Here is a 72,089-nt window from a genome sequence, read left to right on the forward strand (position 1 = left end):
GCAGGTGAGACCCGGACCACATTTCCAACTGGCCCCGTGAAAACCACTCTGGCATTTGACCTGCTCACCGAAAAGCCTCCTAGGCCGCACCATCTTCTTCATCAACAGAACATATTGATGGATTGTCACTGCAAATCTGATCCGACTTTGGATCCTCAGACCTCTTTCCACAGGAAAACACAGAACCTCAACCGTTCAGTAACTACTTTTAAATGTGCCCCTCCAAATTGATATGTCAGTCACTGGCAGTCCCTGCAGCAATTGCCGGCCAGATGCACCTGCTGTATCGGCCATCGGCTGTGCTGCAGAACTGATGCACTCTGTCTGTGAACAACAGACATCTTGGGTGCGCTCACCCGCCGACGAGCTCACGATACAACGGCCGGTCGATGTTTGTTTTTCGAATGGCCGGTATCGCTCGGTGTGTATCCAGCTTTAGACTTCTCGCAGGATAACTAATAATGACCAATAGTCAGTGGCCCGGCCGGTATCTCACCTTTAGTTCTGATCTTTAGCTCCCAGGAAAATAATGTTTCCTTTGGGTCTGGGACTGAGGGTCGACAGCACAAAGGTCGACACACCTTAGGTCGACGCCAATTGGTCGACACACCTTAGGTCGACATGGACAACAGGTCGACATGGACAAAAGGTCGACAGGAACAAGGTCGACATGGAAAAAGGTCGACATGAGTTTTTTATGTTTTTTTGGTGTTGTTTTCTTCGTAGAGTGAGAGGGAACCCCAATTAGTGCACCGCGTCCCCTCGCATGGCTCGCTTTGCTCGCCATGCTTCAGGCATGGTGCCTTCGCTCCGCTACCGCTTCGCTCGGCACACTTTACCGTTCCATTTGTAGTCCACGTGGATCGTTAAGTATGAAAAGGTTCAAAAAAAGAAAAAAAAATTGTGAAAAACTCATGTCGACCTTTTTCCATGTCGACATTGTCCCTGTCGACCTTTTGCCCATGTCGACCTAAGGTGTGTCGACCAATTGGCGGCGACCTAAGGTGTGTCGACCTTTGTGCTGTCGACCTGGAGTCCGGATACCGTTTCCTTTGAGGGGGAGGATTGTGACTTACAGCTACAACCACATAACTGGTGTCAGTCCATAAAAATATCAATAGTTGTGTCGTGGAAAAGCAAAATGTGCCTGAGAAATTCTCCTCTGCTCTGTCATTTATTTTGCAAACTACAGTGACCACAACTGATGTAACACCATCATCAACCTTTTACCTCCAAATAAATAGCGCAAAGTTATACAACACAAGCACAAGTGTGCGTCGCTAGTATTACACAATACCTGGCGTCATATCACAGATGTAGGATGATTACACAGTTCCTACACAATAGGATAACCAGATTGTTACTAGCATCTCCATAATAAATGTTAAAGATGAACGTTTGCGTGAGTGTTTTCCATCAAACTGGTGACTGAATGCTTAAGCTGATGCTCTACAGTTAGACGTTATAATGGGCCTGATTCACAGTTGTACATAAACCAGTGGTGCAAGTAGAAATTTTTTCTCAGTGGTACTGATAGTAAAAATGGGCGTGGTCACGTGTCATGAGGGGGTCTGGTCACATGAAACTAGGGGAGTGGCTACATGAAAATAGGGGCATGGCCACGTTATGCCACACACCGTAATGCCCCTTACACATTATGCCACACACCGTAATGCCCCTTACACATTATGCCACACACATAATGCCCATTACACTTTATGTCACACACCGTAATGCCCATTACACATTATACCAGGACACCGCAATGCCCATTACATATTATGCCACACACCATAATGCCCATTACACATTATGCCACACACCGCAATGCCCATTATACATTATGCCACACATCATAATGCTTATTGCACATTATGCCACACACCATAATGCCCATTACACATTATGCCACAAACCATAATGCTTATTACACATTATGCCACACACCGTAATGCCCATTACACATTATGCCACACACCGTAATGCCCATTACACATTATGTTAGACACTGTAACACCCATTACACATTTTGCCAAACACCGTAATGCCCCTTACACATTATGCCAAACACCATAAAGCCCATTACACATCATGCCACACACCGTAATGCTTATTACACATTATGACACACACCGTAATGCTTATTACACATTATGCCACATGCCATAATGCCCATTACACATTATGCCACACACCGTAATGCCCATTACACATTATGCCACACACATAATGCCTATTACACATTATGTCACACACTGTAATGCCTATTACACATTATGCCACACAGCATAATGCCTATTACACATTATGCCAAACACTGTAATGCCCATTACACATTATGCCACACACTGTAATGCCCATTACACATTATGCCACACACTGTAAAGCTTATTACACATTATGCCACACATCATAATGCCGATTACACATTATGCCACACACACCATAATGCTTATTACACATTATGCCACACACCGTAATGCCCATTACACATTATTTTAGACACCGTAACACCCATGACACATTTTGCCAAACACTGTAATGCCCCTTTCACATTATGCCAAACACCGTAAAGCCCATTACACATTATGCCACACACTGTAATGCCCATTACACATTATGCCGCATACTGTAAAGCTTATTACACACTACTGTATGCCACACATCATTCACAATGCCCATTACACATTATGTCACACACCGTAATGCCCGTTACCCATTATGCCACACATCGTAATGCTTATTACACATTATGACACACACCATAATGCCCATTACACATTATGCCACACACCATAACACACATTACACATTATGCCACACACCGTAATGCCCATTACACATTATGCCAAACACTGTAATGCCCATTACACAGTATGCCACACACTGTAATGCTTATTACACATTATGCCAGACACTATAATGCCCATTACACATTATGCCAGACACCGTAACACCCGTTACATATTATGCAACACACCGTAATGCCCATTACACATTACGCCACACAACGTAATGTCCATTACACATTATAGCAAAACACCGTAATGCCTATTACATATAATGCCACACACAGTTATGCCACTGACACCATTTTAGAAAAATGCCCATAAAAATCATGTCCCAGTGGTGGGCTGGTGGTACTGTGTACCACCACATATCTTAATGGTACTCCGTACCACCCTACTTTCAGCATTGATGCAAACCCAATGGTTCCATATCTGCAAACTTGGAGCTTCCGCAGCACAATTGTTGAATACTTATGCTAATGCAGGCAGAATTTTCATATTTTTATTTAAAAAATAAGTCTACAGATAAATAATTAATTCGGAGTTTGAACATGTACATTATGAGTCTACTGGTGCACAATAACCAAAAAATTGACTTTTAAGGGGCATGAATATTTTTGCAAGCCACGATCTCTATATCCAAATTTCATAAGGTCTGTCCCATCTCCTCAAAGCGCATGCAGTAGAAGCCCCAGGAAAACGGGACAGACCTAGGGCAGGAGCCAGGAAATATGTAAGTATGAAAATGGGGGGCTTGTAGGAAGGAGCGGAGAGAGGAGTGAAGGGGGATTGTTGGGGTGGTAACTGGATGAGCACCGGTCAGAGCAGGGGGGTGGAGCAAAGTGGGGAGGGGCGGGGCAGAGTGAGGTGACCCAGCATTAGTATCTAAATAATGTGGTATTCATAATTATTTAAAAGTGTTAAAAAATCATCTATGTACTTATATTCTGCCTCTTTCTCCAGTCATACTATGGGGACCATTTATCAAAAAGTTTTAGCTTTTAAAATTTGCGTGTGATAAATGGTGCTCCAGCCAATTAGCTTCCAACTGTCATGTGTTTGAAAAGTGACAGTTGGAAGCAACAAGTGGTAAATAGATAAAACCCGTTGATAAATAGGTTCCTGTGTATATACTAAACATGGTCACAAATGAAACCTTAACATGTGAGAAAAAATATCTTTACCAATAACTTTGTGAGTGTGTGAGCCAGGACATGGTTACTGCAGCTGTACGGATATCCTGCCCCTAGTGCTGTGCGACCGGTTCTCCACACAGACATATTACTGTCACACATGCTGGGGAATCACCATTTGTCAGTGCGTGGAGTAATCAGGGGAATTTCGCAACTAGTTCTCACTCATTAAAGACAGAACACGACTGTGGGGACTGTACAGAACAGCAGAGGACTTGCACAGAGGAGCAGAGTGCCTGTACAGAATAGCAGAGGGACTGTACAGAGCAGCAGAGTGTCTGTACAGAGCAGCAGACGGACTGCACAGAGCAGCAGAGGGACTGTACAGAGAAGAGGGACTGCACAGAGCAGCAAAGGGACTGTACAGAGCAGAGGGACTGTACAGAGCAGAGGGACTGTACAGAGCAGAGGGACTGCACAGAGCAGCAAAGGGACTGTACAGAGAAGAGGGACTGCACAGAGCAGCAAAGGGACTGTACAGAGCAGAGGGACTGTACAGAGCAGAGGAACTGTACAGAGCAGAGGGACTGTACAGAGCAGGGAGGCTGTACAGAACAGCAGAGGGACTGTACAGAGCAAAGCTTTGGTATCACTCAGAGTTGAAGACTGCACCAGAAGCACCTCAGGAGGACAGTGCACCAGCCCCCCGGGACCTGTGTCATGGCCAAGCTGAAGAGTGGCCCGTGCTCCACGCCTGATGAGAATGAGTTTGTGTCTGGCTATCCTACCAGCATCTGTCAGGACGTTCCCGGGAATAAGTATCTCTGCTGCAACTGTAACAATGTTCTGAAGAGGGCGCTACAGACGGTGTGCGGTCACAGATACTGCTCGCCATGCCTGTCCTGGATGGTGAGGTCAGTATTCCGGCCCATCTGTCCCATTCTGCATAGGCAGGTCAGAGACTAACACAGCGGATCATAGACCATCTGATATTCTTCACACAGCAGATTATTCTTAAATACAATAGTCAGGTAATTCATATACTAGAGATTTAATCCAGGATTCTCACTAGCAGGTACAGAACTGAATAGTCACTAGTGGGCACAGTTTTGAATAGTCATTAGTGGGCATAGTACTGAATAGTCACTAGTGGGCACAGTCCTGAATAGTCACTAGCAGGCACAGAACTGAATGGCCAATAGTGGGCACAGTACTGAATAGTCACTAGTGGGCACAGTACTGAATAGTCACTAGTGGGCACAGTACTGAATAGTCATTAGTGGGCATAGTACTGAATAGTCACTAGTGGGCACAGTCCTGAATAGTCACTAGCAGGCACAGAACTGAATGGCCAATAGTGGGCACAGTACTGAATAGTCACTAGTGGGCACAGTACTGAATAGTCATTAGTGGGCACAGTACTGAATAGTCACTAGTGGGCACAGTCCTGAATAGTCACAAGTGGGCACAGTCCTGAATAGTCATTAGTGGGCTCAGTTCTGAGTAGTCACTAGTGGGAACAGTCCTGAATGGTCACAAGTGGGCACATAACTGAATGGTCACTAATGGGCACAGTCCTGAATGGTCACAAGTGGGCACAGATCTGAATAGTCACTAATGGGCACAGTCCTGAATGGTCACAAGTGGGCACAGAACTGAACAGTCACTAGTGGGCACAGTACTGAATAGTCACAAGTGGGCACAGAACTGAATAGTCACTAGCAGGCACAGTCCTGAATAGTCACAAGTGGGCACAGAACTGAATAGTCACAAGTGAGCACAGAACTGAATAGTCACAAGTGGTCACAGAACTGAGTAGTCACTAGTGGGCACAGAACTGAATAGTCACTGGTGGGCACAGTCCTGAATAGTCACTAGTGGGCACAGAACTGAATAGTCACAAGTGGGCACAGAACTGAATAGTCACTAGTGGACACAGTCCTGAATAGTCACTAGTGGGCACAGTCCTGAATAGTCACTAGTGGGCACAGTTCAGATTTGTCACTAGTGGGCACTGTACTGAATAGTCACTAGTGGGCTCAGTACTGAATAGTCATTAGTGGGCACAGTACTGAATAGTCATTAGTGGGCACAGTACTGAATCATCACTAGTGGGCACAGAACTGAATGGTCACTAATGGGCTCAGTTCTGAGTAGTCACTAGTGGGAACAGTCCTGAATAGTCAATAGTGGGCACAGTCCTGAATGGTCACAAGTGGGCACATAACTGAATAGTCATTAGTGGGCACAGTCCTGAATAGTCACTAGTGGGCACAGTTTTGAATAGTCATTAGTGGGCAAAGTACTGAATAGTCACTAGTGGGCACAGTCCTGAATAGTCACTAGTGGGCACAGTTTTGAATAGTCATTAGTGGGCACAGTACTGAATAGTCACTAGTGGGCACAGTCCTGAATAGTCACTAGCAGGCACAGAACTGAATGGCCAATAGTGGGCACAGTACTCTATAGTCACTAGTGGGCACAGTACTGAATAGTCATTAGTGGGCACGGTCCTGAATAGTCATTAGTGGGCACAGTACTGAATAGTCACTAGTGGGCACAGTCCTGAATAGTCACAAGTGGGCACAGTCCTGAATAGTCATTAGTGGGCTCAGTTCTGAGTAGTCACTAGTGGAAACACTCCTGAATAGTCACTAGTGGGCACAGTCTTGAATGGTCACAAGTGGGCACATAACTGAATGGTCACTAATGGGCACAGTTCTGAATGGTCACAAGTGGGCACAGAACTGAATGGCCACTAATGGGCACAGTCCTGAATGGTCACAAGTGGGCACAGATCTGAATGGTCACTAATGGGCACAGTCCTGAATGGTCACAAGTGGGCACAGAACTGAATAGTAACTAGTGGGCACAGTACTGAATAGTCACTAGTGGGAACAGTCCTGAATAGTCACAAGTGAGCACAGAACTGAATGGTCACTAGTGGGCTCAGTACTGAATAGTCACTAGTGGGCACAGTCCTGAATGGTCACAAGTGGGCACAGTACTGAATAGTCACTAGTGGGCACAGTACTGAATAGTCACTAGTGGGCACAGTCCTGAATGGTCACAAGTGGGCACAGTACTGAATAGTCACTAGTGGGCACAGTACTGAATAGTCACTAGTGGGCACAGTCCTGAATAGTCATTAGTGGGCACAGTACTGAATAGTCACTAGTGGGCACAGTACTGAAGAGTCACTAGTGGGCACAGTACTGTATAGTCATTAATGGGCACAGTACTGAATAGTCATTAGTGGGCACAGTGCTTAATGGTCACAAGTGGGCACAGAACTGAATAGTCACTAGTGGGCACAGTCCTGAATAGTCACTAGCAGGCACAGAACTGAGTGGTCACTAATGGGCACAGTCCTGAATAGTCACAAGTGGGCACAGTCCTGAATAGTCACAAGTGGGCACAGAACTGAATAGTCACTAGTGGGTACAGTCCTGAATAGTCACTAGTGGGCACAGTACTGAATAGTCACTAGTGGGCACAGTCCTGAATGGTCACAAGTGGGTACAGAACTGTATGGTCACAAGTGGGCACAGAACTGAATGGTCACATGTGGACACAGTCCTGAATAGTCGCTAGTGGGCACAGTCCTGAATAGTCACTAGTGGGCACAGAACTGAATAGTCACTGGTGGCCACAGTCCTGAATAGTCACTAGTGGGCACAGTCCTGAATAGTCCCTGGTGGCCACAGAACTGAATGGTCACTAGTGGGCACAGTCCTGAATAGACACTAGTGGGCTCAGTACTGAATAGTCACTAGTGGGCTCAGTACTGAATAGTCACTAGTGGGCTCAGTACTGAATAGTCACTAGTGGGCACAGTTCCGTATAGTCACCTAGTAATAGCCGTTATTGTCTATATACCGTAGTTATGTTCACTCATTCACTCATGTTACTCCAAGTACAGAGATGTCCAGGGCATATTTTATAATCCTTCAATTCAATTATCTACAGGACAATCTGCTAAAGGTAAAGGAGTAATAAGTATCCTAATAAAGATAAATCTCTGTCCTGTGGCAGGAATCACAAAAGACCCATCTGTCCGAGGTGTAGAGAAGAAGACCCCCATTCTCTGACGGAAGACAGCTATTTATCCGAAGACCGGGTAGGTTGTTCCGTTCTCTATCTGCCCATTCACACGGCGCTTTAGGTGGCTGCATTTGGAACGCTGATATTTTGCTAACGGACGGTTAATGCAGCTATACGCATATCCAGAGCCGGCCCTAGCCAATATGATGCCCTAGGCAAAATTTTGTCTGGTGCCCCCTAGCTCCGCCGCTAGTTCTGCATCTGTACCTGCAACGCTCAGGTAGTGGGGCCCACCGGGGGGTTACCCTGTGGGCCAGTTCAACTCTGCACAATGCCACTCAGTAATGACCATAATACATATAATTCCACACAGTAAAGGAACCTTACACATATGCCCCACATTAGTAATGCCCATAATACACATAATGCCACACAGTAATGCACCTTACACATATGCCCCACATTAGTAATGCCCATAATACACATATACTGCCACAGATACTGCCACACTTGCTGGTTATACAAAAAGATCAGTATCAAACATGTAGAAACTGTCCATTCTCTTCACTATTCAGTGTGTTTGCTGGTGTCTGTTACTCCCGTTAACTGCATGCACTTTACTTTATACTGTGGGAGCTAAGTGCTCTGCCCTCCAGTCTGATGTGTCCAAAAGTCACGCTGCACTGATGTTTCATATAGAAATAGCACAACGCAACTTACTGACCACGTTACAGTGCTAGATGGCAGGGGAATTTTACGGTATGGACTGACTAGGAAATAAAGTGTGGGGAGAACACTGCCCATGTTATGTCCCTGCAGACACCTGGGGTTTGCACAGGGATAAGGGACACACACAGGATGGCAGGGTCCCCCTCCCCCATGTGCACAAGCAGTATAGGTGATGTCAGGTTTCTGTGAAGCAGTCTTCCAAAATACACGTGTTATCATAAGAAGCCATCCAGTAATAATAACCTTATATAGTCAGTAAAAATGTCACAGGTCCAGGAATTGCATTTACTTGGCTTCTGCTGTCTGTCTGAGGTCTCACAAGTCAGGGGCATTCAAGCATATCAGAGGAAGTTTAAGGCACAGTGTGCATTTTTTTTTACAAATGTAAACAGTAGTGTATACAAGTACTGATTGAATACATTTGGAAAGTAACAGTTAGTTTGCGGACTGTTCCTCTCAGCATGAGATACTGCAGGGACATGCTTGGATGCCCCTAGACATGCTTGAATGCCCTAGGCAAATGCCTAGCCTGCCTATAGCTAAGGCCGGCTCTGCGCATATCTTCTAGGGTACGCACAGTGACACCCGCTGCTCTTCCGCTGGCAGCTGCAGCAGTTATTGGTACTTACATCGAGATCCAGAGCCGGCCATAGCTATAGGCAAACTAGGCAATTGCCTAGGGCATTTGATATGCCTAGGGGCATCAGCAGCTTCTGCTGATTAAAATGATATGTGGCATGCCTATATTCTGTGTGTAGCATTTCATATGCAGATACAGCCACAGTCTCACACAGTATATAGGCATGCAGCATATCATTTTAATCAGCAGAAGCTGCTTGTGCATCCTAGCCACATAGCAATGCAAATAAGATGCATTTTCATAAAAAAAGGTGCCCGACGTTAGCATTGATGCAAGATTTGTGAGGATCCATCTGTATCCAAGCAGAGGCAGAGGTCACAGTGTTAGTGGCAGTGTGAGTGCTGTGTGCATGTGAGTGGGTTGGTTGTGCAGTAGTGTTCAGAATATGTGTAAGGAGCATTATGTGTGTCATGTAAAAATGCATTAATAATGTGCAACATATGTATAAGGGGCACTATGTGTGTCATTATGTGTATAAGGGCATTACTAATGTGTGGCATATGTGTAACAGGGTACTACTGTATGTGTGTCATTATGTGTATAGGGGCACTAAAAATGTGCAGCAAATGTGTAGGGGGCACTATACATGTCATTACGTGTATAAGGGCATTAATAATGTGCGGCATATGTGTAACAGGGTACTACTGTATGTGTGTCATTATGTGTATAGGGGCACTAATAATGTGCAGCAAATGTGTATAAGGGCACTATACATGTCATTATGTGTATAAGGGCATTAATAATGTGCGGCATATGTGTAAGGGACATTATGTGTAAAAGGGCATTAATAAAGGTTGTCATAATGTTTAAGGCGCATTATGTTTATAAGGACATTAATAATGTGTCTCATATGTGTAAGGGGCATTACTGTGTGGAATTATGTGTATAAATGCATTACTAATGTGTGGCATTATGTGTACAAGGTGCTCTACTATGTGGCGTTGCATATAGAAAGGGCACTACTGTTTCATCTAATGTGAATAAAGAGCAATAGGGTGTGGTGTAATGTGAATAATGAGCAATTCAGTGTGATGTAATGTGAATAAGGGGCTCTACTGTGAGGAGTAACGTTTATAAGGTAAAGTGATACTACTGTGGGATGTAATATGAATTATGGACACTATTGCATGATAAAATGTGAATAAAGTTGCAGTACTGTGTGGCGTAATTGGAATTGGGGTTACTATTGTGTGGCCATGCCCCTTGCCATCAAAATCACACCCCTTTTTGGGCTGTGCGCCAAATGTGCGAACTGTTCCTATTTAAAATATAGGGGATACAAACACCAAAATAAGGACTTCTATGGATGAGGGGTGATGGTGCTGGGAAAGAGGTGCAAGGTCAGAGGCGGAACCAGCTGTGGTGCTAGGGGGCACCAGCCAAAATCTTGCCTAGGGCATCATATTGGTTAGGGCCGGCTCTGTCGAGATCTACCCATAGTTGCTGACTTACTGGTTTCTGCCTACGGGATTATTTCTGGGTTAACCCAGGTCGCGGCTCGGAATGACATGGTTCTGCTGCTGCAAAAGAGGGAGAGCTAGTGATGTCGGTATTCTTCGGCCGGGGGGTCCCCTGATGGGAGGAGGGGGGGCGCGATGGGGCAGATATCCTCTGCACCCCCCTCTTAATCTGGCTATGTGTGCGGTAGGCTAAAATTGGCTATGGACCTAATTCAGACCTGATTGCTAGGCTGCATTTTCATACAGCCTATGATCAGTTCTAAACTGCGCAAGCGTATGCACCGCAATGCACAGGTGCATCACACAGGTACAAAGCGGATCGCCGCTCAGTAATAGGTTTGTGCCAAGAATCCATTCGCACAGGTGATCGCAAGGAGATTGGCAGGAAGAAGGCGTTTGTGTGTGGCAGCTGACCGTTTTCAGGGAGTGGTTGGAAAAACGCAGGCGTGCCTAAGCATGGCGGGTGTCTGATGCCAGTTCCGTTTCCAGACAGGCTAAAGTGATCGCAGCGGCTGAGTAAGTCCTGGGCTGTGCGGTGACTGAACAAGAGCTGTTCGTACAGCTCTGCTACACATGCGATCGCACACTTGCACAGCTAAAATACCCTCCCCTATGGGCGGCGACTATCTGATCGCAGCAGAGCAAAAATCGCCTGCTAGCGATCAGTTCTGAATTAAGCCCCAGATGCGGCCACATGCGGAGCTGTGTGCGTCTCAGGACAAGACTCGCTATGTGCAGATCATTTATCTTCTAATAATAATATTATTTCCTGGCGGAATAAACAGGAGAGTCTGGGAAAAAAGCACATCTAGACATACGACTACGCATCACAGGTCGTTCCTGTTGTGGCTTGTGCAGGGCTGTGGCCCACCTCCCTGGGTGCTCGTTGCTGACACACCGCACATAAAATCATGTCCTCTTCCATTAGCAAAGAAAAGGAAGAAGAAAAAATGTGAATAAAAGTTGGGAAATGTTACATTTAGGAAGCAGCTATTCCCCTGGTTATTATTACAGGGGAAGCTCCTTATGTGGCTGCTGGGAGGTTTCCCTGAGAAACAGGATTTATGGAATGATAAATGACTGATTGGCGCAGTAGTATCGCTATATTCTGTCTTGCGGCAAACGCAACTGCGCCACAGGCGGCTTTGTGTATGGCGCAGGCCTTGTAGCTCCACGGATAAGAAGCGAATCTTCTTATCAATTTGTAGAAGTGCCCAGAAGGAGAATATAGATGCTGAGGGGTAACATCATGACAGGTTGGGCTAAATTTACTAAGCGCCGGTCTTGCAAAGCCTCCGTTTCTTAGTGGTTTCCCAGCAATTTGGTGAATCAATAAGATAATATTGCTCCATAAGAGAATTGATTTAGTTACCTACTTATTTAATATATGATGACTTCCCTAATTATGAGGGGAGATTTGTCAATAAAATACTAACCAATCAGCTCCTAACTGTCATTTGCAAACACAGCGTGTAACGTGACAGTTGTGAGCTGATTGGCTGGTGCTTTCCTTCTGACTGCATGCTGAAACTGACCGGTAATTAAAGTGTTTCAGTTTTGTGTTGCAGAAAGTCCCCTCTGGTCATTACTGTAATGTGATCTCTATCTGCGGATTCTGTTTTAGGCCTTCAGTGATGCTGCTATTAATAAGGAAATCTCAGAATTAAAGGTCCATTGTATGACAGCGGGGTGCTGCTGGGCCGGACTCCTCAAAGACTATGATGTAAGTTAATCTCTTCTGCTCCATCACACCTGTAAGGGAATTATTAGCGTACACCAGGCATGTCCAAACTGCGGCCCTTCAGGTGTTGAGAAACTACACATCCCAGCATGCCCTGACACAGCTTTAGCATTCTCTGACAGCAAAACTGTGTCAGGGCATGCTGGGATATGTAGTTTCACAACAGCTGGAGCCAGGGCCGCAGTTTGGACATGCCTGGCGTACACCTACCGCTGAAACGCGGCGGATTCCGTGTTCTTCTGAGCAGAAACGATATATAAGATCACGCAGTCCATCAATTCATTGTAAAGCCGTAACATTACAGAGGATTTGTTCACACAAAGTGCCTCGTGCCTCATTGAGGTCACATTCTCATGAATATGCTCATTACACTCTGGTACAAATTCTGCCATTTTTCAGGTGTAATCTTTATTGTATAATATCTGGAAATGTAACTCAGAGCATTTCCTTTAATAACAGTTTTTTAGGCTGTGTTCTTTTTATTACCATTGAGATCCTCTGCCCGAGCGTGGCCTCAGTACATTTATCTATCGTGTAACAATTATTTACATAAACTTTACACCAATGGTAAATGAAGAGAGGGCGCAGTGTGGACTGGTCACATTTACTCGGAATGTCCACGGGATTTTCCTGAGTTGGAAACATAACACCAAGCCACATGCATTACTGGTCACATCGGACCTTAGTATGTCCTCAAAATGGGCAATGAACTCGGAATGAAGCTTATGACTGCAGTGGAGCAGTGAGGTTACACAGCGGCTGCCATCAGAAATTGTGGGGCCCGGGACTGTCCCAAACATCTAGTACCTACCCCTCAACCCAAACTACTACTCAGTCCCATATATCAAGTACCTAGTATATAGCTATAATCAGCTCCAGTGCCTGACGTCGATCCACAATGCTACCACCCAGGCCCCTTCGCTGTCTGGGCCCGGGACTACAGTCCTTGCAGTCTCCCCCTGGTGGCGGCCCTGGCCAGATTCATGATGCCAATGGTTACATGCCATTGCATGGTATCACAAGCACAAGACGGTGCCCACACACTTACATGCCTGTCCTGATTGTATGACAGTAGTGTGAGTTACGCACACATGCTAGATGGAGATCAGAGGAGGGCAGGAAGCCTTGTGGCCCCCATGATAGTGAGGGGCATTAAATCCTCCTCTACTCTGACTTATGGGCGACTGTGCCACCTACAAGTCTGGCCTATATGGCACACCCAGAGACAAATGCCCCCAACCAAACCTCCCCATTGCTATACCACTAAACCATGTGCCTTTTGGCAACGGGTTCCCAACTTCTTGGGGCTAGCGATACGGCACCTGGCAATACAGGTGGCACAATCTATGATATACTGGTATAATAGTGTAACAAATAAAAACAGACAGACAGCAATACATATTATTACAGATGGGTCCATGTTTATCTTGGCCTTTAATAGGACTACCTGAGCCAGGTCAATCATGACTTAATCCACTGATGTAATGTCCTCTGTATTGTGTTGCAGCTGAGAACAATAGATGAAGGGCTTATGTTAATATACCATGGTGTGCCTAGGCGCAGCAAACATGTCAAGATAAATGTGGACTCATCTGCAGGTTAAAAAACCAATATTAAAGGTAATAGAATCCTAAGAACAAACTAATAACCTCCTTCCCCTAATTCTCCAGGATCACCAAAGCCTCTGCGACTATGCCCCAATACTGTGCCACACCGGCTGCGGCCAAACGGTTCTGCGCAGACATCTGGCCGACCACCTGGAAGGGGAGTGTACTAATTATACAACAATGTGTCCGAGATGCTTCCAGAGGGTCTCCGGCAGTGAATATCCGGTAAGAGCCCAATTAGATCTTTATATGAAACAGATACAACCACATATAACAGATTGTTGTGTAGATGTATAACTATGCGTCAGGTTTCATTAGTAATCGCAAACAGAAGTATTTTAGTGCACATCGCACACACTGCATACAAACGCACACTCAGTACACTCTGTGGTCCATGTGTCATTGAATATTTGTGGCGTAATCCCCCGAAACACCCCTTTTCCAGGGTTAAACGCAAATATTTATTAACACCCCAATGTATTACTGAGGGACCGCAGCAGGTATCGGAGATCCCTCCATTCCCACAGGCAGCCGCAATCCCCATAGCTTTCTATGGGGAGTGCGATGCTGCAGGATTTACCAACTCCCGTAATAAGCGCCTTGAGTCCTATTGGAGAAAGAGCGCTATATAAATAAAATTATTATTATTATTATTATTATTAATGCGAAGCCCTGGCAGCTCTCCAGCACAGAGCAGGCACGCACGGGCTCCTTTGGAAACCGCTATTTCCGCGGGTGTAAAATAATACATAACGCCAATGTAATTGCATCCTGCAATGCGCTAATATCACACACGGGATACGGTCATTAGGTCGACAGCACTTAGATCAACAGTCATTACGTCGACCACTATTGGTTGACAGGGTCACTAGGTCGACAGGGTCACTAGGTCAACAGTTCAAAAGGTCGACATGAGTTTTTTTTAAATTAAATTTTGTCACTTTTTCATACTTTACGATCCACGTGGACTACAATTGGGAGCGGTAACCTGTGGCGAGCGCAGCGGTAGTGGATCGAGGCACCTTGCCCGAAGCATGGCGAGCGAACACGGTGCACTAATTGAGATTCCCGGTCACTTTACGAAGAAAACGACACCAAAAAAAGGGAAAAAACCATCATGTCGACCTTTTGAGCTGTCGACCCAGTACATGTCGACCCAATGACCGCGTCGACCGAGTGACCCTGTCGACCTAATGCGTGTCGACCAATAGTGGTCGACCTAATGACTGTCGACCTATGGTGTGTCGACCCTGCGACCCATACCCTCGCGCACAGAGCGCATTGCAATAAAGGGGTTCTCTGTGATATCTTCTCATTTGCTCACTAGCACGGACAGGGGTAACACAACCAACCTTATCATTACAGTCAGGCCTATGGGCCTAATTCAAGGTTGATTACAAAACAACATTTTCCTCTAATGGGCAAAACCATGTGCAGTGCAGGTGGGGCGGATGTAACATGTGCAGAGAGAGTTAGATTTGGGTGGGGTGTGTTCAAACTGAAATCTAAATTGCAGTGTAGAAATAAAGCAGCCAGTATTTACCCTGCACAGAAACAATATAACCCACCCAAATCTAACTCTCTCTGCACATGTTACATCTGCCCCACCTGCAGTGCAGCATGATTTTGCCCATTAGAGGAAAATGTTGTTTTGCAATCAACCTTGAATTAGGTTCTATTACAAGGTTTGCATGGTCAAGTGCTAGTTCTGTTCATTATAGGTCAGTAGGTAGAGTAACAAGGGTAAAACTTAATATAAGGAGGCACAGGAAATGGGATGTAATGTAACAATAAAAAGACATAAATGACTTACACAAGTGCAGCAACTCATAAACAAAAAAAGATATATGACACACAATATAATCCTTATGCTGGGAACAAGGCACAAAATAGCAATGGACAGTTTATTTATTTAGTAACAGTTTCTTATATAGGGGGTAATTCCAAGTTGATTGCAGCAGGATTTTTGTTAGCAAATGGGCAAAACCATGTGCACTGCAGGGGAGGCAGACGTAACATGTGCAGAGAGAGTTAGATTTGGGTGGGGTGTGTTCAATCTGCAATCTAATTTGCAGTGTAAAAATAAAGCAACCAGTATTTACCCTGCACAGAAACAAAATAACCCTCCCAAATCTAACTCTCTATGCACGTGTTATATCTGCCTCCCCTGCAGTGCACATGGTTTTGCCCATTTGCTAAAAAAAATCCTGCTGCAATCAACTTGGAATTACCCCCTATATAAGAAACTGTTACTAAATAAATAAACTGTCCATTGCTATGTTGTGCCTTGTTCCCAGCATAAGGATTATATTGTGTAAGTGTCATATATCTTTTTTTGTTTATGAGTTTCTGCACTTGTGTAAGTCATTTATGTCTTTTTATTGTTACATTACATCCCATTTCCTGTGCCTCCTTACATAGTAAAAGACCAGGTTTCTGAAAGGTCGGTACCACAATGGGTTTGTTGATATGGAACTTAGATACTACGGGGGTAATTCCAAGTTGATCGCAGCAGGATTTTTGTTAGCAAATGGGCAAAACCATGTGCACTGCAGGGGGGACAGATATAACATGTGCAGAAAGAGTTAGATTTGGGTGGGTCATTTTGTTTCTGTGCAGGGTAAATACTGGCTGCTTTATTTTTACACTGCAAATTAGATTGCAGATTGAACTCACCCCACCCAAATCTAACTCTCTCTGCACATGTTACACCTGCCCTCCCTGCAGTGCACATGGTTTTGCCCATTTGCTAACAAAATTCCTGCTGCGATCAACTTGGAATTACCCCCATAGCGCAGCAAATTGCGTTGCGCTTTACAAATGGAAACAACAGTGATAAAACAAAACTGGGTAATAACAGACAGCAATAGAGGCAGGAGGGCCCTGCTCGCAAGCTTACAATCTATAGACAGTTTCAATGATTTGATCTCCAGAGCTGAAAAATGCTAATTTATCCACAGGGTATATAAGCATTTTCCCTAGGGCGGCATACAGGGGGCAGTGTAGAAGCCAATGTGGGGGAGTAAATGTCTACTAACTGTGAACTTAATGTGACGTCCTAAAACTAAAGTGAGTTCTTGTGAGAGTAATTAGCAATCCATTAACTCCTGAGACTTCTGGAGGAAAGCTCTAAGTACTTCTCTCTGATTGACAGACCTAATAAAGGCCCTCATTCCGAGTTGATCGCTCGCTAGCTATTTTTTGCAGCGCTGCGATCAGATAGTCGTCGCCCACAGGGGAGTGTATTTTCGCTTTGCAAGTGTGCGATTGCATGTGCAGCCCAGCGGGGTGAAAAAGTTTTGTGCAGTTTCTGAGTAGCTCTGGACTAACTCAGCCGCTGCGATCACTTCAGTCTTTTTGGTCCCGGAATTGACGTCAGACACCCGCCCTGCAAACGCTTGGACACGCCTGCGTTTTTCCAAACACTCCCAGAAAACAGTCAGTTGACACCCACAAACGCCCTCTTCCTGTCAATCTCCTTGCGATCGGCTGTGTGAATGGATTCTTTGTTAAATCCATCGCTTAGCAACGATCCGCTTTGAACCCGTACGACGCGCCTGCGCCTTGCGGTGCATACGCATGCGCAGTAGTAACCTGTTCGCTGCGCTGCGAAAAACGTCAGCGAGCGATCAACTCGGAATGACCCCCCATGTGATACTAGCGGACATATGTTTAAAAAATTTTTTTTTAAATTGGCTTTATTGTCATGACAAGCACTAATACAACTTGGATGAGAACAACGCAGCCATGGCTGTATACTCTTATATACTCAGTGGCAAACGCAGGATTTGCATGGGGGGGTTTCCAGAACTGGGCGGAGCCAATCACGGGGGTGGGGACTGAGGTGACCCAGTATATGCTGGGTTCGTAAAACTAGTGTGTGTGTGTGTGTGTGTGTGTGTGTGTGTGTATATATATATATACATATATATATAGAAAGAGTAGATATTCGGCACTCCTGCTGGAAACGTCAATCAACTTGCCGGGTGCCTTCCAAACAAGGACAAGCATATGGAAAGGAAATAGGCGGCACTCTCGGACTTCTCGTAAAACAAAACTCGAGCTGACTCAAGGATTGTGTCTTAACGTTTCGGTTTTAATATAACCGTCTTCAGAACTCGAGCTGACTCAAGGATTGTGTCTTAACGTTTCGGTTTTAATATAACCGTCTTCAGAAGTCACTTCTGAAGACGGTTATATTAAAACCGAAACGTTAAGACACAATCCTTGAGTCAGCTCGAGTTTTGTTTTACGAGAAGTCCGAGAGTGCCGCCTATTTCCTTTCCATATGCTTGTCCTTGTTTGGAAGGCACCCGGCAAGTTGATTGACGTTTCCAGCAGGAGTGCCGAATATCTACTCTTTCTATATATATATATATATATACATATATATATAGAAAGAGTAGATATTCGGCACTCCTGCTGGAAACGTCAATCAACTTGCCGGGTGCCTTCCAAACAAGGACAAGCATATGGAAAGGAAATAGGCGGCACTCTCGGACTTCTCGTAAAACAAAACTCGAGCTGACTCAAGGATTGTGTCTTAACGTTTCGGTTTTAATATAACCGTCTTCAGAAGTGACTTCTGAAGACGGTTATATTAAAACCGAAACGTTAAGACACAATCCTTGAGTCAGCTCGAGTTTTGTTTTACGAGAAGTCCGAGAGTGCCGCCTATTTCCTTTCCATATACATATATATATATATATATATATATACATATATCTACACACATATATATATATATATACATATATATATATATATATATATATACATACACACACACATACATATACATAGCATATTAAACATGCATACATATATATATATATATATATATATGTACACACACATACAGTACACATATATATACACATGTATATATATATATATCATATGTGTATGTGTGTGTGTGTTTATATGTATGTTTGTATGTATATACATATGTATATATGTATGCACATGGATATATATGTACTATAATTAAAATAAAGTAAACTTTTATTGCACTTACAAGTGCCACCAGGAAGACAGCAGGCTGCAGAAGACGCTAGACAGTCATTAATAATACTCATGCAGCTAAAAAAAAAAAAAAAAAAAAAAAAAAAAAAAATTTTTTTTAGTGGAGGGGGGTTTCTGGGTGCTCGGAAACCCCCCCTGGGTGCGCCACTGATACTGTATGCATGTGATTAACATATACAAAATGACTTGGGGTAGTTAGCATGTGCTTCTCTTGCTGTTGCTGAACTAAAAGTGCCAGCATGATCTGCAATGGCTGGGACCTGTAGTTCCACATCGGCAGGAGACACTCTCTGCACTGAAAATAACACTTATTAAACAGATTAAACTTAACGAAGGTTTATACCACTGACAATGGAAGTGATTTAGTGTATTCATTGCTGGGGGAAACACACAGAGGAAATGTTGAGAACTTTGTATAAGTTTAGAAGTTTCCAGGGGACAGAACAGTAACACATACCCCCTGCAGTACAGCACGCTGGCGCAGAACTTCCTGCTAGAAAGTGAGACAGGAGAGTACACAACATAAAGGGGATTTCCCTCTGCACATATCTACTGGTTTCCACGTGTTTTTGGCGTAGTCGGCTGATTTCCTTGTACCGTCACCAAGGAAAGTACAATCTCCTCTCTGCATGGAATACAGTAGGGCTGGCCATCGGTGGGTTAAGAATCGTATGTCACCATCGATGGTAGCATTGGTGGTTAACTTGATAGTATGAACCCATTGCCATGGGAACCAATAATCATTGATGGTTGTTAACGATCGACGGTCGAAAGCACTCTGCCGATTGGACCATGTCAGTGGATAACAAGGAAAGAATCCAAAGAGATAAAAGGAATGCATGCAGTAAAAGCTGCAGAATTTAAAGTTGTCTGAGGGCAAAACACAACCACTGAAGATTACTCAAATCATTTCCGGGTGGGACTCCAACAGTGGAAAACATTGGTGTCCGCTGACATCACAGGGGTACATAGTACAGGGTGTTGTGTATTTATGTGTTCTATGTTATGTTTTTAAGCACTTAATCGTACAAATCCCTACTCCGGCTGTAATAGTGGGTTATCACGATTTAGGGGGCTCAGGAGATTTTACAAGAGGGAATGGGACACAATTCTACATACAGTATTTCTGACTATGGGGGTAATTCAGACCTAACTCTCTCTGCACATGTTATATCTGCCCCACCTGCAGTGCACATGGGCCCTCATTCCGAGTCGTTCGCTCGGTAATTTTCTTCGCATCGCAGCGTTTTTCTGCTTAGTACGCATGCGCAATGTTCGCACTGCGACTGCGCCAAGTAATTTTGCTATGAAGATAGTTTTTTTACTCACGGCTTTTTCTTCGCTCCGGCGATCGTAGTGTGATTGACAGGAAATGGGTGTTACTTGGCGGAAACACGGCGTTTTATGGGCGTGTGGATAAAAACGCTACCGTTTCCGGAAAAAACGCGGGAGTGGCTGGAGAAACGGAGGAGTGTCTGGGCGAACGCTGGGTGTGTTTATGACGTCAAACCAGGAACGACAAGCAGTGAACTGATCGCAGATGCCGAGTAAGTCTGAAGCTACTCTGAAACTGCTAAGTAGTTTGTAATCGCAATATTGCGAATACATCGTTCGCAATTTTAAGAAGCTAAGATTCACTCCCAGTAGGCGGCGGCTTAGCGTGTGTAACTCTGCTAAAATCGCCTTGCGAGCGAACAACTCGGAATGAGGGCCATGGTTTTGCCCAACTGCTAACAAATTTGCTGCTACAATTAGGTCTGAATTATCCCCTATATGACGGATGACGGTGGGTGATGTTATTGCCTCCCAGATAAGAGCCGGGACAATTGTTGGGGACTTATCATCATTAGTCGCTAACATTTTATATAATTTCAGGACCACAATTGTGAGAAAAGTTCATCTGAGAATCAAAGTCACAGAAAACCGGATCTCCCGGCCAAGGGGAAGGTAATAACTAAACGGCAAAGAAAAAGATTATTTTTGGAATTTGTGAGACTCGGCGACAGAATACAGCGCACCCTCCAACAGTCCTGGATTTACTGGACAATCCCAATTTCCAGCCAAGACCATATATCACAATTGTATCATTTGTAATTTTATGTTATAATAAGTACATGAAAACACAAAGGCCAGGAAGGTAAGAGCCACAACATCCTCACTTTCACTGCGCTTCAGCTGTGAAGAGATAAGGGGGAGATTTATCAAATGTAAAGGGATCCACAGACTATTATACCTAGAAAATACAGGGACTAGAGGTCTGAAGGGTAACTTAGTGTCTACAATGTATTTCACTATTCTGCTCACAATTCTGTTCTTTCATAATAGAACTCAAAGGTTGCTGATTGCTGCCTGCCATATTTAGATAAACATCTGACCCACATCACTAGTAGTTTCTTCTTAAATGGAGAAAAAAAATGTCATTAACAAATGTAACAAATACAATTTTGAATCCTTACAGAATCACAGCACTGGCGATGCCTCCTGCAAGTGTCGTTTTTCCCTGGTTGGCTGCAACTTTAAAGTAAGTGTAACATTTCATGAATTTGGCGTAATATGTGTATTATTAATGTAGAAATAAAAAGTATCATTAAACATAAAAGGGGCTGAGATTGTAGCGCAAGTCAGAATAATATATGTATTAGAGGAAACACTGAGCATATTACACCTCTATGAATGGCTCCCCCAACAAAGAACATGGATGTTTCTAAGAGAAAGGGATTCCTATCAAAATCTTCCCATAGTTCATCCGGATCCTCCCATCACTGCCCTATACTGCTGTCCTCCCACTATATAACTCTCATGCTTCTTTCAGACCGCAAATGCCGGATCCTACCCGGTAAGACAAACGTGTACTTACCGGGTGGGATCCGGCATTTGCGCTCCGCTGCTGGCTTTCCGACCCGGCAATATACCGGGTCGGTTGCCATAGCAGCGGAGGGAGCAGCAGCAGCAGGGGCGGGGGTGGAGGCGGCGCTGGGAGATGAGCTCATCTCCTGCGCCGCCTCTCCCTATGCTGTGAATGGGAACCGTGTCGCATCGACACGGCTCCCATTCACACCGCACCTGACCCGGTAATCAACCCGGGTAAAACCCTTCTTTTTTACCGGGTTGAATTACCGGGTCAGGCGACCCGCTAAAACGACCAAGGACCTTTCACATCGCACACTGACCCAGGTCGACACAGCAATATGCCGTGTTGATACCGGGTTATTTGTGCGATGCGAAAGGGGTATCAGTCTGTGGCTTCCTGCTGCCTCCATTCCCCTCCTCACATCATGTCACTGCCCCTGTCACATGCAGCCCTGTCCTCACTGACACATCACTCATCTCCTGATATACTCTGTGCTGCTGGGGACCCTGCTCCTCCCACTATATAACTCTCAGTCTGTGACTTCCTGCTGCCTTCATTCCCCTCCTCACATCATGTCACCGCCCCTGTCACATGCAGCCCTGTCCTCACTGACACATCACTCATCTCCTGATATACTCTGTCCTGCTGGGGACCCTGCTCCTTCCACTATATACCTCTCAGTCTGTGGCTTCATGCTGCCTCCATTCCCCTCCTCACATCATGTCACCGCCCCTGTCACATGCAGCCCTGTCCTCACTGACACATCACTCATCTTCTGATATACTCTGTGCTGCTGGTGACCCTGCTCCTCCAACTAAATAACTCTCAGTCTGTGACTTCCTGCTGCCTCCATTCCCCTCCTCACATCATGTCACTGCCCCTGTCACATGCAGCCCTGTCCTCACTGACACACCACTCATCTCCTGATATACTCTGTGCTGCTGTGGCTCCTGCCCCTCCTACTATATAACTCTCAGTCTGTGGCTTCCTGCTGCCTCCATTCCCCTCCTCACATCCTGTCACTGCCCCTGTCACATGCAGCCCTGTCCTCACTGACACATCACTCATCTCCTGATATACTCTGTGCTGCTGGGGACCCTGCTCCTCCCACTATATAACTCTCAGTCTGTGGCTTCCTGCTGCCTTCATTCCCCTCCTCACATCATGTCACCGCCCCTGTCACATGCAGCCCTGTCCTCACTGACACATCACTCATCTCCTGATATACTCTGTCCTGCTGGGGACCCTGCTCCTTCCACTATATACCTCTCAGTCTGTGGCTTCATGCTGCCTCCATTCCCCTCCTCACATCATGTCACAGCCCCTGCCACATGCAGCCCTGTGCTCACTGACACATCACTCATCTCCTGATATACTCTGTGCTGCTGGGGACCCTGCTCCTCCCACTATATAACTCTCAGTCTGTGGCGTCCTGCTGCCTCCATTCCTCTCCTCACATCATGTCACTGCCCCAGTCACATGCAGCCCTGTCCTCACTGACACATCACTCATCTCCTGATATACTCTGTGCTGCTGGGGACCCTGCTCCTCCCACTATATAACTCTCAGTCTGTGGCTTCCTGCTGCCTCTATTCCCCTTCTCACATCATGTCACTGCCCCTGTCACATGCAGCCCTGTCCTCACTGACACATCACTCATCTTCTGATATACTCTGTCCTGCTGGGGACCCTGCTCCTCCCACTATATAACTCTCAGACTGTGGCTTCATGCTGCCTCCATTCCCCTCCTCACATCATGTCACTGCCCCTGTCACATGCAGCCCTGTCCTCACTGACACATCACTCATCTTCTGATATACTCTGTGCTGCTGGTGACCCTGCTCCTCCCACTATATAACTCTCAGTCTGTGACTTCCTGCTGCCTCCGTTCCCCTCCTCACATCATGTCACTGCCCCTGTCACATGCAGCCCTGTCCTCACTGACACACCACTCATCTCCTGATATACTCTGTGCTGCTGTGGCTCCTGCCCCTCCCACTATATAACTCTCAGTCTGTGGCTTCCTGCTGCCTCCATTCCCCTCCTCACATCATGTCACTGCCCCTGTCACATGCAGCCCTGTCCTCACTGACACATCACTCATCTCCTGATATACTCTGTGCTGCTGGGGACCCTGCTCCTCCCACTATATAACTCTCAGTCTGTGGCTTCCTGCTGCCTTCATTCCCCTCCTCACATCATGTCACCGCCCCTGTCACATGCAGCCCTGTCCTCACTGACACATCACTTATCTCCTGATATACTCTGTCCTGCTGGGGACCCTGCTCCTTCCACTATATACCTCTCAGTCTGTGGCTTCATGCTGCCTCCATTCCCCTCCTCACATCATGTCACCGCCCCTGTCACATGCAGCCCTGTCCTCACTGACACATCACTCAGCTTCTGATATACTCTGTGCTGCTGGTGACCCTGCTCCTCCCACTATATAACTCTCAGTCTGTGACTTCCTGCTGCCTCCATTCCCCTCCTCACATCATGTCACTGCCCCTGTCACATGCAGCCCTGTCCTCACTGACACATCACTCATCTCCTGATATACTCTGTGCTGCTGTGGCTCCTGCCCCTCCCACTATATAACTCTCAGTCTGTGGCTTCATGCTGCCTCCATTCCCCTCCTCACATCCTGTCACTGCCCCTGTCACATGCAGCCCTGTCCTCACTGACACATCACTCATCTCCTGATATACTCTGTGCTGCTGGGGACCCTGCTCCTCCCACTATATAACTCTCAGTCTGTGGCTTCCTGCTGCCTCCATTCCCCTCCTCACATCATGTCACTGCCCTTGTCACATGCAGCCCTGTCCTCACTGACACATCACTCATCTCCTGCTATACTCTGTGCTGCTGGGGACCCTGCTCCTCCCACTATATAACTCTCAGTCTGTGACTTCCTGCTGCCCCCATTGCCCTCCTCACATCATGTCACTGCCCCTGTCACATGCAGCCCTGTCCTCACTGACACATCACTCATCTCCTGATATACTCTGTGCTGCTGTGGCTCCTGCCCCTCCCACTATATAACTCTCAGTCTGTGGCTTCCTGCTGCCTCCATTCCCCTCTTCACATCATGTCACTGCCCCTGTCACATGCAGCCCTGTCCTCACTGACACATCACTCATCTCCTGATATACTCTGTGCCGCTGGAGATCCTGCTCCTCCCACTATATAACTCTCAGTCTGTGGCTTCCTGCTACCTCCACTCCCCTCCTCACATCCTGTCACTGCCCCTGTCACATATAGCCCTGTCCTCACTGACACATCACTCATCTCCTGATATACTCTGTGCTGCTGGGGACCCTGCTCCTCTCACTATATAACTCTCAGTCTCTGGCTTCCTGCTGCCTCCATTCCCCTCCTCACATCATGTCACTGCCCCTGTCACATGCCGCCCTGTCCTCACTGACACATCACTCATCTCCTGATATACTCTGTGCTGCTGGGGACTCTGCTCCTACCACTACATAACTCTCAGTCTGTGGCTTCCTGCTGCCTCTATTCCCCTCCTCACATCATGTCACTGCCCCTGTCACATGCCGCCCTGTCCTCACTGACACATCACTCATCTCCTGCTATACTCTGTGCTGCTGGGGACCCTGCTCCTTCCTCTATATACCTCTCAGTCTGTGGCTTCATGCTGCCTCCATTCCCCTCCTCACATCATGTCACCGCCCCTGTCACATGCAGCCCTGTCCTCACTGACACATCACTCATCTTCTGATATACTCTGTGCTGCTGGTGACCCTGCTCCTCCCACTATATAACTCTCAGTCTGTGACTTCCTGCTGCCTCCATTCCCCTCCTCACATCATGTCACTGCCCCTGTCACATGCAGCCCTGTCCTCACTGACACATCACTCATCTCCTGATATACTCTGTGCTGCTGTGGCTCCTGCCCCTCCCACTATATAACTCTCAGTCTGTGGCTTCATGCTGCCTCCATTCCCCTCCTCACATCCTGTCACTGCCCCTGTCACATGCAGCCCTGTCCTCACTGACACATCACTCATCTCCTGATATACTCTGTGCTGCTGGGGACCCTGCTCCTCCCACTATATAACTCTCAGTCTGTGGCTTCCTGCTGCCTCCATTCCCCTCCTCACATCATGTCACTGCCCTTGTCACATGCAGCCCTGTCCTCACTGACACATCACTCATCTCCTGCTATACTCTGTGCTGCTGGGGACCCTGCTCCTCCCACTATATAACTCTCAGTCTGTGACTTCCTGCTGCCCCCATTGCCCTCCTCACATCATGTCACTGCCCCTGTCACATGCAGCCCTGTCCTCACTGACACATCACTCATCTCCTGATATACTCTGTGCTGCTGTGGCTCCTGCCCCTCCCACTATATAACTCTCAGTCTGTGGCTTCCTGCTGCCTCCATTCCCCTCTTCACATCATGTCACTGCCCCTGTCACATGCAGCCCTGTCCTCACTGACACATCACTCATCTCCAGATATACTCTGTGCCGCTGGAGATCCTGCTCCTCCCACTATATAACTCTCAGTCTGTGGCTTCCTGCTACCTCCACTCCCCTCCTCACATCCTGTCACTGCCCCTGTCACATATAGCCCTGTCCTCACTGACACATCACTCATCTCCTGATATACTCTGTGCTGCTGGGGACCCTGCTCCTCTCACTATATAACTCTCAGTCTCTGGCTTCCTGCTGCCTCCATTCCCCTCCTCACATCATGTCACTGCCCCTGTCACATGCCGCCCTGTCCTCACTGACACATCACTCATCTCCTGATATACTCTGTGCTGCTGGGGACTCTGCTCCTACCACTACATAACTCTCAGTCTGTGGCTTCCTGCTGCCTCTATTCCCCTCCTCACATCATGTCACTGCCCCTGTCACATGCCGCCCTGTCCTCACTGACACATCACTCATCTCCTGCTATACTCTGTGCTGCTGGGGACCCTGCTCCTCCCACTATATAACTCTCAGTCTGTGGCTTCCTGCTGCCTCTATTCCCCTCCTCACATCATGTCACTGCCCCTGTCACATGCAGCCCTGTCCTCACTGACACATCACTCATCTCCTGATATACTCTGTGCTGCTGGGGACTCTGCTCCTACCACTACATAACTCTCAGTCTGTGGCTTCCTGCTGCCTCCATTCCCCTCCTCACATCATGTCACTGCCCCTGTCACATGCCGCCCTGTCCTCACTGACACATCACTCATCTCCTGCTATACTCTGTGCTGCTGGGGACCCTGCTCCTCCCACTATATAACTCTCAGTCTGTGGCTTCCTGCTGCCTCTATTCCCCTCCTCACATTATGTCACTGCCCCTGTCACATGCAGCCCTGTCCTCACTGACACATCACTCATCTCCTGATATACTCTGTGCTGCTGGGGACCCTGCTCCTCCCACTATAAAACTCTCAGTCTGTGGCTTCCTGCTGCCTCCATTCCTCTCCTCACATCATGTCACTGCCCCTGTCACATGCAGCCCTGTCCTCACTGACACATCACTCATCTCCTGATATACTCTGTGCTGCTGGGGACCCTGCTCCTCGCACTATATAACTCTCAGTCTGTGGCTTCCTGCTGCCTCCATTCCCCTCCTCACATCATGTCACTGCCCCAGTCACATGCAGCCCTGTCCTCACTGACACATCACTCATCTCCTGATATACTCTGTGCTGCTGGGGACCCTGCTCCTCCCACTATATAACTCTCAGTCTGTGGCTTCCTGCTGCCTCCATCCCCCTCCTCACATCATGTCACTGCCCCTGTCACATGCAGCCCTGTCCTCACTGACACATCACTCATCTCCTGATATACTCTGTGCTGCTGGGGACTCTGCTCCTACCACTACATAACTCTCAGTCTGTGGCTTCCTGCTGCCTCTATTCCCCTCCTCACATCATGTCACTGCCCCTGTCACATGCCGCCCTGTCCTCACTGACACATCACTCATCTCCTGCTATACTCTGTGCTGCTGGGGACCCTGCTCCTCCCACTATATAACTCTCAGTCTGTGGCTTCCTGCTGCCTCTATTCCCCTCCTCACATCATGTCACTGCCCCTGTCACATGCAGCCCTGTCCTCACTGACACATCACTCATCTCCTGATATACTCTGTGCTGCTGGGGACTCTGCTCCTACCACTACATAACTCTCAGTCTGTGGCTTCCTGCTGCCTCCATTCCCCTCCTCACATCATGTCACTGCCCCTGTCACATGCCGCCCTGTCCTCACTGACACATCACTCATCTCCTGCTATACTCTGTGCTGCTGGGGACCCTGCTCCTCCCACTATATAACTCTCAGTCTGTGGCTTCCTGCTGCCTCTATTCCCCTCCTCACATTATGTCACTGCCCCTGTCACATGCAGCCCTGTCCTCACTGACACATCACTCATCTCCTGATATACTCTGTGCTGCTGGGGACCCTGCTCCTCCCACTATAAAACTCTCAGTCTGTGGCTTCCTGCTGCCTCCATTCCTCTCCTCACATCATGTCACTGCCCCTGTCACATGCAGCCCTGTCCTCACTGACACATCACTCATCTCCTGATATACTCTGTGCTGCTGGGGACCCTGCTCCTCGCACTATATAACTCTCAGTCTGTGGCTTCCTGCTGCCTCCATTCCCCTCCTCACATCATGTCACTGCCCCAGTCACATGCAGCCCTGTCCTCACTGACACATCACTCATCTCCTGATATACTCTGTGCTGCTGGGGACCCTGCTCCTCCCACTATATAACTCTCAGTCTGTGGCTTCCTGCTGCCTCCATCCCCCTCCTCACATCATGTCACTGCCCCTGTCACATGCAGCCCTGTCCTCACTGACACATCACTCATCTCCTGATATACTCTGTGCTGCTGGGGACCCTGCTCCTCCCACTATATAACGCTCAGTCTGTGGCTTCCTGCTGCCTCCATTCCCCTCCTCACATCATGTCACTGCCCCTGTCACATGCAGCCCTGTCCTCACTGACACATCACTCATCTCCTGATATACTCTGTGCTGCTGGGGACCCTGCTCCTCCCACTATATAACTCTCAGTCTGTGGCTTCCTGCTGCCTCCATTCCCCTCCTCACATCATGTCACTGCCCCTGTCACATGCAGCCCTGTCCTCACTGACACATCACTCATCTCCTGATACACTCTGTGCTGCATCACTAACACATCTCATAGCCGGAAACAGGCAGATATAAAAGCTATGGCCCTCATTCCGAGTTGTTCGCTCGTTAATTTTCTTCGCATCGCAGCGATTTTCCGCAAACTGCGCATGCGCAATGTTCGCACCGCGGCTGCGCCAAGTAAATTTGCAAAGAAGTTTGGTATTTTACTCACGACTTAGCGAAGATTTTTCTTTGTTCTGGTGATCGGAGTGTGATTGACAGGAAGTGGGTGTTTCTGGGCGGAAACTGGCCGTTTTATGGGAGTGTGTGAAAAAACGCTGGCGTTTTCGGGAAAAACGCGGGAGTGGCTGGAGAAACGGGGGAGTGTCTGGGCGAACGCTGGGTGTGTTTGTGACGTCAAACCAGGAACGAAAAGGACTGAACTGATCGCAGTGGCAGAGTAAGTGTCGAGCTACTCAGAAACTGCTAAGAAATTTCTGATTGCTATTCTATTCGCAATTCTGCGAATCTTTCGTTCGCTATTCTGCAAAGCTAAGATTCACTCCCAGTAGGCGGCGGCTTAGCGTGTGCAAAGCTGCTAAAAGCAGCTAGCGAGCGAACAACTCGGAATGAGGGCCTATATCAGTTAATGCCAGTAACTCTGTGTAATAAATAACATATCACTGATGAACTTCATCTTTTAGGGCAGCAGAGAAAAGGTGAAGGAACACGAGAAATCCTCGGCAGCTGCTCACTTAGAGCTGGTTATTCCTGTTTTAATGCAAATAAAAACCAGTCTGACAGATGGCGGGGGCAGGGAGAATGGACTACACAACAACCTATCAGAATCCGCAGCCAGGGGGGCCCAGAAAGTCTTTTCAGAAATGCAGAATGGGGAGACAAGTCTTGTGAATGGGACTATAGATGTGGACTGTGGTGGCCACCAAAATGGATGGTCCCTGATGCCAGATCTGATCAGTAGATTATCTGTCCTGGAGGCCCGGACACAAGTCTTCGAAAATATCATCGCTGTGCTGAATAGGGAGATTGACAGCTCCAGTGCCAAATTAGCTACCGTCCTGGAGCAGAGGAAGGAGGAGGAGATGAAAGTGAAGGCCTGTGAGCAGAAGGTAAGGCACGCACGCTGATCCGACGCCAGCCAAGGGTCTCGGTTCCTGTACTACTATCAGCGCTATGGAATATTCACACATATACACAGAGGGTCTGATCCTGGGCCGTACGGAGCCGCAACTGTGAATGCGTCTTATGACGCTCGCCCGTCTATACAAAGCCCTTCCACCGCCGATCTCAAGCCACTTGATGTAGGCCTTGGGGTAAAACACAGGAATTTGTACGGCGCGTACGCGTACCCACAACAATAAAAATAGTAAATTGATCTTGGAACTACGTATTGAGTAGAGGCCTGTTGCGGAAAGGGACGATTACTGTATCATCCCATCTACGAAAGGGGCTATGGAAGGTGATTGCACGCCTGTAATCAATGCTAGACCCATTTGCGTCATCTTTCGCCATCTCCATTCGCCTGGTGGGGGTGTGTGTGAAAATATACTATTTATCAAGTGGTGAAACTTTTCACTAGTGTTAACACTGGGTGACACCCAACAGCCTGATCCCACCTGAGAAAGCCACCCTGGCCCGAGATTGTGAACTTCCTCCTCTTATTCTTCACTAACTGAAGGAGCAACAGAAGGGATATTTTTTACAGCGGTTATAACACTGGTTTCTATTCATGAAGCAGTGAAAAGAGTGGAGAAGTGAGCCAGTGGTAACTAATCAGCTGCTACGTATGCTTTTATAGAATGCACTTGATAAATGTTATTTCAACACTGGTTGCCAAGGGCAACTTTTTTCACTGAGTCACTACTCCACTTTTTGACTGCTTCATGAATAGACCCCATTATCTCCAAGGGGAGAATACAGTAGAGAATACCAACTGAGACAGTCAGTTCTCACCCCACCTGTCCCTAAGAGGTATATACAATTCCCATCGCTGTTTAATGCAGTAGGTAATCTTTACTCATTTTCCTGGGCGCCGACATGGGGGATCATTGGTTAACCGTTCCATAAACACTCTGCACACATCACTAAGAATTGAATTGCCCCATGAGACTGCACGGGTAATATTAGTTATCAGTAGCAGGTCACCTTTCCAGACGTCAGGAAATGAATGATCCCTGATTTGCAACCTAATGAAAACCTTGCTCATTTTCTTTCCCAGATTGCCAACTTGAATCGTACTTTGACTAGGAAGGACATTGCATTGAATGAGTTATATACGCGTTTCACCACATTGGAGCAAACTTCTTTCGATGGGATATTCTTATGGAAAATCTGTGACCTGAAGCAGAAATGCCATGATGCAATCACAGGAAAAGCCATCAGCCACTATTCTCCAGGTACAAACATCCGCATTTACATATTCCAGAGGAAATCAACTTCATTGAGCTGTAAATGTTTATGATAACTACTGTGTACAGCCATTGGCTGGGACCTATCCCTCAAAATGCATTCATCATCCATACTAAGTGCAGCCATTCATGTTACACACTGGAGCATAATTCATGATAGTTTACTAGGACCCATTGATATAACGTCATCATTTTCCTGTATACGGAAACATTAAATATTATCACAAGAGGAGAAGAGAGAGAAAAAAATAACTACAATTCATTACACATCCAAAACAATATCTGACTTACAGATCAGGTAGAAATAAGGTTACAACAATCACGGAAATAGTTGCGATAATCAGAATCCCCATGGTATGGCAACAAAATTTAGTGCTTGTCAGTGTGCACTTCACCGTACGTTCCAGTGACGTAGCAAGAAAATGCGAAACGCGTTTCAGAACTACGTTCTTTATCAATGGGTCCCTATGCAAGTTAATGTACAGAATCTGAATACTGTCACACAACAATCTTGTTGGTTGACAAGCTTAAATTGAATAGAATAAATATATTAATAACCTGAAAATACATTATTTATTTAAATATTTTAAAATGGATTTCATATATTACTCTTCGTGATGACCTAATGAAATGCTGTTTATTTCTTATGACCCACTAAACAAGAATTTCCAGCACTAGTCAACGTGTAAAATATTCTACAAGGTCACTGGGGCAACTTCCCATCATAAGAGGGCATCACCGACTGGAGGACAGTGGCGGTGCTAATGCCACCATGGTAAATAGGCTTCACCATGCATGGAGAAGCATCGCAGAAGTCTCCCCAGTCTAGACTGTACCATTTGCAATAGCCGGCGATATCCAACACCAGGAAGGAGGCCTTTGGTAAATAGGCAGGAGCTCCAAATCCTGAGTTAAAGCTTTTTGGCTACGATATGATATATCAGTATGATATCCTGAAGGACAGGATGCCGGCAGTCAGAATACCAACAGTGGCATCCAGACCATCGGAATCCCAAAAGCTGCCTGGAAAGTACCATAACCTTCCCCTGTCCCCTACCCTAACCCTCCCTTGTGTGTGCCTAAACCTAATCCTCCCTTGTGGGTACCTAACCTTAATCCTTACGGCCGTTGCCTAACTTCAACCCTCCCTTCCCCGCTGACTAAACCTAACCCTCCCTGGTGGTGCCTACCCCTAACCCTCCCTTCCCTGCTGCCTAAACTTAACCCTCCCCGCTTGGTGCCTAATCCTAACCTCTCCTTCAAAGTGCCTAAACCTAACCCTCCCTCCCCAGTACCTAACTATCCCCTTCCCGTCCCTGCACCCTAACCCCCCTTCTAATGCCTAAACCTAACCCCCCCATCGCAGCAGAAAGTACCCTAACCTTCCCCTGCCCCCTACCCTAACCCTCCCTTGTGGGTGCCTAAACCTAATCCTCCCTTGTCGGTACCTAACCCTAATCCTTCCGGCCGGTACCTAACTCTAACCCTTCCTTCCCCACTGGCTAAACCTAACCCTCCCCGTTGGTGCCTAACCCTAACCCTCCCTTCCCTGCTGGCTAAACCTAACCCTCCCCGTTGGTGCCTAACCCTAACCCTCCCTTCCCCGCTGGCTAAAGCTAGCCCTCCCCGCTTGTTGCCTAACCCTAACCCTCCCTTCCCCGCTGGCTAAACCTAACCCTCCCCATTGGTGCCTAACCACAACCCTCCCTTCCCCGCTGGCTAAACCTAACCCTCCCCGTTGGTGACTAACCCTAACCCTCCCTCCCCACTGCATAAACCTAACCCTCCCCTCTTGGTGCCTAACCCTAACCCTCCCTTCTCCGCTGCCTAAACCTAAACCTTCCCGCTTGGTGCCTAACCCTCCCTTCCCCACTGGCTAAACCTAACCCTCCCCGTTGGTGCCTAACCCTAACCCTCCCTTCCTTGCTGGCTATACCTAACATTCCCCGTTGGTGCCTAACCACAACCCTCCCTTCCCCGCTGGCTAAACCTAACCCTCCTCGTTGGTGCCTAACCCTAACCCTCCCTTCCTCGCTGGCTAAACCTAACCTCCCCGTTGGTGCCTAACCCTAACCCTCCCTTCCCCGCTGGCTAAACCTAACCCTCCCCGGTGGTGCCTAGCCCTAACCCTCCCTTCCCCACTGGCTAAAGCTAGCCCTCCCCGCTTGGTGCCTAACCCTAAGCCTCCCTTCCCCACTGGCTAAAGCTAGCCCTCCCTGCTTGGTGCCTAACCCTAACCCTCCCTTCCCCGCTGGCTAAACCTAACCCTCCCCGTTGGTGCCTAACCCTAACCCTCCCTTCCCCACTGGCTAAACCTAACCCTCCCCGGTGGTGCCTAACTCCAACCCTCACTTCCCCACTGGCTAAAGCTAGCCCTCCCCGCTTGGTGCCTAACCTTAACCTCCCCTTTAAAGTGCCTAAACCTAACCCTCCCTCCCCGGTACCTAACCATCCACTTCCCGTCCCTGCACCTGACTCCCCTTCTAATGCCTAAACCTAACCTACCCCCCCCCCCCCCCTTCCCCATTCCCCCTCACGGCAGGACGCGAGTGCGTCCTACTGGAAGAACAATCAGAATTCTGGCTGTCTGTATTTTGATGCTGGGACCCTCGCCTCCGACGGGATTTAGACGCCGGGCTTAGGGTGTCCTTTGGGCTTCCGGCGTCGGTATTTAGACAGCCGGGATCCCGTCCTTCAGATGTTATCTACATCCCTAAAATAGATCCCTTACACATACATTTTTAACTTATAAATATTGAATTACTGTTGGCGGACGAATGGAAATTAATTTTGAAATCCCTATAGATTCATTACATAGTGATCCACTGACATTACGTAGTTCTTTTTATCACTGGAGTGTATGGCGAAACGCAGTGACCGTTACCCAACTGCTGTACCGGACCTTGGCGATTCTGGTGACCGCTCATTCCGCTATGAGAAAACCTTTTTCTATTTAAGCTGTAAATTGGATATTGTTTTGGAGCTATAACAAATTGCAATCATTTTGAAAATCGGTTCTCTGCCCCCTCCTCTTCTCATACATATCTGATGGTCTGATGGATCTCGGGATCGGAACACTCCTGGCCGGAGGACCATCACCGAGGAATTTACTCCAAAGCCAATTTGGAATAAAAGAAGAATAATATTATTCTCACGTCACCGCTTATATATTTTGGAAATTATTTGATAGATTTATAGAAGAGTGAAATAAGCCCTTTATTAATTTCCCTTTCTGAAATGCGATCTCTATTATTTTAAATATTTAGAGGGAAACGGTTCAGCTACAGAATATAATCCATGTATTACCAAAAAATGCAGTTAGGACTATTTTGTCTGCAGTGTGGGATTGGAGCGCGGCCCGATTCTGTGGTGTTTCATTTAAGTCGTTAATGGTTCTAAAGAATTACCTGAAATCCTATAATTACAATGAGTCATCCACTAAGTGAAACAAATTTATCATTTTCATGGTTTTGAGATTTCTCCTCACAGTGAGCACAGGGAAAGAATAAATACTACAGAAGTTATGGATGAGCAGACACAGTAAGGGAGTACTATAGTGGGACTGAGGCTGCAGAGAGAGTTCAGAGTACCATTGCGGTATGGAGAGTGCAGATACACTAGGGAGTATTATAGAGGTGTAGAGAGTGCAGGCAGCGCAGGCAGTATTAGAGGTATACAGAGTGCAGGCAGATGAGGCAGTATTAGAGGTGTAGAGAGTGCAGGCAGCGGAGGCAGTATTAGAGGTGTAGAGTGCAGGCAGCGGAGGCAGTATTAGAGGTGTAGAGAGTGCAGGCAGCGGAGGCAGTATTAGAGGTGTAGAGAGTGCACGCAGCGGAGGCAGTATTAGAGGTGTAGAGAGTGCAGGCAGCGGAGGCAGTATTAGAGGTATACAGAGTGCAGGCAGATGAGGCAGTATTAGAGGTGTAGAGAGTGCAGGCAGAGGAGGCGGTATTAGAGGTATATTAGAGGTGTAGAGAGTGCAGGCAGAGGAGGCAGTATTAGAGGTATATTAGAGGTATAGAGAGTGCAGGCAGAGGAGTTGGTATTAGAGGTGTAGAGAGTACAGGCAGCGGAGGCAGTATTAGAGGTATACAAGGTGCAGGCAGATGAGGCAGTATTAGAGGTGTAGAGAGTGCAGGCAGAGGAGGCGGTATTAGAGGTATATTAGAGGTGTAGAGAGTGCAGGCAGAGGAGGCAGTATTAGAGGTATATTAGAGGTATAGAGAGTGCAGGCAGAGGAGGCAGTATTACAGGTGTAGAGAGTGCAGGCAGCGGAGGCAGTATTAGAGGTATACAAGGTGCAGGCAGATGAGGCAGTATTAGAGGTGTAGAGAGTGCAGGCAGCGGAGGCAGTATTAGAGGTGTAGAGAGTGCAGGCAGCGGAGGCAGTATTAGAGGTGTAGAGAGTGCAGGCAGCGGAGGCAGTATTAGAGGTGTATTAAAGGTGTTGAGAATGCAGGCAGAGGAGGCAGTATTAGAGGTGTAGAGAGTGCAGGCAGAGGAGGCAATATTAGAGGTGTAGAGAGTGCAGGCAGCGGAGGCAGTATTAGAGGTGTATTAAAGGTGTAGAGAGTGCAGGCAGAGGAGGCAGTATTAGAGGTGTATTAAAGGTGTAGAGAGTGCAAACGGAGGAGGCAGTAGTAGAGGTGTAGAGAGTGCAGGCAGAGGAGGCAGTATTAGAGGTATAGAGAGTGCAGGCAGAGGAGGCAGTATTAGAGGTATACAGAGTGCAGGCGAGAGGGCAGGCAGAGGAGGCAGTATTAGAGGTGTAGAGAGTGCAGGCAGCGGAGGCAGTATTAGAGGTGTAGAGAGTGCAGGCAGAGGAGGCAGTATTAGAGGTGTAGAGAGTGCAGGCAGCGGAGGCAGTATTAGAGGTATACAGAGTGCAGGCAGATGAGGCAGTATTAGAGGTGTAGAGAGTGCAGGCAGCGGAGGCAGTATTAGAGGTGTAGAGAGTGCAGGCAGCGGAGGCAGTATTAGAGGTGTAGAGAGTGCAGGCAGCGGAGGCAGTATTAGAGGTGTAGAGAGTGCAGGTAGATGAGGTAGTATTAGAGGTATACAGAGTGCACGCAGAAGAGGCAGTATTAGAGGTGTAGAGAGTGCAGGCAGAGGAGGCGGTATTAGAGGTGTAGAGAGTGCAGGCAGAGGAGGCAGTATTAGAGGTATATTAGAGGTATAGAGAGTGCAGGCAGAGGAGGCGGTATTAGAGGTGTAGAGTGTACAGGCAGAGGAGGCAGTATTAGAGGTGTAGAGAGTGCAGGCAGCGGAGGCAGTATTAGAGGTGTAGAGAGTGCAGGCAGATGAGGTAGTATTAGAGGTGTAGAGAGTGCAGGCAGATGAGGCAGTATTAGAGGTGTAGAGAGTGCAGGCAGAGGAGGCGGTATTAGAGGTGTAGAGAGTGCAGGCAGAGGAGGCAGTATTAGAGGTATATTAGAGGTATAGAGAGTGCAGGCAGAGGAGGCGGTATTAGAGGTGTAGAGAGTGCAGGCAGAGGAGTTAGTATTAGAGGTGTATTAGAGGTGTAGAGAGTGCAGGCAGAGGAGGCAGTATTAGAGGTGTAGGGTGCAGGCAGCCGAGGCAGTATTAGAGGTGTATTAGAGGTATAGAGAGTGCAGGCAGAGGAGGCAGTATTAGTGGTGTAGAGAGTGCAGGCAGAGGAGGCAGTATTAGAGGTGTATTAAATGTGTAGAGAGTGCAGACGGAGGAGGCAGTAGTAGAGGTGTAGAGAGTGCAGGCAGAGGAGGTAGTATTAGAGGTGTGGAGAGTGCAGGCAGAGGAGGCAGTATTAGAGGTATAGAGAGTGCAGGCAGAGGAGGCAGTATTAGAGGTGTAGAGAGTGCAGGTAGATGAGGTAGTATTAGAGGTATACAGAGTGCACGCAGAAGAGGCAGTATTAGAGGTGCAAAGAGTGCAGGCAGAGGAGGCAGTATTAGAGGTATATTAGAGGTGTAGAGAGTGCAGGCAGAGGAGGCAGTATTAGAGGTATATTAGAGGTATAGAGAGTGCAGGCAGAGGAGGCGGTATTAGAGGTGTAGAGAGTGCAGGCAGAGGAGGCAGTATTAGAGGTGTAGAGAGTGCAGGCAGAGGAGGCAGTATTAGAGGTGTAGAGAGTGCAGGCAGAGGAGGTAGTATTAGAGGTGTAGAGAGTGCAGGCAGGGGAGGCAGTATTAGAGGTGTAGAGAGTGCAGGTGGAGGAGGTAGTATTAAAGGTGTAGAGAGTGCAGGCAGAGGAGGCAGTACTAGAGGTGTAGAGAGTGCAGGCAGAGGAGGCAGTATTAGAGGTGTAGAGAGTGCAGGCAGAGGAGGCAGTATTAGAGGTGTAGAGAGTGCAGACGGAGGAGGTAGTATTAAAGGTGTAGAGAGTGCAGACGGAGGAGGCAGTATTAGAGGTGTAGAGAGTGCAGACATCGGAGGCAGTATTAGAGGTGTAGAGAGTGCAGGCAGAGGAGGCAGTATTAGAGGTGTAGAGAGTGCAGGCAGAGGAGGCAGTATTAGAGGTGTAGAGAGTGCAGGCAGAGGACGCAGTATTAGAGGTGTAGAGAGTGCAGGCAGAAAAGGCAGTATTAGAGGTGTAGAGAGTGCAGGTGGAGGAGGTAGTATTAAAGGTGTAGAGAGTGCAGACGGAGGGGGCAGTATTAGAGGTGTAGAAAGTGCAGGCAGAGGAGGCAGTATTAGAGGCATACACCATTGATTTGAGTAGCAGAACATAACATATATCATTTAACAATACCTGCATTTTTACCTGTCACTGTTCCTATTCCCAGCATTCTACACGGCAAGGTATGGCTACAAAGTGTGCCTGCGGGCTTACTTAAATGGAGATGGTGCCGGAAAGGGGACCCACATCTCCCTGTTTTTCGCTGTCATGAGAGGAGAACACGATGCGCTACTCTCCTGGCCATTTAAACACAAGGTAAACGCACCACACAGTCCTCTCTTCCTCTGATTAACAGCAACTCATTGACTGAACCGTGAACAGAAAAGTATGCTTTATATTTCTTATCATGTGACCTGTATGGGCCTATTATAGCAATCGTAGCTGAATGTTTATATTACAGCAATAACCAGTGCTGTAACTAGACATTTTAGCGCTGTGTGCAAGAAACTGCAACGGCACCCCCCCTTATACAAATCAGGACCAGTGCGTGCCATGGCTGTGCTTAAAACATACAGGGGCGTGGCTGCATGGGGAAGGGGCATGGCCACATACCTCCCTTTTACACATTACAGCAGGCAGAGTCCCCCTTTTTATACATTCTGGCAGCAGAGTCCCCCTTTTTACACATTAGGCAGGCAGAGTCCCCCTTTCTTACACATTATGGCAGCAGAGCTCCCTTTTTTACACATTAAGCATGCAGTCTCCTTTTTACACATTACAGCAACAGAGTCCCCCTTTTTTACACATTATGGCAGCAGAGTCCCCCTTTTTACACATTACGGCAGGCAGTCCCTTTTTTTTCTTTCTTTTTACACATTATGGCAGCATGGGGAAGGGGCATGGCCACATACCTCCCTTTTACACATTACAGCAGGCAGAGTCCCCCTTTTTATACATTCTGGCAGCAGAGTCCCCCTTTTTACACATGTGGCAGGCAGAGTCCCCCTTTCTTACACATTATGGCAGCAGAGCTCCCTTTTTTACACATTAAGCATGCAGTCTCCTTTTTACACATTACAGCAACAGAGTCCCCCTTTTTTACACATTATGGCAGCAGAGTCCCCCTTTTTACACATTACGGCAGGCAGTCCCTTTTTTTTCTTTCTTTTTACACATTATGGCAGGCAGTCCCCATTTTGTACACAATATAGCAGGCAGTCCCACCCCCACCCCCCTTTTTTTTTTACACATTATGGTAGGCAGTCCCCATTTTTTTTTTATAGATTATGCCAGGCAGTCCCCCTTTTTTATAGATTATGACAGGCAGTCCCCCTTTTTATAGATTATGAAAGGCAGTCACCCCTTTTTACACATTACAGCAGGGAGGGAGGGAGGGGAGAGACGGGGGGAGAGAGAGAGAGAGAGTTATACTCACCTGCAACGAGCCAGCATGGGTTTCCTCTGTCCTCCTCCTGTTCCTGCCCTACGGCTTCTGTTCCCCTACTGGAGGCGCTGTGGGAGGGGCACGGGAAGCACACTCTCTGCAGGACATGAGGTAGTGAGTGGGCCTAACTTCGGCTGCCCACTCACACTAACAAGAGCTACGGCCAGAGAGGGGGACCAGGGAGGGGGCGGCTCCACTGTCCGTGCAGCAGGACATGGATGCGGGGGAGGGAGACTTTTAGCTGCCGGCTTCTGTTCTCCTCCTGGAGGCGCCGTGGTTGAGGGGCACGGGAAGCACACTCTCTCCGTGCAGGGAGGTGGCGGAGCCAGAGCCTGCGGACGGGCAGCTGCTGCGCTGCCCGGTGTCATGTAGATAACTACATGATGTGTGCCGTGAAGGAGCTGGGCGCACCTCGCCGCGGGATGCGCTCAGCTAGTGGCAGAGGTTTTGGAGCTGCCTTAGACAGTAGCGGCCCTGCGGGTTGTGCCGGCGGTCCTGCGCCTACAGTGCACATGCGCTGTGTGCAGGCACTGCTGGCACACACCTAGTTACGGCCCTGGCAATAACATTCACAGGCTGCTACAGTGTAATATAGATTCTTTATATCCACATACAAGCCACAATATAAAGAGTGAGTTTGTCACTTGTAGAACTAGTGCTAATCCCCAGCACTGTCTCTCACCCGTCTCCAAAGCCTCTCCCCAGTACTGCTTCTCACCCACCTCCCCCCAGCGCTGCCTCTCACCCGTCTCACCAGCCTCTCCCCAGCACTTCCTCTCACCCGCCTCCTCAGCCTCTCCCCAGCACTGCCTCTCACCCATCTCACCAGCCTCTCCCCAGCACTGCCTCTCACCCGTCTCCCCAGCCTCTCCCCAGCACTGCCTCTCACCCATCTCCCCAGCACTGCCTCTTACCCGTCTCCCCAGCCTCTCCCCAGCACTGCTTCTCACCCGCCTCCCCAGCCTCTCCCCAGCACTGCCTCTCACCAGCCTCTCCCCAGCACTGCTTGTCACCCACTTCTCCAGCCTCTCCCCAGCGCTGCCTCTCACCATCTCACCAGGCTCTCCCCAGCACTGAATCTCACCAGTCTCCCCAGCCTCTCCCCAGCAATGCCCTTCACCCGTCTTCCCAGCCTCTCCCCAGCACTGCCTCTGACTCGTCTCCCAAGCCTCTCCCCAGCACTGCCACTCACCCGTCTCCCCAGCCTCTCCCCAGCACTGCCTCTCACTCGTCTCCCCAGCCTCTCCCCAGCACTGCCTCTCAATCATCTCCCCAGCCTCTCCCCAGAACTGTCTCTCACCCGTCTCACCAGCCTCTCACCAGCACTGCCTCTCCCCAGCACTGCCTCTCACCGGCCTCCCCAGCCTCTCCCCAGCACTGCCTCTCACCCATCTCCCCAGCCTCTCCCCAGCACTGCCTCTCATCCATCTCCCCAGCATATCCCCAGCACTGCCTCTCACTCGTATCCCCAGTCTCTCCCCAGCACTGCCTCTCACCTGTCTCCCCAGCCTCTCTCCAGCACTGCTTCTCACCCGCCTCCCCAGCCTCTCCCCAGCAATGCTTCTCACCCGCCTCCCCAGCCTCTCCCTAGCGCTGCCTCTCACCCATCCTCACCAGTCTCTCCCCAGCACCACCTCTCACTAGTCTCCCCAGCACTGCCTCTCACCCGTCTCCCCAGCCTCTCCCCAGCACTGCCTCTCACCCGTCTCCCCAGCCTCTCCCCAGCACTGCCTCTCACCCATCTCCCCAGCCTCTCCCCAGCACTGCCTCTCACCCATCTCCCCAGCACTGCCTCTCACCCATCTCTCCAGCACTGCCTCTCACCCATATCACCTGCCTCTCCCCAGCACTGCCTCTCCCCTTCTTCCCAGCCTCTCCCAAGCACTGCCTCCCACCCGTCTCACCTGCCTATCACCAGCACTGCCTCTCACCCGCCTCCCCAGCACTGCCTTTCACCCGCCTCCCCAGCCTATCCCCAGCACTGCCTCTCACCCGCCTCCCCAGCCTCTCCGCAGCACTGCCACTCACCTGCCTCTCCCCAGCACTACCTCTCACCTGCCTCCCCAGCCTCTCCCCAGCACTGCCTCTCACCTGTCTCCCCAGCCTCTCCCCAGCAATGCCTCTCACCTGCCTCCCCAGCTTCTCCCCAGCACTACCTCTCACCCATCTCACAGCCTCTCCCCAGCACTGCCTCTCACCCGTCTCACCAGCCTCTTCCCAGCACTGCCTCTTACCCATCTCACCAGCCTCTCCCCAGCATTGCCTCTCACCCGCCTCCCCAGCCTGCTTCGTAGGCAGAGTCTGACTGGTTACTAAGAGCAACAGGTCCACTTTTCTTCTTTAGAAGATTTAATACATCTCATCTTACGTTTGGTGTAACAGTGTTGCTGGGCTCTGGGAGATGGTTCCTCTTGTAGGGTAATGTCACCCATGAGTTTTATAAATCAGGTTCCTGGGCAGAAAACCAGATTTATAAAACTCATGGGTGACATTACCCTGCAAGAGGAGCCATCTCCCAGAGCCCAGCAGCACTGTTACACCAAACGTAAGATGAGATGTATTAACTCTTCTAAAGAAGAAAAGTGGACCTGTTGCTCTTAGTAACCAATCAGACTCTGCCTATCATTTTATAGAATATACTAGTTAGCTAAAATATGATTGCTATCTACAACACCTCTTCTTTACCTCTTTAAAGGGTTTGACACATTTCCCCTTAAGAAACCAACCAATAGTTGTCTGTCATAGACAGATGTTTATGTTAAGACTTCTATGTATTAATTTGATCTGATAAATGTCATTAAAACATTTCCGGCTCACAAGTAGATAGGTTAGAAAGGGCCCTGGGCCTGACACACACTGTCGTTATCAGACAATATGCCGCTCCCCTACTCACATGTGAGCGTGCCTGCACACAGCTCACCTCACAGAGAGGTATTGTAGGGATAGAGGACACTGATACGACACACCGTTATTCCTGGTCACCACCCTGGATATGGCAGAGGGTTTTGAGGCACAGAGGAGGGGAGGGATCAGGGATCACCAAAACATGGTAATGAGTCTCACTTCCATGGCTGCACTCTGTAGCTCTACTGCAACTTTTCCTTAAGGCACTCTCATACAGCCAAAGTTACTAAGAAACGCTGGGGGGTTACAGTACACTAGAACAAGGGTTGAACCCAATGTGAGACGGTGCCCCCTAGAGTGGAGGCAAGATGTGCCCAGCTTCTGGGCCAGTTGTCACTAACTGTTCTGCGTCCATTTCTTTCCAGGTAACATTCATGCTTATGGACCAAAGCAATCGAGAGCATGTGCTTGACGCGTTTCGCCCAGACGTCACCTCCGCCTCCTTCCAGCGGCCTTTAAATGACATGAATATCGCCAGTGGCTGCCCCTTGTTTTGCCCCCTCTCTAAGCTACAGTCTGCAAAACACAGCTACGTGAGAGAAGACACCATGTTCATCCGGTGTATAATAGACACCAGCTCTTAGAGGCGACTCGCTGCAGCCAGCGCACAGGGAAGCGCAGTCCGCTCCGGAAACGTCCATTATCTGCTGTGTATGAATACATGTATGAACATATCTCTAATAGGAAACTTTGTCATAACACTGGTTACTGTTACTGACGTATGAAGAGACTGTGAATATGCTGCTTGAAACCCTGCCATGATGTGTTACTGTATATGAGTACTGAGTATCTAATAATATTTGGCTTGTAGTACGGTAGGTCTTGATTGGTTAATAGTTGGCTTGGAGGAGGTCTAACTTGGACAAGACCCAGGAAAGTAATATGATAGGAGCAGTGAATGTGGGGTGCATTGCCAATGAAAGGAAAGCCAACATTATAAATATGAAATGTAGTTATATTAAATTTGCAGAGTAATATATTAAAAATAGCACAGGGGTATAATGTTATGTACAGGGTGAATACTGCATTTCGCCACTATAATGATAAAACCCTCAGCGCACACTTAATGCATGTACCGGCTGCGTAGTGTATTCTGGTTGTTATGATATATCTGACCGACACACAATATTATGCACCGTACACCGGTAACCGAACAGCCCAGCACTATCACCCACAAGGTAAAGGGTCACTGGACATACATATAATATATTTGTCCCTTACAGTGGACCTGTACAACGCAGAGGCAGCTGTATTGATATTCATGGTGCGTCACGCTGCCCAGGCAGTTATACTCTTACGGTCCATAAAATATCGCACTCCGCTGTGCCTATGTCACAAGGGCCACTTTGCAAACGGCAAAACCCCTTACCATGAAACAGAACTTGCAATCACTGCTTCGTTTTGGGGCGGTACATCTTGTACCAACTTTAGACCTGATGCAGTGACTGACGCATTGTCAATGCTGTACGCTGCGGAAAGATTTTTTGGCACTGTGCTTGCATCCAACTCGCACTGTACACGTGCCGCGATGGTCTAGAGATGGCGGTCGCAGTGATGCTTTATTTGCAAAGTCACAGCTAGTCTGCGTTTCAGCGGTGTAACGGAAAAGTGGCGACTGAAATGCAGCCGTGTCGCGACTGTTTTGGGGGCGTGTCATAGTTTGCCACTGTGACCCTGTACGCAGTAAAAATGTCTCCTGTATCTTGCGTCTGACGGCCACGCTGCATGACCAGGGTACAGATAGACAGTGTGTCTAGATAGACAGTCAAAGGGTCGACACCATACACTATGGTTGACATGCAACAAAGTCAGCATGGCCAAAAGGTAGACAGAGCTTAAGGTCGACAAGTTCAAAATGCCGACATGACAACGGTTGACACAAGTTGGGGGTTTTCACATATTTTTCAACTTATGCTTGATCTGCCATCCATGTGGACTACAACTGGGAACAGTAATCTGCGGCGAGCGCAGTGAGGCACCTTGCCCGAAGCGTGGCGAGTGAAGTGAGCCCGTGAGGGTACATATTAACACTGGTTGTGGTCACAGATGTTGAAACATACATACTGGACAAGGTGACACCCCCCCCACCCCCCGTCACAAAACTTGTGTTGACCTATTTTTGTGTCAACCATTTCCAAGTTGACCTTTGACCCTGTCTCTGAATCAGTTCTTTTGGGCGACTTCCGACACCTTTTTTCATTGTAATAACGCGCTGCTTACCATATTGCAGAATGTTTGCATCATCTCAATCCGTGCGTGAGCTGCGCCCCGTGTTATTCGTCATTTTACGCTAGAGCCGGTTACTTACGGACAGGAGACCTGCGCAGGTGAAACCGGCGTCCTATACAGCATCACATGTCAGTCTGTTTGGTTTCACGAGGGTACGGTTATGTGATACGGAATACAGGTATTATAGAACTATATGAGCTAAATGAAAATGTTTTTTACTTATGAGATTACGGTTTGTGTATTTAATAATTTTATATTTATTTGTGACATTTCTATTTGCACTTTGTGACAGTAAAAAGTTATTAGAAGCTGATTTTTGTCGCTTTATATTTCCTGCTGTAACTGATTAACCGCAGCGGTATTTTCCACGCTGTAGGTTGGGAGGAAGTCTATAAATAGCGCTGGGATAACACTGACTCACAGTCACGGTGCCTCTGCCTACTGTGTCCTACACTGGGCACCATAGACTACAGCGGGGGGCCAGGGACGGACTGGCCCACAGGGGTACACAGGAAACCACCGGTGGGCCCCACTGCCTGAGGGCCCACTCCTTCCTCTAGGGATTAGTTTTTAGACCGTGCACTTGAATTATACATTATACATAAGTTACATTATACTGCACTGGGCTATGGTGTATTCTCTACAGTGCATTGCTGTTATTAATCTGCTACATTATCATGTATTCACTAACATTATCTGTTCCATTTATTTATAAAGGGGCTCAAATCATACAGGGGGTCATTCCGAGTTGTTCGCTCGCAAGCTGCTTTTAGCAGCTTTGCACACGCTAAGCCGCCGCCTACTGGGAGTGAATCTTAGCTTATCAAAATTGCGAACGAAAGATTAGCAGAATTGCGAATAGACAGTTCTTAGCAGTTTCTGAGTAGCTCCAAACTTACTCGGCATCTGCGATCAGTTCAGTCAGTGTCGTTCCTGGTTTGACATCACAAACACACCCAGCGTTCGCCCAGACACTCCTCCATTTCTTCAGCCACTCCCGCGTTTTTCCCAGAAACGGTAGCGTTTTTTCGCACACACTGATAAAACGGCCAGTTTCCGCCCAGAAACACCCACTTCCTGTCAATCACACTACGATCACCAGAACGAAGAAAAAACCTCGTAATGCCGTGAGTAAAATACCTATCTGCATAGCAAATTTACTTGGCGCAGTCGCACTGCGGACATTGCGCATGCGCATTAGCGACTAATCGCTCCGTTGCGAGAGAAAAAATAACGAGCGAACAACTCGGAATGACCCCCACAATCTTTAATATTTAGCCAAACCTCTGTGGGGGATGTCCTCACCCCTAACCATGGTGGGCCGCTACCACTTAATTCCCCCGGTCCATTGACCCCCCCCCCCCCCCTATTGTCTCACAGCAAGACTAAGCAGAATATGAGTGTACCTTGCAGAAAGCAAAGTGCCTATAACCATTGTAGCCCTAATGTGCCTCAGCAAAAAACAAGGGCCCTCATTCCGAGTTGTTCGCTCGGTAAAAATCTTCGCATCGCAGCGATTTTCCGCTTAATGCGCATGCGCAATGTTCGCACTGCGACTGCGCCAAGTAAATTTGCTATGCACTTAGTAATTTTACTCACGGCTTTTTCATCGTTCTGGCGATCGTAATGTGATTGACAGGAAATGGGTGTTACTGGGCGGAAACAGGCCGTTTTATGGGCGTGTGGGAAAAAACGCTACCGTTTCCGGAAAAAACGCAGGAGTGGCCGGAGGAACGGAGGAGTGTCTGGGCGAACGCTGGGTGTGTTTGTGACATCAAACCAGGAACGACAAGCACTGAACTGATCGCAGATGCCGAGTAAGTCTGAAGCTACTCAGAAACTGCTACGAGGTGTGTAATCGCAATATTGCAATTACTTTGTTCGCAATTTTAAGATGCTAAGATTCACTCCCAATAGGCGGCGGCTTAGCGTGAGCAACTCTGCTAAAATCGCCTTGCGAGCGAACAACTCGGAATGACCTCCAAGGACGGGCCCCTAGTCCATGTAGGGCCCCTAGGCTTTAGCCTAGACAGCCTAGTGGATAATACGGCCCAACTCCAGGGCTCCACTTGAGATTGCGACCCACAGACAGCACTGGTGGAGGACGGGGTCGAATCTTTTGCGTGCATGTCGAAGGAGCACACCCAAAAATGGGCGTGGCCTCATGGCATGCGAGGTCATGCCCCTATTTCACAAAAGCTTGAGAAATAAAATGTGCTGATATTGAAGAACAGGAAATAATAATATAATAATACTGAAACGGTTAAAATGAGAAGGAAGCGAGGACAGGAAATGTGTAAAGTGCTACACTGACTGCGCAGTTTCTGCTGCTGGGTGCGGCCAGGCCAGGCTCCCTGTGGCGCTAGACGTGAGTAACATGATACATACAGAGATATGAGAGACACAAGCCCTTCTATCACCGTCAGGCCCAGCGTGGCATTATTATACGTTGTTTTATTGGCTGTAAGATTACAGTTCTGCTCATGTAACAGATCCCTGCATCCTGCTATCTCTCATCAGCTAATACTCCACAATATCCCACTTGCCCAGAGGAGGAACGCGTCCACCCCGCCGTTATTGGGTTACTCGCATGTTACAAAACAATCAGTACAACAGGAGACGGCCGCCGTCGCAACTGCTTCTATTTCGGATAAAACAAATTAAAATTGAGACTCTCAGCTTGATTCTATTACATATCAAGGATTAAAGGGAAGAAGCAGGTCTGTAGGTGTACGGGATACACAGGATACAGCTATAATCACACAATTCCTTTTACACAGCGCTGCATGAAGTAGGTGTAACCTCAGCCCGGCTACTCTGCAGTGACGTTCCTGTATTCCCATATACCATCAACTCATAGCAATTAGGAGATGAGAGAAAAAAACATAGGGAATCATTCCGAGTTGTTCGCTCGTTATTTTTTTCTCGCAACGGAGCGATTAGTCGCTAATGCGCATGCGCAATGTCCGCAGTGCGACTGCGCCAAGTAAATTTGCTATGCAGTTAGGTATTTTACTCACGGCATTACGAGGTTTTTTCTTCGTTCTGGTGATCGTAATGTGATTGACAGGAAGTGGGTGTTTCTGGGCGGAAACTGGCCGTTTTATGGGTGTGTGCGAAAAAACGCTACCGTTTCTGGGAAAAACGCGGGAGTGGCTGGAGAAACGGAGGAGTGTCTGGGCGAACGCTGGGTGTGTTTGTGACGTCAAACCAGGAACGACACTGACTGAACTGATCGCAGTTGCCGAGTAAGTTTGAAGCTACTCAGAAACTGCTAAGAAGTGTCTATTCGCAATTCTGCTCATCTTTCGTTCGCAATTTTGATAAGCTAAGATTCACTCCCAGTAGGCGGCGGCTTAGCGTGTGCAAAGCTGCTAAAAGCAGCTTGCGAGCGAACAACTCGGAATGAGGGCCATAGGGGGTAATTCTGAGTTGATCACAGCAGGAACTTTGTTATCAGTTGGGTAAAACCATGTGCACTGCAGGGGGGGCAGATGTAACATGTGCAAAGAGAGATAGATTTGGGTGTCGTGTGTTGAATCTGCAATCTAAATTGCAGTGTAAAAATAAAGCAGCCAGTATTTACCCTGCACAGAAACAAAATAACCCACCCAAATCTAACTCTCTCTGCACATGTTATATCTGTCCCCCCTGCAGTGCACATGGTTTTGCCCAACTGCTAAAAAATTTCCTGCTGCGATCAACTTGGAATTACCCTCATAGGGCCTAATTCAGACCTGATCGTTGCCGTGCAAACTTTTGCACGGCTACGATCAGGCACACTGACATGTGGGGGGACGCCCAGCACAGGGCTAGGCCGCCCCGCACGTCAGGCTCGGCCCCGTCGCACGAGTACAAAAGCTTTTGTACTGGAAGATTACTGTATCTCCCAGCCAGCGCAGCTCCTGCGCGCTGGCAGGGAGCTACTCGTCGCTGTGCTGGTTGCAGCGGCTGCGTGTGACGTCACGCAGCCGCCACGATCTGCCCCCTGCGCGGTCTGAGCATGCCTGCGTTGCCCTTACCGCACCCCCTAAAAGACGGCCAAATGCAGCCAACCCGCCCTCTCCCGCCCAGCGACCAATCAGGCAGAGGCGATTACAGAGCTAAGACAGCCGTCGGCAGTCTGCCATGCACTGGTGCACTGCGGCATCGGCGCATGCGCAGTTCAGACCTGATCGGCTGCAGTGCGAAAACGCACAGCACCGATCACGTCTGAATTAGGCCCATAGTTTGTTATATAATTTATAGAGATAGATACTGGAGAGAGAGAGAGAGAGAGAGAGATACACTGTAGATAGATAGATAGATAGATAGATAGATAGATAGATAGATAGATAGATAGATAGATAGATAGATACTGTAGAGAGAAAGAGAGAGATTCTGTAGATAGATAGATAGATAGATAGATAGATAGATAGATAGATAGATAGATAGATAGATAGATACTGTAGAGAGAGAGATACTGTAGATAGATAGATAGATAGATAGATAGATAGATAGATAGATAGATAGATAGATAGATAGATAGATAGATAGATAGATACTGGAGAGAGAGAGAGATACTGTAGATAGATAGATAGATAGATAGATAGATAGATAGATAGATAGATAGATAGATAGATACTGTAGAGAGAGAGATACTGTAGATAGATAGATAGATAGATAGATACTGTAGAGAGAGAGAGAGAGAGATACTGTAGATAGATAGATAGATAGATAGATAGATAGATAGATAGATAGATAGATAGATAGAAAGATAGATAGATACTGTAGAGAGAGATATACTGTAGATAGATAGATAGAAAGATAGATAGATACTGTAGAGAGAGAGAGAGAGAGAGAGATACTGTAGATAGATAGATAGATAGATAGATAGATAGATAGATAGATAGATAGATACTGGAGAGAGAGAGAGATACTGTAGATAGATAGATAGATAGATAGATAGATAGATAGATAGATAGATAGACAGACAGACAGACAGACAGATAGATAGATAGATAGATAGATAGATAGATAGATAGATAGATAGATAGATAGATAGGGCCCAATTCGGGGGCTAATTCAGACCTGATCGCTGCTGTGCATTTCCGCACAGCAGCCGATCAGGTTTGAACTGTGCATGCACGGCGCCGCAGTGCACCGGCGCATGCCAGAGAGCCAATGGCCATCTCAGCACAGCGATCGCCTCTGCCTGATTGACAGGCAGAGGCGGTCGCTGAGCAGGAGGAGGCGGGCCAGCGGCGTTGGGCCGCCTTTTTGGGGGGCGCAGTCCGCACAACGCAGGCATGCACGGAGCGTGCGGTGGGCGGGCCGCGGTGGCTGCATGATGTCACATGCAGCCGCTGTGAGCCGGAGAGCGACGGGTATCTCCCTGCCAGCACGCAGGAGCTGCGCTGGTAGGGAGCTACTCTTCAGGTACAAAAGCATCGTCGCCGTGAGATGCTTTTGTACCTGTGCGGGGGGGGGGGGGCTGACATGCGCGGCGGACTACCCCTGTGCTGGGCGTCCCCCCGCATGTCTGAGTAATTGATTGTAGACGTGCAGCTACGATCAGGTCTAAATTAGGCCCTCAGCCCTGATCGCTGCTGTGTGATTTTGCAGAGGTCTGCGATCAGATAGCCGCTGCCCATAGAGAGTGAAAACCCGCCCTGTGCAAGTGTGCGAATGCATGCGTACGGCATGCGAAAACTTCGCCAGACAGCGGACATCTGCAATCCGTTTGCAGCCCACTCACCATCGAATGATTTCTCCAGTCTGTGCGGCTGATCGGGGCCAGAGATGACGTCACACACTCGCCCTGAAAACACTTGGGAACGCCTGCGTTTTTCCTGACACTCCCACAAATGACCTCTTCATGTCAATCACCTTGAGAACACCTAGCGATCTAAATTTTTGCAGCATCCCAGGAGCAGTTCTTGGTGCGGGCAAGCCTGCGGGCACCGCCGCCTACCTGCACCCCGCTTCCCAGCTGCAGCGGCGCCGTGGGCTGTGTGGGCTTCCGCTGCAGCCGGCTCCAGTGACAAACACTAGAGGTCATTATTGACCTCTAGTGTCTGTGCGGCGCTGCTATGGGAGAGACGTCATGACGTCTCTCCCATAGAGAGGAGCCATGGGAGGCCAGAGACGGAGCATCAGCAGCAGCAGCAGCGGCAGTCGGGAAGCAGGAGTGGGGCAGTGGTAAGTATTATTTTTTTTGTGTGTGTGTGTTTGTCAGCGACAGGGGGCACAGCAGCAGAGGGCACAACTACAGGGGGCACAGCAGTAGAGGGCACAACTACTGGGGGCAAAGCAACAGGGGGCACAACTACTGTGGCAAATCTACTGGGGGCAAAGCAACAGGGGGCACAGCAACAGAGGGCACAACTACTGGGGGCAAAGCAACAAGCGACGGGGCACAACTAATGGGGGCACAGCTACAGGGGGCAAATCTACTGGGGGGCACAACTACTTGGGGCAAATCTGGGGGCATAACTGTGGCCACGCCCCTCCCCTATGAAGCCACGCCCCTATTTTTTGGCGCGCGCCTCCAGCACGCACTAACTGTTTTGCCGCGTGGGGGGGGGGGCGGGCGCCAGTAGAAAGTTTTGCACTGGGCGCCACAAGGCGTAGAACCGGCCCTGCAGCATCCTGTCGCTGTTTGGCGATGCGCCTGTAATGCGCAGCAATTCGATAATCGGCTGCTGTGCGATTCCGCACAACAGCGATCAGCTCTGAATCGGGCCCATAGCTGTAATTAAGATACTTATCAGAAGCAGCGTGAACATTTTTTAAGTTCAATAAGGTGCAGTAATGAGCCCCGTATACCAGTGACTCAGGCCCTTCTCACCTTGCTGAAGACCCCACCGGCCACCTTCCATGTATTACCTGGCTGCTCCTGGCAGATTAGTCACCATGCCCCCTCCCACCAACATCACCCCGGGCATTATTGCTTTTGAAAGCTAATTATCTCTGAAAAATTGTTTCCCAAACCTCGTTGCAACACAAGTTAGTCAGAGGACATAAATCCCTGGAATTTTCCATTACATGATGTACATCACATTATATTGTTATACTAAATGCTCTTTTCATGCATTAGGAAATAATGGCTGCTCCCTTAGAGGCGTATTTCATGTATTACACCATAATCATATACAGAGGTGCGTGTTGCAGCATCATACCTCCCAACTGTCCTGATTTTTCTGGGACTAGCCCACTGTCCCACCCGTGAGTCTCAGTGTCCCACAGTGGAGGGGGGGGGGCAGTTAGGAGACTCTCTCTCACTTGCTGTTCTGCGGTGAATAGATGCTGTGCATAGCAGCTATTCATGGGTGGCAGGGAGGCATGGGGCATGGCCAGCAGCTTACAGAGAGTTGGGCATGCCCCCACATTGATGAAAATGGGGGCGTGGCACGCGATTGCAACATCCCCACAAAGCTGTGCCCCCTTTCCCTGAGGCCTTGCCCATTTTCACGGTGCTGGGGCATCCCAGTGTAGGACTTCTAAATGTTGGGAGGTATGCAGCATGATCATATACACAGGTGCATCTAACATCATAATCCTATACACAGGTGCATGTAACACCATAATTATATACACAGGTGCATGTAACACCATAATTATATGCAGACGCACGTTTCACACCATAATCATATACAGAGGAGCGTGTAACATAATAATCGTATACAAAAGTGCATGTAACACCATAATCATGTACACAGGTGCAGGTAACACCATAATCATATACACAGGTCTATGTAACACCATAATTATATGCAGACGCACGTTTCACACCATAATCATATAAACAGGAGCACTTAACATAATAATCGTATACAAAAGTGCATGTAACACCATAATCATATACACAGGTGCATGTAACACCATAATCATATACACAGGTGCATGTAACACCATAATTATATTCAGTGATGCGTGTAACACCATAATCATGATCAGAGGTGCGTGTAACACCATAATCATGTGCAGAGGCGTGTTTCACACCATAATCATATGCACAGGTGCGTCTAACACCATAATCATGTGCAATGGTGCAAGTAATACCATGTTTCATATCATAACCATATGCAGAGGTGCGTTTCACATCATAATCAAATACAGAGGTGTGTTTCACATCATAATCATATGCAGAGGTGCGTTTCACATCATAATCAAATACAGAGGCGCTTCTCACATCATGATCATATGCAGAGGCGCATTTCACATCATGATCATATGCAGAGGTGCGTTTCACATCAATAGCATATGCAGAGGCGCGTTTCACATCATGATCATATGCAGAGGTGCGTTTCACATCAATAGCATATGCAGTGGTGTAATAATGTACAAAGCTGCATGTCACACCAAAGGGTCAGAGTAAATTGGGAATGATGGAGGTGAAGCCCCAGGCCCTCTTCAGAAATAAGCCCATATGTGAGAACTTTCTTTTTATCATTTATTCTGCAGGTCTGAGCAGCAGAAGGAGGAAATCCTTGAGGTAAGTGTGTCTTTCCTTGTTTTTTTTTTTGGTTAACTGAGGCTTGAGGTGGAAGCAGATAAGAAAAAAAAATTTATTACGCAGAAAATAATCAGTGCAAGAGTTGTCGACAGGGCCGGTTCCAGACCTTGTGGAGCTCAGGGCAATAGTTTCCTTTGGTTGCCCCCCATATTTAAAATAGGCTCAGTGCGTACTGAAGGCTTGCAACAACAATATAGGGGCATGGCAGTACGGACGGTTTAATGGTTAGCATTACTGCCTCACAGCACTATAAAGAGGGTGGCCAGAGCTGTCTGTCTCTCCCGCTTGCTATCGCCTCTGGCCTGCCCTGTTCCCTACCTAGTCTCCGAGTCAGTGTGCACCCCCTCTGCTTTCCCTCCTCCTGCACTGTGGCTGCCAGTACAGTTGCCCACAGGAATGGGGGTGGTGGGTGGCAGCGCGCCCTCTAATTTTTTTGGCGCCCGGAGCTCGCGCTACATTGTAGCCACCCTCGCTACACCCCTGTCTGCCTCATGCCTTGAACATCTCTCTGTTTTGCTTACATCCTGCCATCAGGCTACCTCCCTCTTGCTTGCACCTCATGTCATCTGTCTGTCGCCCCTCCCCACTAGATTGTTAGCTCTTCAGAGCAGGGCCCTCTTTCCTCTTGTTATCTAAGCCCTCTTCTCCTCACATGTCACTCGCAGCTCTCCCCTACTCAGTGACCATCTTTACCCGCTTTTCTCCTGCTGGTAAAGTCTCATCTCTATCTATGGCCGCCAGCTCCTAGTAATACGATGATTACTCCCTCACTACTTACATCTTAGCTGTATTATGTATGAGAATTGTGGTGCTCCTTGTTACCTGTACTCTATTTCTGTTTTTTATTTACTGTAATGATAAGTTTTGTCTCCCTGTACTGTCCTTTGTACGGTGCTGAGAAACACTTGTGGCTCCTTATAAATAAAATGTAATAATAATAACAACAGACAATATTACCAGGTGCGGATGAATTGGATAAGTAGGGGATTACCCATTTTTGTGGTACCTACTGGCGTCTTTTACCTTTTAGTTTATTTAGAGCATACTTACCTACTCTCCCGGATTCTGCGGGAGACACCCGGTTTCTCGGGGTAGTCCCCTGCAGCCCCGGAAAAGTGGGCACCCCGCCTGCATTCTGCCCACTTCCGAGGGAAGTGGGCAGAATGGGTAGCTAAATAGGGCAAAGTCGCGGACCTGGCGGAGGGGGCAGGACTTAATGGCGCTAGTATATGCAAACTGCATCATTGAAGCTCTGCCCCTATGCATATACCGACCAATCACTGTATTTTCCCATGCAGTGGGCGTGGCCTAATGATACCATTAGCTCAGTCCCGCCCCCGTCACCGCCCACCTACTTCTCCTCTCTCCGGCTATCTCCTGGAGAGGAGAAAAGAAATGTAGGTAAGTATGATTTAGAGGTCAGTATTAATACTTAGCATCAATGAAGCCTCTTACATGATCTCTCGCTACCCACAATTATGTTGGAATATGGCGGATAGCTGAGATCAGTTCCCTTTCATTCTCTGCTTGTATCCCTTGGGTGGCTGGGAAGGGGCCCTGCTAGCATACCTGATGTGAAATGATGAAATAGTCGCGGTGTGTTGCGTAGACGATTGGACTTGTCGCTTTTTGCATCTCAAACCATTTGGTGAATCAGCTGTAAACTTCTTGTGAGTTTCTAATATTTTAGTCCTGGAAAAAAATAGAGAAAGTTGCAGAGGTGAGAGCCATGTAGGCACATTGACACACACAAGGAAGCCAGAACAGCACCAGAGGAGAGAGACAGGCTGAATAGATGGGTAAGATGAGTACAGGCTTCAGGAGAGAAGGAGCAAAGGAGGGAAAGGGCCCAAGGGGAACCGTGGAGGTTGAGATGATGAGAGGAGGATATGGACCAATCATAGGCAAATTCAGGGGGGGGGTTTCCGGTTGCCCGGAAACCCCCCTCCTCTTGGCAAGTGTCTCGAATTATGACAATAGCAATAGTATATAATGTGATTACTAGAGTTGCCGCCACATCATGCAGTGTTAGAGACAGAGCAGAGATGCTGCACGTGCCCAGTGGTAGCAAAGTCTTCTACCAAGGTTGCTGTGAGTGTGGATCTGAATCCTCAATTAGTGCACTGGACCAGAGAGCAGCTACCAGGAAGAAGAGACAGGAGCCGTACCATGAGGTGGGAGAATGGGTGTAGTATGGTATGCCGGCGGCCGGGCTCCCTGCGACCAGCATACCGGCGCCGGGAGCCCGACCGCCGGCATACCGACAGCGTGGCGAGCGCAAATGAGCCCCTTGCGGGCTCACCACGCTGCGGGCACAGTGGCGCGCTACCAGCGCCACGCTATTTATTCTCCCTCCAGGGGGGTCGTGGACCCCCACGAGGGAGAAAATCTGTCGGTATGCCGGCTGTCGGATTCCGGTGCCAGTATACTGTGTGCCGGGATTCCGACAGTCGGCAACCTGAAGACCGCCTGGGAGAATGTGCGCTTAGAAAGTACAGTGCTGGTTTTACATTTGTGTATTTATTTATTTATTATGGTATGAATAACCTTTTCCTGACCATTTATCTTATTTATATTATTTAAATATGTTTCGTACAGCCTATACCCTAGACCAGTGTTTCCCAACCACGGTCCTCAAGGCACACTAACAGTCCTGGTTTTAGTTATATCCAGGCTTGAACACGGGTGCCTTAATTAGTACTGCAGTTATTTTGATTTAACCATCTGTGCTGAAGCCTGGATATCACTAAAACCTGTGCTGTTGGTGTGCCTTGAGGACCGCGGTTGGGAATGCCTGCCCTAGACCATCTATAGTGTTGAATATTAATCCTGTATTCCATAGTGTCCAGTGTATAAAAAGACCAATGTTTACATTAATGTCCAGAGTCATTAATAGGTTCTTCTACCGCTCCCCCAGACTCCCACACGTGCTCCAATGTTCCGCAGAGTGGGAGATTGTGGACTGCATTTGGAAACCCCTCTTTAGAAATCCTGCGTTTGCCACTGACCAATGGTGCAGGAGTAGGCAGATAGCGTGGATAGGCAGGTGGATATGAGTAGTGGTGGGAAAGGATAAGGGGGCAGATGTATTAACCTGGAGAAGGCATAAGGAAGTGATAAACCAGTGATATGTGCAAGGTGATAAAGCCACCAGCCAATCAACTCCAATATGTAAATTAACAGTTAGGATCTGATTGGCTGGTGCCTTTATCACCTTGCACATATCACTGGTTTATCACTTCCTTATGCCTTCTCCAGGTTAATACATCTGCCCCAATGTTACTGGGACGAGATGCAAATGTGAATGTCAGCCTTCCCCTTGTGCATCAGCGTGCAGTGCAGCACAGACACCTACTTTTAGTGCCAGTGGACAGTGCAACTGCACTGGCGTTTCTGCACACTCCGCCATTGGCGCACCATCACTTGCACCATTGATATGTGCGACCGACTATGGGCTGCTCAGTGTTTCCTTTTAAAATTTGTCTAAACACGTCCTCTGTGGCTGCGGATCTGTGTTTGGGACGCAACCACATTCTGTAACTCACAGAACCATTACATGCCCCCTCAGGCCACCTCCCAGGAACACCTATGGCTGCGCGACGCAAGTTCTGTTATAAGCGATTCCTTACACAACAGCGGTCTCTGTGCACATTCAGGGTAACGCAGGCGCCGTAGGGATTTTTCTGGGCTCTTCTGGGCAATGCGACCACCTCTGACTACAATGAGTGTAAATGTAAAGACATAATAATGCTGGTTAATTCCAATACTGGCAACATAGTACTGGTAACACAACAACGGTAATGTAATGACAGTGAAATTGAGGGGGCATCACAATCCACATTTCCGATGCAAATGGTATATGATAAAATCGCCTCAATCCGCAGTGCGGTAATTGAATACATTGCAGGGATGTATCAATTATTACTGGGTATGTGCTGCACATGCGCCACCACCAACGGGTAGCCACACCCTTGCACTTGGTGATTGGCGTCCCAGTGAGCTCCTCCGGCTGCGGTCATCTGATCACCGGCTTCCAGCTCTGTGACCCCCTGTCATCTGATGTCACTGAGATGCCAGTTTACAACATACACCAGATGACGGGGTCACAGTGCAGGAAGAAAGCACAGAGGAGCTCACCGATTACCACACCAAGGGGGGCTGTAAGTAAATAAAAACAAATATATATATTTTCTAAGGGTGATCAACCTGTGGTCTTCTTAAACTCCCATGGCTGATCACTGGCACTGGCTCCCGGCTCTGCTCTGCCTGTCAGAGCGGAGAATGGAGCCAGGAACCAGAGGAAACCTGTGGATAACATCGCTATCTCAGGATAGTGTTATTATCACAGGGCTCCCTCCGGTATTTTTTCACATTTACTTTTTAAGTAAATTCGGCCAGATCACATTTCTCATTACAAGTATGCGAAATGCCATCTGATTACTCAAAAAAAACGAGAATGAACGGGTTTGGAGGAGTTCTTTTCACAAATACTGCTCCAAAAGCATAATACATCTCGGTGAAACTAAAATAATGTGAAAATGGTGTTAAAATGCCCTTTTTGCACATTATTTTAATAAAAATAATATTACAAAATATGCCCGTTAGTGTAGATAGCAGGGAATGATTGGCAAGATATTGATAAATAGAAGATTAGCACCCGGTAATAATAGGAATACATTGACAAAAAAAAAAAGTTTATTGCATTGTTATATTTAGCCGTATTCAGCAGTACACAGAATTACACAAGGTGCAATAATGGCAAAAAGACAGACAGCCCCGAAGCCTTTTCAGGAAATGATCTGCTAATTTATCCGATGTTAAAGGTTTTGCTTTACACTGTGAAACAGCGTTTTGTACATGGAGTACTGGGCAGTAAGCCCAGTGTTACAGCTAATTACAGCACTTGGTTGGAGAGTGCAGCTTCTGGCACAGATATAGCAGACAATGGCCCTCATTCCGAGTTGATCGCTCGCTAGCTGTTTTTAGCAGCATTGCACACGCTAGGCCGCCGCCCTCTGGGAGTGTATCTTAGCTTGCAGAAGTGCGAACGAAAGATTAGCAGATCTGCTATTAAGTATTTCCTTGCAGTTTCTGAGTAGCTCCAGACCTACTCCTAGATTGCGATCACCTCAGTCCGTTTAGTTCCTGGTTTGACATCACAAACACGCCCTGCGTTCGTCAAGCCACTCCCCCGTTTCTCCAGTCACTCCTGCATTTTTCCCTGGCACGCCTGCGTTTTTTAACACACTCCCGGAAAACGCTGAGTTGCCGCCCAGAAACACCCACTTCCTGTCAATCAAACAACGAACACTGGAACGACAGAAAAACGATGCTCGACCTTCAGTAAAACTACTAAGTTTTGTGTTAAATTACTTAGCGCATGCGCATTTTCCACCTAATCACGGCAACGAGCGAACAACTCGGAATGACCACCAATGTTCTGTCCCGCTCCTTGGGCCTAATTCAGACTAGAGATGAGCGGGTTCGGTTTCTCTGAATCCGAACCCGCCCGAACTTCATGGTTTTTTTCACGGGTCCGAGCAGACTCGGATCCTCCCGCCTTGCTCGGTTAACCCGAGCGCGCCCGAACGTCATCATGACGCTGTCGGATTCTCGCGAGACTCGGATTCTATATAAGGAGCCGCGCGTCGCCGCCATTTTCACACGTGCATTGAGATTGATAGGGAGAGGACGTGGCTGGCGTCCTCTCCATTTAGATTATAAGAGAGAGAGATTTACTGGAGCTTAGGACTAGGAGGAGTACTGTAGAAGTGTAGAGAGTGCAGAGAGTTTACTAGTGAGTGACCACCAGACAGTGCAGTTTATTTAATATATCCGTTCTCTGCCTGAAAAAAGCGATACACACAGTGACTCAGTCACATACCATATCTGTGTGCACTGCTCAGGCTCAGCCCAGTGTGCTGCATCATCTATATATATTATATATCTGTCTGACTGCTCAGCTCACACAGCTTATAATTGTGGGGGAGACTGGGGAGCACTGCAGTGCCAGTTATAGGTTATAGCAGGAGCCAGGAGTACATAATATTATATAGTGAGTGACCACCAGACAGTGCAGTTTATTTAATATATCCGTTCTCTGCCTGAAAAAAGCGATACACACAGTGACTCAGTCACATACCATATCTGTGTGCACTGCTCAGGCTCAGCCCAGTGTGCTGCATCATCTATATATATTATATATCTGTCTGACTGCTCAGCTCACACAGCTTATAATTGTGGGGGAGACTGGGGAGCACTGCAGTGCCAGTTATAGGTTATAGCAGGAGCCAGGAGTACATAATATTATATTAAAATTAAACAGTGCACACTTTTGCTGCAGGAGTGCCACTGCCAGTGTGACTGACCAGTGACCTGACCACACTGACCACCAGTATAGTTAGTAGTATACTTATATTGTGATTGCCTGAAAAAGTTAAACACTCGTCGTGTGACTTCACTTGTGTGTTGTTTTTTTTTTATTCTATAAAAATAAAACTCATTCTGCTGACAGACAGTGTCCAGCAGGTCCGTCATTATATAATATATAATATATACCTGTCCGGCTGCAGTAGTGATATATATATATTTTTTATATCATTTATCATCCAGTCGCAGCAGACACAGTACGGTAGTTCACGGCTGTGGCTACCTCTGTGTCTGCACTCGGCAGGCAGTCCGTCCATAATTGTATACCACCTAACCGTGTTTTTTTTTTCTTCTTTATACATACATACTACTACGACATCTCTTTATCAACCAGTCTATATTAGCAGCAGACACAGTACAGTACGGTAGTTCACGGCTGTGGCTACCTCTGTGTCTGCACTCGGCAGGCAGTCCGTCCATAATTGTATACCACCTAACCGTGGTTTTTTTTTCTTTCTTCTTTATACATACATAGTTACATAGACATCTCTTTATCAACCAGTCTATATTAGCAGCAGACACAGTACAGTACGGTAGTTCACGGCTGTGGCTACCTCTGTGTCTGCACTCGGCAGGCAGTCCGTCCATAATTGTATACCACCTAACCGTGGTTTTTTTTTCTTTCTTCTTTATACATACATAGTTACATAGACATCTCTTTATCAACCAGTCTATATTAGCAGCAGACACAGTACAGTACGGTAGTTCACGGCTGTGGCTACCTCTGTGTCTGCACTCGGCAGGCAGTCCGTCCATAATTGTATACCACCTAACCGTGGTTTTTTTTTCTTTCTTCTTTATACATACATAGTTACATAGACATCTCTTTATCAACCAGTCTATATTAGCAGCAGACACAGTACAGTACGGTAGTTCACGGCTGTGGCTACCTCTGTGTCTGCACTCGGCAAGCAGTCCGTCCATAATTGTATACCACCTAACCGTGGTTTTTTTTTCTTTCTTCTTTATACATACATACTACTACGACATCTCTTTATCAACCAGTCTATATTATTAGCAGCAGACACAGTACAGTACGGTAGTTTACGGCTGTGGCTACCTCTGTGTCTGCACTCGGCAGGCAGTCCGTCCATAATTGTATACCACCTAACCGTGGTTTTTTTTTCTTTCTTCTTTATACATACATAGTTACATAGACATCTCTTTATCAACCAGTCTATATTAGCAGCAGACACAGTACAGTACGGTAGTTCACGGCTGTGGCTACCTCTGTGTCTGCACTCGGCAGGCAGTCCATAATTGTATACTAGTATCCATCTCCATTGTTTACCTGAGGTGCCTTTTAGTTGTGCCTATTAAAATATGGAGAACAAAAATGTTGAGGTTCCAAAATTAGGGAAAGATCAAGATCCACTTCCACCTCGTGCTGAAGCTGCTGCCACTAGTCATGGCCGAGACGATGAAATGCCAGCAACGTCGTCTGCCAAGGCCGATGCCCAATGTCATAGTACAGAGCATGTCAAATCCAAAACACCAAATATCAGAAAAAAAAGGACTCCAAAACCTAAAATAAAATTGTTGGAGGAGAAGCGTAAACTTGCCAATATGCCATTTACCACACGGAGTGGCAAGGAACGGCTGAGGCCCTGGCCTATGTTCATGGCTAGTGGTTCAGCTTCACATGAGGATGGAAGCACTCAGCCTCTCGCTAGAAAAATGAAAAGACTCAAGCTGGCAAAAGCAGCACAGCAAAGAACTGTGCATTCTTCGAAATCCCAAATCCACAAGGAGAGTCCAATTGTGTCGGTTGCGATGCCTGACCTTCCCAACACTGGACGTGAAGATAATCTGTGAGGAGGGGGATGTACACGGTGATATATCGGAGGGTGATGATGAGGTGGACATCTTGCCTCTGTAGAGCCAGTTTGTGCAAGGAGAGATTAATTGCTTCTTTTTTGGGGGGGGGTCCAAACCAACCCGTCATATCAGTCACAGTCGTGTGGCAGACCCTGTCACTGAAATGATGGGTTGGTTAAAGTGTGCATGTCCTGTTTTGTTTATACAACATAAGGGTGGGTGGGAGGGCCCAAGGACAATTCCATCTTGCACCTCTTTTTTCTTTTCTTTTTCTTTGCATCATGTGCTGATTGGGGAGGGTTTTTTGGAAGGGACATCCTGCGTGACACTGCAGTGCCACTCCTAAATGGGCCCGGTGTTTGTGTCGGCCACTAGGGTCGCTAATCTTACTCACACAGCTACCTCATTGCGCCTCTTTTTTTCTTTGCGTCATGTGCTGTTTGGGGAGGGTTTTTTGGAAGGGCCATCCTGCGTGACACTGCAGTGCCACTCCTAGATGGGCCCGGTGTTTGTGTCGGCCACTAGGGTCGCTAATCTTACTCACACAGCTACCTCATTGCGCCTCTTTTTTTCTTTGCGTCATGTGCTGTTTGGGGAGGGTTTTTTGGAAGGGACATCCTGCGTGACACTGCAGTGCCACTCCTAGATGGGCCCGGTGTTTGTGTCGGCCACTAGGGTCGCTTATCTTACTCACACAGCGACCTCGGTGCAAATTTTAGGACTAAAAATAATATTGTGAGGTGTGAGGTATTCAGAATAGACTGAAAATGAGTGTAAATTATGGTTTTTGAGGTTAATAATACTTTGGGATCAAAATGACCCCCAAATTCTATGATTTAAGCTGTTTTTTAGTGTTTTTTGAAAAAAACACCCGAATCCAAAACACACCCGAATCCGACAAAAAAAATTCGGTGAGGTTTTGCCAAAACGCGTTCGAACCCAAAACACGGCCGCGGAACCGAACCCAAAACCAAAACACAAAACCCGAAAAATTTCAGGCGCTCATCTCTAATTCAGACCTGATGGCTAGGCTGCTTTTTCGTACAGCTTGCGATCAGGTCTGAAATGCACATGTGTATGCACAGCACTGCGCCAGCGCGCCGGCCCGCAGCGACGGGGAGCACCGGGTAGAGACGGGAGGGTGCGAGAAAAGTGATCATACGGGCGATCGCAAGGTGACTGACAGGAAGAGGCCGTTTGTGGGTGGCAACTGACCGTTTTTAGGTAGTATCCGGAAAAACGCAGGCCTGCCCAGGCGTTTGAAGGGAGGGTTTCTGACGTCAGCTCCGGCCCTGATCATCGCATTGGAAGAGTAAGTTCTGCTGTTTGTGCAGCTCTCCTGCACATGCGATTGCACCCCTGCATAGCAAATCCCCTCCCCTTGTAAGCGATGACTACCTGATCGCAGGAATGCAAAAAACGCCTGCTAGCGACCAGGTCTGAATTACCCCCTTTGTGCGCCCTGAGCTGTCGCTGGGATAGAGGAAGAGCACTATTTGCACTGCAGGAGGGGCAGATACTATGACAGGGGGTATGATTAGGCATACTTGCCTACCCTCCCGGAATGGCCGGGAGGCTCCCAAAAATCGGGTGACCCTCCCGGCCCCCCGGAAAGGTGGGCAAGCCTCCCGCTTTCCCCCACCTGCAGCAGTGAACAAGTAGGCGGGCCGAGGGGGTCCGATGATGCGATTCATCGTAGCTCCGCCCCCCGCTATGCAGCGCCTCATTTCTCGGCACAGCACAGCGGGGGGTGGAGTCACGATGACGCGACCCTGATGCAACGCCCCCGGACCGCCCATCCTGTTGCCGGCCACGCCCCCTAACCAACCGTCCTGCTGCCGGCCACGCCCCCATTCACCTACAACGCTGCCTCCTTCTGGAGGAGGAGGCAGCAAAGTAGGTAAGTATGTGATTAGGTATGTCCATAGTAACATCATGCCTTCCAAATGGCTGCACAAACTGTTCTCATCTAGACATCAATTTATCGCTAGATGCATCCCACATCCTTACTCCGTGCTGTTCGGGGACCCTGCTCCTTCCACCTGCAGGAATCCACCACAATACCTGAGACAGGCAACAGGTAGCAGTGACCCAACAGTGAGCCACACACGGCCCAAGCATATTGGATGATCAGGGCCGCTGAGAAATCTGATGGGTCCCAACCAGCATTGTAATGCCACCTTCTAAACCTCACATAAGTGCCAGTCCAGGAAGATCAGCATACAGATCTCCTGAAATACTTTGTGCTGCTGGTAAATACTCACATGATCAGGCTGGTTATTTCCCAGTGATAAATAGGAGGTCTGTAATGCCCCATAAGGGCTCTGTACTAACGTCGTTTAATAGATGCTGATTTTCCTGTATGTGACTCTTACTCAGGGGCGGATCCAGAAGAAAATTATAGGGGGGGCACCATGGAAGGGGCAAGTACATTAGCGTGCGGCTTCGGTGCATGTGAGGTGGCGCTTCTTATACAATGCCCACAGTTGTAGCGCTCATTATGCAATGTCCACTGTACTGGTAGTGCCCGTTATATAGACCCCATAGTAGTGGTGCCCCTTATGTAATGCCCGTATTGCCCCTAGTAGTAATGTTGCCTGTAGTAATGCCCCCAGTCATTATGCCCCCAGTGGTAATGCCCCTGCAGTTATGACCCCAGTAGTTTAGCCACCAGTAGTAATGCCCCCCTGTAGTTTGCCCCATTGTAGTTTAGCCCCTGTAGTTATGCCCCCCTTATAGTTTAGCCTCCAGTAGTAATGCCCCCAGTAGTTTGGCCCCTGTAGTTATGCCCCCAGTAGTTTGGCCCCCCTGTAGTTTAGCCCCCAAGTAGTAATGCCCCTGTAGTTTAGCACCCAAGTAGTAATGCCCCCTGTAGGTGCCCCCCAGTAATGATGCCCCCAGTAGCTGCCCCCCCAGTAATAATGCCCCCAGTAGCTGCCCTCCCCCCCAGTAGTGATGCCCCCCCCCAGTAGTGATGCCCTCAGTTATAATGCCCCCAGTAGTAATGCCCCCCCTCCCCAGTAGTAATGCCCTTTGTTGATGCCCCCCCAGTAGTAATGTCCCCCCGTATTTTTCCCCCAGGAGATGCCCCCGCTGCATTAAGGAAGAAAAAAACATAATACTTACCGAGTGCCGCTGCAGTCCTCCTTCTGGCTGGCGTCCTCTCCTCAGTACTATGAGAGAGACGTCATGACTGACGTCTCTCCCATAGCGCACGGCGCAGTGACAGCGCCGGAAGCCGGAGCTCAGTACTGAGCTCCTGCCTCCGGCTACCGCTGTGCAGGGAGACGGGCGCCCGCTGGTAACACAATCTCAGCGGGCGCCCGTCATCTCCCTGTGCGGTGCCGACGCCGCGGGGACGGGGATGGGGACGGCCCACAAATGACAGGGGGGGCACGGGCCCGAGTGCCCACCCCCTGGATCCGCCACTGCTCATAGTACATAGAAACATACATAAGAAGAACCACTTGGCCCATCTAGTCTGCCCCTTTTTTTCATCCTTTAGGTAATCTCAACCCTGTTTGAACCTTAATTCTTTGTAAGGATATTCATATGCCTACCCCAAGCATGTTTAAATTGTTCTACAGTCTTAGCCTCTACCACCACTGATGGGAGGCTATTCCACTTATCCACTACCCTTTCTGTGAAGTAATTTTTCCTTAAATTTCCCCTGAACCTCCCCCCCTCCAGTCTCAGTGTATGTCCTCGAGTTCTAATATTTCTCTTCCTTTGAAGCCCTGTATATGAGAGCCATAGTCACCCAGCAAGGATGAAACTCATCTCCTGGCATTTCATATGTGGCCAGAATGGGGATTATCAAATAATACTCTGCTGAATTTGAGTTGTGAGTAAAGCAAAAAAAAAGAAAAGAAAAAAAGAGCAGGTAACTTTGCACCTTGGTAATACCATGCTGCATTGCAGGTGGGGTAGATGTAATCTGCACTGGAGCCTGGGGGGGATGGGGGGGGGGGGAGTGTTGCAGGTACTGATTACCTGTGTTGGAGGGGCCCGGGTCAGCTGTTGAGGGGGCCAAATCTCCCTCTTCACAGTTGGGCGCCATCTTGGCGCTCTCTCTGTTGCCATGGTGACAGGAGTTCCTAGGTTAGGGAACTGATGTCGTGGCAGGTCACTAGGGCTTGGGTCACTTATAGGCAGCAGCCACTGAGGAGTTATTTTTCTGCTGAGAGGGGATCATTTTTTATATTTATTTTGCAGGGGGCCACATCTCCCAATATTACTGCCCCCATCTGTCCACTATTTGTGGGCTATGTGCAAAAGCATTTCAGAATTAGGTACCTGCATATATTTTATGTTATTCCGTGTATATACTCTGTTCTCACCATCTGAGCTATAGAATATCATATTTATCAAGTATCAAGTATGAGCACTTAATGCAAGAAACATAACTCCGGTCAGTGGCGATGTTATTATGGAGAGTGGCTTGCCCGGGCAGTATGGTCTTACATACGCCTTCTGCCAGGCTGTGTGCCTACTGGATCTAGATTTGCCTTTATGTTTTGGTTTTGGGTTTGGTTTTGCAAAACAACCCTCGTGTTTGGTTTCAGGTGCAGATTTATTTTTTTATCAATAAAAACAGCTAAAATCACGTTATTTTGCAACCAAATCGAATCCAAAACCAGAAATTCAAATTTAAAATACGAACCACGGGAAGATCCTAACCGGGACTCGATTCGGCTGAATTCTTCTCAGGAGATCCGGACAATGTTTTGGTTTGTTTCAGATCCACAAAATTTGGGTGAATTCGGTTTTCGGGAGAAGTGAACCGCATATCACTAGTAATAATGAGTTACGTAGCCCAACAAGGATGGTCGACTTTGGGGGTCATTCAGACCTGATCGCACGCTAGGTTTTTTCACTACGCTGCAATCAGGTCAGAACTGCGCATGCACCGCAATGCGCAGGCGCGTCGTACGGGTACAAAGCGGATCATTGCTGTGCAATGGATTTTACGATCGCAAGGAGATTGACAGGAAGAGGGCGTTTGTGGGTGTCAACTGACCGTTTTTAGGGAGTGGCTGGAAAAACGCAGGCGTGTCCAAGCGTTTGCAGGGCGGGTGTCTGACGTCAATTCCGGGACTGGACAGGCTGAAGTGATCGCAGCGGGTGAGTAAGTTCTGGGCAACTCAGAAACTGCACAAAACTTTTTTGTACCGCTCGGCTACACATGCGATCGCACACTTGCAAAGCAAAAATACCCTCCCCTATGGGCGGCGACTATCTGATCGTATCGCTGCAAAAAGCAGCTAGCGAGCGATCAGGTCTGAATTAGGCCCATAGAGTTATTAGACACGATAGAGGGAAGTAAATGGGAACAGTGGGTGTAGCTGGATTAGAGATGTGTAGTTCTTCCTGCTGATCTCTTCATTCCTTTATCACTGAGACCTGGTGGTGGATGATCCGCGCTCCCCACCTTTTGGCCTGTGCGGGCGCTGCCGTCTTCTGCTGGAACTGCAGCTTGACAGGAACATTCAGGAGTATTAACCATGAATGTGGCTGTGATCCAATATCCTGTTTGGAGACGCTCCGGAGCTGTGTGTTCCCCATCAGAGGCGGAACATCAAACCCTCCTAAACATACTGTCTCACTCGCTGGAAAATACCCCACACCATGTTACAGGGGTTACAGGGCGTGAGTGTGACAGCAATAACTGCTCCCAGGGCAGGCTTGGACTGGCCCACAGGGGTACTGGGGAAACCACCGGTGGGCCCCACTGCCTGGGGCCCCACCTCCTGCTCTAAGGATCAGGTTCCAGACTGTGCACTTGAATTATACATCATACATATGTTACCTTATACTGGACTATGGTGTATTTTCAAAATTTCTACAGTGCATTGCTGTTATTAATCTGGTACATTATCATGCATGCAGCAGCTGAACTGACTGTATATATTTATGAAGGGGCCCAGACATTGCACTCTCTAATGGTTAGTCAAACCAATGAGGTGGCAGCCACACCCCCTCTGCAGACTGGCCCCTAACATAGGCCCCTACCACTGCATTTCCCCGGTGGGTTCTACATGCCCCAGTCTAACACTGTCCCAGGGGGCTATTTATCATGGGGCAAAGAGTCATATTGTGGCCTAAAACAGGTGTGTCAGCTGTTTGTTCCCCTTGGTATTGGGGCATGGGCGTATGATGGGTGTAGGGTGTGAGGTGCACATGAGACCCTGGGGTGTGGATCATTAGGCCGACCCCATATGGTCAACATAGACACCCGAAAAGGTCGATAGGTATGAAAGGTTGGCACCATAATGGCCGACACACGTTTTTTTTATTTTTGGATATCCTTTTGTATGAGTCAGCATGGCAAATGCGCCGGTGAGAGAGGGGGGCAGCGGAAGACCGCCTTAATGGGGAAGCCTGATGAAGAATCCTGAAGTACAAGCTAAGCACTGGTTTTCCACAGGATTCACACTGGAAACGCAGGGAACCCAGGGAGCAAGCAGCATCATAATAATAATAATAATAATTAATAATAATAATAATAATAATAATAATAATAATAATTTTATTTATATAGCGCTTATATATAGGGTTCTGGCAATGGGGGAAAGCGGCCAAGCCCCACACCAGCTTTATATGGGAGAGGTCATTTGCATTGGGTGGGCAGTCTGATGTCAGTGGTCACCTGACAGTGGTAACAGGGGTATGTAATTTGACTTGTCACCACTAGAGGGAGCCCATGTGGGGGAAGAAGCAGCCGCCCCACCAAAGAAAGGTGACATGTATTAAAGCTTCAAAAGAGTGGAGAAGTGGAGAAGTTACCCATGGCAACCAATCGGGTTTTAGTTATCATTTATTAAGTACATCCTATAAAATGATATAGAAGTTATTAATTGGTATGGGCAACAATTCCACTTTTCCTCCTCGGAAAGTTTGATGCTGTTCATCTCCCCCCAAAGTCACGTTTGGAATCATCATGAACGCGGTATACCTGCGCAAAGTGCAGCATCCATTCCCCCTGTCTGAGAGAGAGGGCGCTGCACCATTGATCCGGTAAGTGACACCTGGACTCTGGGTGCGACATGCGACAGCAACTCGGCATGGCGTAGTTAATGATATCCGCATTTAGCTCCATGCATGCAATATGGGAAGAATTACAGCTGACCGGTGAATGTTGGGGAAAGTTGAGCCGCAAGACCACAGTTTCGCCTTAAATCAGAGACTTTCATGATGCAAGTCACGCCATTTAGCCCCAACCCCTTCATACAGACCCGAGATTTGCTGTATCATCTCCCACATCCTGCATACTTCACTAGGGGGTGCGGGGGAATACCAGAAAAATCGTAACTTAATTGCACAATTCAGACTACAACGAATTTGGAGCAGAAGATGTTTTGCACTTTGGAATAAAAATAAAAATCGACAACTTAAGTGAACTTCGGCTTTAATAAATCCCGGGAGAGGGAGCCTCATTCTTATCCGACACCTTTATTCAGGATTCAGATAACAACAGGAACAGCGAAAGTGAAACCTGAATTCCTTTCCTGTGTGATCAGAGTTTCCTGCATGACATGTAAGACACCATAGACCTGGTTTGGTCACGTGGGGTGCTCATGGTCACGTGGGGTGCTCATATCACAGCCGTTACTGTGTCTTGCAGGATCACATACTTTTTCCAACTACAAAATGTTGATCAATAAATGAACGATAATGTATATACTTTTGTCTGTTAGAATTTGTATTCTCTACTTGTTGTTTTTTTTTTTTTAACCAAGTCGAAGATCTGAACAGATTTTAGGCAAACTTTTCTGTTTTGTATTGCAGGAGATCCAGGCGGGGGAAGGTCCAGTTGGGAAGGGGCGGGGCCCTGGTGCAGCAAATTGCGCCATAGTAGTTCCGCTATAATGGTGCCCATACACTTGTGAGATAATCGGTGCTAACCTTCGATTTCGACCGGATCTGTGAGAGAATTCGAAGGATTGTATGCACATTTAAGGTACCATGAGACGCGATGTGCAGGCACGCCGCTCGAATATCGCGTCTCGTAATATTATGTGCTGCACATAATATTTCTCGCATCGCAGTGCGATCGCATATGTTTTTTTTAACACATGCAATATATCGCACTGCTATGTGCGATGGGCACCGTCGCTCCCACTCGGCGGTGATGTGCCCATCACGTGATTACCATGCAATCTATCGCATGATCGCATGGTAATCACTTTGGCATTTCAGGTGCGATGAACTGCCGGTAAGATGCCCCGCGATGTCGCGGTGCGGAGCATCGCACAAGTGTATGGGCACCATAAGTGCTGTAACTCCGCAATCCACATTGCTCGGGATGCAGGAGTGATGTCTGCTCTCCCAGAAGCCTCTCAGGATGGGGGATCAGGCAACTATAAGGTCACATTGATGCTAAATTTCCAGAAATGATAAACAATTCGCTAACATTCCAGCACCACTGGCTGGCGTTCATTCTGGGCAAGACTGACAAAAAGAAATCTCAGGAGTTAATTATTTCCACCACTGTCTTCCCAATGACTGAGATCTATCTTGTGCCAGTCAGTGTTACTGTATGTGACATTATTTTGTGTAAAGATCAGATGATATTTTTAGAACGCGTTGCGCAGAATGTTAAGAAAACACTGACCTTTGGGGGTAATTCAGACCTGATTGCAGCAGCAAATTTGTTAGCAGTTGGGCAAACCCATGTGCACTGCAAGTGGGGCAGATGTAACATGTGCAGAGAGAGTTAGATTTGTGTGGGTTATTTTGTTCCTGTGCAGGGTAAATACTGGCTGCTTTATTTTTACACTGCAATTTAGATTTCAGTTTGAGCACACCCCACCCAAATCTAACTCTCTCTGCACATGTTACATTGCCCCCCCCCCCCTCCCCTGCAGTGCACATGGGGGGGTCATTCCGACCCGATCGCTCGCTGCAGTTTCTCGCAGCACAGCGATCAGGTCGGAACTGCGCATGTGCCGTCATTACCTAGCGATCGCCTCTGAGGCAGAGGCGGTCACTGGGCGGGAGGGGGCTGGATGGCGGCGCGGTCCGACCAACGCAGACGTGGCCGGACCGTGATGTGGGGGGGGCGCGGGCAACGGCGGCTGCGTGACGGCACACGCAGCTGCTGCGGGCCGGAGAGTGACGAGTAGCTCCTGGCCCGCACGCTAAAGCGGCGCTGGTCGGGAGCTACTCTTGAAGTGCAGAGGCATCACCGTTGTGCGAAGTCTTTGCACTTCTGCAGGGGGGGGGGGTGTCACTGTCATGCTGGGCGTCCCCCCGCATGTCTGAGTGCCTGATCGTAGCTGTGCTAAATTTAGCACAGCTACGATCGACTCGGAATGACCCCCTTGGTTTTGCCCAACTGCTAACAAATTTGCTGCTGCGATCAGGTCTGAATTACCCCCACTGCCGGGAGACTCGGTGACACAGCGAGAGACTTCATGTTTCTGACAACAGATCTGGGACAGTATATACGCTGCTCCTGAAGACATGGTCACCGCTTACAGCTACAATCCCAGATACTGTAGGATGGAAGATAACATCCGGTGATGGTGCAGGTACTGTGAAGTGGGGTTCAAGCTGCACTAGGAACTGGGGGCATACTTACCTACTCTCCCGGAAGCTGCGGGAGGCTCCCGTTTTTTGGGGTAGCCCCCCGCACCCCCGGAAGAGTGGCCAGGTCTCCCGCATCCTGCTCGCACCCTAGTGATGCGAGCAGGATGGAGAGATAACCTCCCGCATTCGCGGGTCCGTCGGGTGGAGAAGGGGTTAAAATGGCGCAAATCGTGGCATTTTAACCCCGCCCCCTTCCCGCAGACCCGCTAATCGTGGCATTTCCCGATGCGGGGGCGGGGCTTAGTGGTGTCACAGCCCGGCCCCGCCCCCCAAAGACACTGCAGCGTCTCCTCTCCGGACTTCTCCCGGAGAGGAGAAATAAAATGTAGGTAAGTATGACTGGGGGGTGATTTATATGTTGAAATTGGAGAGTGCTGCTGCGCATACTCCATGCTTACGTTTCTTCAGGGAGGCTTCATATCCCTAACCAAGATGGCCGTCAACTTTACTACTGTGCATGTTGTTAGCGCACCACAGTGAGAGATGAACGTCTTTCACTTGACTCAAGAGAGACCCTAAGCAGAGGTGTAGCTAGGTGCCATGGTGCCCAGAGCAAGGGTATGTTTCGGCGCCCCCCTCCCCTGTACTGAATCGGGGGCATGTTACATTTGAAAAGAAAAAAATCTTTAAAAATCCTAAATCGGAGACAGGGCTGGTTCTAGACCTTGTGGATCTAGGGGCGAAAGTTTTCTTTGGGCGCCCCCATGTTTAAAATAGGGACAGTGTGCACCAAAAGTGCGCAACAAAAATATAGGGGTGTGGCTTCATGGGAAAGTGCGTGGCCACAGAAAAGTAAAAATTCAGATTACAGATTATTTTCCGTTGTTCACATCATACCACAGTGGTATCCGTTATTCACATGACACCACACAGTAGTACCCCTTATACACTTTACGCCACACAGGTGAGCCCCTTATACATGATACGATACACAGGTGAGCCCCTTATACACGTTACACAACACAGTAGAGCTGTTTATACACGTTATGCCGCAGTAGAATCATTTAAACGCGTTATTCCACAGTA

At 48.1% G+C, this 72,089-nt stretch overlaps 1 protein-coding gene across 1 annotated transcript; it reads left to right on the forward strand.

Moving 5' to 3' along the window:
• Positions 1-4,095: 4,095 nt before the first annotated feature.
• Positions 4,096-45,031, forward strand: TRAF1 (TNF receptor associated factor 1). The gene is made up of 10 exons (XM_063935986.1): positions 4,096-4,836; positions 7,958-8,042; positions 12,420-12,518; positions 14,207-14,368; positions 21,044-21,115; positions 21,627-21,689; positions 29,829-30,254; positions 31,364-31,541; positions 38,318-38,466; positions 42,865-45,031. Exons 1-10 carry the CDS (start codon positions 4,643-4,645, stop codon positions 43,081-43,083), a joined length of 1,647 nt encoding a protein of 548 aa, XP_063792056.1. The 5' UTR covers positions 4,096-4,642; the 3' UTR covers positions 43,084-45,031.
• Positions 45,032-72,089: the final 27,058 nt, after the last annotated feature.

This window comes from Pseudophryne corroboree, chromosome 8 (assembly GCF_028390025.1).
Source record: "Pseudophryne corroboree isolate aPseCor3 chromosome 8, aPseCor3.hap2, whole genome shotgun sequence".
Classification (NCBI taxonomy): Eukaryota; Metazoa; Chordata; class Amphibia; order Anura; family Myobatrachidae; genus Pseudophryne; species Pseudophryne corroboree.

What these genes read in the sequence shown, in the direction of transcription:
- TRAF1 (XM_063935986.1), top strand. Translation starts at nt 4,643, where the DNA reads ATGGCCAAGCTGAAGAGTGGCCCGTGCTCCACGCCTGATGAGAATGAG. An exon ending in CATCAGCCACTATTCTCCAG is followed by an intron (nt 31,542 to 38,317) that starts GTACAAACATCC and finishes TCCTATTCCCAG; the next exon opens with CATTCTACACGGCAAGGTAT. An exon ending in CCTGGCCATTTAAACACAAG is followed by an intron (nt 38,467 to 42,864) that starts GTAAACGCACCA and finishes ATTTCTTTCCAG; the next exon opens with GTAACATTCATGCTTATGGA.